The sequence below is a fragment of the Mauremys mutica genome, chromosome 8, assembly GCF_020497125.1.
Source record: "Mauremys mutica isolate MM-2020 ecotype Southern chromosome 8, ASM2049712v1, whole genome shotgun sequence".
In the NCBI taxonomy this organism is placed as follows: domain Eukaryota; kingdom Metazoa; phylum Chordata; order Testudines; family Geoemydidae; genus Mauremys; species Mauremys mutica.
The window spans coordinates 39,343,994-39,416,082 of NC_059079.1; positions in this window are offsets into that span (position 1 = coordinate 39,343,994).

Below are 72,089 nucleotides of genomic sequence, written 5' to 3' on the forward strand. Positions count from 1 at the left end.
GTTGCAAAACAACTTCCATTTTAATCCCATGTGCACATAATTATAACTTTCTGGAGATGTTTCCTTTGGGACTTGAATTTATGCAGGAACGTATGCAGGAACATTTTAAAAGAAAGTTTGAGTAAAAACACACATTTTATACTAAGGAATATAACAAAACATGTTGATTTGAACAGAATCCTCAGTTAAGACTAATGCCTTTGTTTAGAAAAGAAAATGGTATGGTTTTGACAAAGAAGAACTTTTAAAATTATGATGTTGAAGATACCTAAACACGGATATTGGAGAATAACTTCAAATAACCAAGTTAGACATTTTTATCCAATTTAAACATCATATCTAATGTCTTGGATACATCAGTTTTTCAAAAAAGGAAGTAATATCAAGTCAGAGCAACACTCCAGTAATAAGTGTCAAGAGAATTTTAGAAAACAACGATGAGCTACAAAAAGCACTGACCATTATCCGTATGAGGACAACCTCATGATAGTAAAGATAGTCCAGATAAGATAAACCTGGTCTCCCCCCCACCCACTTCTCCCCTCCACACACAAGAAAAAATGTTTGATGAAATCCTTTGGGCAGCAGCCTTACACTGAAATCATGCAAAAAAGATAATGATAGTTTGTATTCTGCAGCAAAGAATCCTGTGGCACCTTATAGACTAACAGACGTTTTGCAGCATGAGCTTTCGTGGGTGAATACCCACTTCGTCGGATGCACATTTGTATTCTGTGCACTGTTTCTAGCTGTTTACAGTGATTGACAATATTGAGGGATGATACAACTCTTGTAGGATAATCTTAAAAATATATTGAAAGCAGCTCAGATTCATCTAATCTGATACTACTTAAAAGCAAACTTTTGTTTTTTTAAATGTATCTTTATGACTCTGGAATAAAAAACAACTCTGTCAGAAATGTGTTAACAGTACCAGACAGGTGGAATTACCAGGAGTAGGTAACTTCTCCCACTGTCCCTCATCCCTGCTTCAGTTTGAACATTGAGCATTTACTATAGCAGGATGTATGGTGAACCTCTGTAGTCTTTGCTACCTTCCACCATATATTAAAAATGATTTTAAAAGGAAGTAACAAAAGTATGTAATATCAAACACAAGCCACTGAAGTTATACAAGATCCAGCAGGATTTGGAATGAGCAATCACAGAACATGCATTAAGTACAGAAGAGATAGGCCTACACTATCTGCATGACATCTTTAATATGCTAATAAAGTGAAGAACAAGTTGGGGAAGGTAAATGCCTAGTTGCCTAGCAATAATATGATGGGAAGTAGCCATCATGGATTAGTAAGCCGAGGCCTTTCTGCCTGACTAACCTCTTCAACTGTTTTGGTGGAAGTTAATGTGATGCATAACCACAGTGCATATGAAATAAGTTCTTCTGACTTCCTGGAAGCCTTTGATGAAGTTCCACATGGCAGGATGATAAATAAGATAAAAACTATGGGGATTCTAGGCATTCACATTGAAATGAATAAAACTATCTAAAAATGGATAATGGATAGTACTTTTAAATAGCTTTATGTCCAGTTTCTGGGTAAGTGTTAAAAGTAGTTCCAGAAGGGTTGTCACCTTGAACTCTGTTGCTTTTAAGTAATGGAAATCATTCAATAGACTTCATTTCACCAAACTGCTTGTGCTCTTAAATGCTTAAATGCTAGTGATAACATGAAGTAGCATGCACTAGCAGTATTCATTTACTATGACTTTTATTGACAACAGAAGCAGACAGTAAATAGTGTCAGTATAAAAGCTGGGATGAGCTTAATACATCTGTGTTCAGTATGATGCTCTGCTTATTGCATTCCTCCTCAATAGAAGCACCACTAATGATTCCTAAATGGAAAATGGTCAATAGCCCCTAATGTCAGCAGAAGAGAATAAGCCTGGTTTTCATTTCATTTCTCTTTTTCACCAATCATAACTGCCTTGTCAGTGTATGGGAGGGAGAGATGGAGGAAAAAACTGAAAAAGCATCAAAGGCCTAAAGAGGAAAGTTCTTCCTCACTCAGCAGCTCCATCTCTTCACACACATGCTGCATCCTCAGAAGGGCAGGGGTGACCTGGTTTGGGTTTGAAAAAGAGTTCAATGGCAGAAGACCTGCCCTTCCTGCATCTGCTTGATGTAATGCTACACCTGCTCTAGAAGATGAACAAAAGAAGAAACAATCTGCTTTCTACAGTGGACCAGATGGGGAAAAGGTAGCAATGAAGGTGTAAATTAAACCTCTCTGTGTCAGCTAAACTCTGTGTTTTGGTGTTTGGTAGTAGTATGGGGGAGGAATTCATCCAGTGAAGGACAGGTGGGGTTAATGCTGCATCTATCCTTTGGGTTTAGACTGTGAGACATAAGGTAGCTAGTTAGCTTTAGTTGCTGCTGGAGGTTCGTAAGTGTCCCTGCCAGCAGGTATATGGGATCTTGGGGAGCAATTACCACACGGGTGGGGTGCAAAATAAACTTTATTAAAGGAAAAAGGGAGTGGTGAGAATTTAACAATGAAATACGATGGAATGGGGTGTATAGGGTGTTTACAATAGACAATGATGGTGGGGGGGGGGGTTCTTATTGAACAGTGTAGGGAGTTCTAACAGTGGGGTACAGTAAGTGGGGTTTAGCACAATGGGATACAGTACAGTTAATAAGCAACTCAACTTTATATAGGACCAGCTCTAGATACAATGTGGAATGTAAAACATACCAAAAGGAAATGCAAAATAAAATAGTAGCTTCTATATAGAATGGTCAACAATCTTAGATAGAATGTATCAAGTGGTAGGTGGCCTTATACACAATGTAACACAATAGTATTAATGCAAATACAAAGTATATCAGAAAGGTGGAAGTAATATGTGAATCACAGTGCAATAATACAATATGGGTGATAAGTGAAATTATGCAGTGTAGACTTAATTTGTGAGGCTGTGATAGCAAGAGTGTACCCAAAGGCTGGGTCAAGAAACAGGAGGGGGGGGGGAAATGATAGTGGCAACTGATGAGAGATGCAGCTGCAAGCAGCGAGAGACTCTGAAGCCCTGCGAGGTAAGGACAACAGAGCAGTGTGTGTGTGTGTGTGGGGGGGGGGGTTGGGAAGTTCAGATGGTGATGCAGACACAGGGGAAAAAAAACAGCAAGGGGTTTGGGAAGTTCAGATGGTGATGCAGACACAGGGGGAAAAAGCAGCAAGGGGTTTGGGAAGTTCAGAGGTGATGCAGACACAGGGGAAAAAAGCAGCAAGGGGTTTGGGAAGTTCAGAGGGGAAGATTGGAACAGCAAGAACCTTATCTATCCTCTAACTTAATCAAACTTATATAAAATGACAAGCAGCTTCTACAAAGTAACAAAACAGGTACAGAATACAATCAGGCAATGACTTTTTAAATCTATCTTAACCAATGACTAGGCAAAACAACAAATATCACAATTCTAAGCAAACTGCAACAAGCAGCTATATGGAGCAACAAAACAACGAACTATAGCAAGGCAGGTGAGACTTACAAGCTTTACAATCTTAACAAACTATGACTTATTAAACTAAAGAAACAAAATCTATGGTGCACCTTATGCTATGGGGAAGTTACAGAGGGCAGAGTGGTATGTGCCCCAGAATACAGCTCCCAAGGCAGCCCCCAAGGAAGCCAAGGGAGGTGGCTGTAGCAGTGGATACAGCTGAAAACCGTGAGTCCAGGGCAAAGCCCACAGGAGCAGAGCTTAGCAGCAGCACCAACTTACTTTTAGTGGCAGAGTGACACAGAGTTTAAGAGAGAGATTTTAAAACACAGACCAAGGTTTAGCTGTGTGCTGGGGAGACAGAGCCAGCAGCCAGGATGGGTGTGTGTGTGTGTGTAAGAGAGGTTTTAGGACACAGACCAAGGTTTAGCTTGAGTCTGTGTGCTGGGGAGACAGAGCCAACAGCCAGGATAATAAAATAAAAGTACAGAAAGTTTCACAGAGGGATTCTTACCATCCCCCAAGGCAGCAACAGAGGCAGAAGCAGCAAGAACATCAGAAGGCTCGGTACAGTCTTGATAATCAGGAGATCTCTCAGGCAGCAATTCGTTCTTCGTGGGAGGGGGTTCAAAAAACGGGGGTACGCTCAAAAATAAAACGAGAGCGGAGAAAGGACCCCCAGAACCCCTGGCTGATCAGACCAGGCAGCAATGCAAGAACCTTTCTGAAGTCTGTTCAAAAAAAATGTCTGTTTATAAAGGCAAACCCTGGCAGCTTCCCGCCAGTAACTCTGATTGGCTCCCCCTCTTACAGGGAGGAGAGAAGGCAGAGAAAAAAAAAACTGCAGGCAGCCACCAAGACATGTTTGGACTAGTCCTGAGCCCAGAGGTATGACTCATGCCCAGGATCTTAAAAACACAATAGGTCTTGCAGCTATGGACAGAGCCTACCCTACACCAAGCCCAGGTTTTAACAAGGTGATAACAGGACTAACCCTTTGAACAGGGCAGTGGTCCCACTTAGCATAAGTGGCCATTCCTTTGAGAAGGGCAATGGCTCTTGTTAAACAACTTAAGGGGCCCTCCCTTTGAGAAGGGCAGAGGCCCTGGTAAACAACTTAACAGCCAGGGAGGGGCGGCCACAGAGGAGAACAAAAACAAAATGGAGTAAGGGGGCAGCTTTAAGAAACAAATGGAGCTGTAACAGACAGTAAGATCTCTGCCAGTTGGAACTGCTGAGTGCAGGCTCTGAACAATGCACATCTTGGCTATTCCCTTTCCATCCAGTGCCACCAGCCTTCTGATCTGCACTGGCCCTTGTGTGCCACTCAATGTAATTGAGGTCATGGCTGCTTTGCGCCTTTGCCCCCCAGTTAATTATCCACCACTGGCTTCATGTCAGTGTAAGCAAATTTTTGTTCAGATTGTATCTAGCCTTCTGAGTATGCTTTTAGTACTATCTGTGTTATTGGCTGTTACTGAAATGAATACACAACTTTTTGCATCTATTTGGCAGGAGCTCTATGTCCCAAGAACAAACAAGGAAAGAAAGAAGTGAAGCATATAATAAGGATCATGCAGAATAACTTGTTAATCACTAACCATCACAGATTCGTCTGAAACAGAAATGGAAGACAAAATGCTTCAAAAGTTATGTGTACTTGGAGATTCCGTTGAGCTTTAACCCAAAAAAAACCCACCACACTTTAGCTCAAAACCTGCTCACTTTACTCATTTCAGCACTCGCTTGAGTAAGGTGAGTAGGTTTTGGTTCTCAATTTATTGCTGCGTGAGTAACATCCTAGTTTATTTAACTTGATATTAGGTCAAAATGTTTTTAAATGTATGAAACACATTGCCCTTAAAAATAAGGGCAGTTAGTGATATATTTAATAAAAAAAATGGAGTAAATATGTCTGTAGAAATATATTCTCTCATATATATTTTAAATATATGGGAAAATGTTTCCGGGATTAAATATGACGGGACATTGTTTCAAAATGGGACAAACTTGTCCTGGATCCAGCTTCAAGTTTGCTGAACTATCAAGCAATGTTCTACTAACTCACAAAAGTCTTGGAGACTTGGGTACAATGTATCCATGTTGAAAAGCACTACTCACACTGATAGCAGTCTGAAAATAAGTAACAGTAATAATAAAATTAGGATCAGGGCATCAGAAATCTAAAAGTGGACAAAGTCTCAAATCTCTCATGATATATGGAGAAACAGGTCTTTAATTCACTTCCCTTTTGTAAGTTTAATCTCCTCAAAGAAAATTTGATTTGGGAGTTTCAAGCAAGAGTTGTCAAATACCCCTTTCAGTCTTATTTCAGAACTAGGGTGGGACTTGCCTGGACTAGAGACTCCAAGATACTTTTATTTAAGGACAAATTAAACAAAACTTGCAATAAGATCCTTGAGATCCAGTTTAATTCGTCTGAATTCCATTGGACAGATTTGTATTGGACACATAGTGGGTGGCAATGACAATTGATGTAAATGGTGTCAAGGAACTCACTTTTCAAATGACCTTTCTTGCTATTTGTACTGGATATGTTTACAATGGTGTAGATGTAAGGCAAGGGGGATTCATCAAGTCAATTTGAATAATGCAACCGTCCTTTCATTAGTAGCAAGTCATATTTCCAAGAAATGTAATTATTTTTGCTTCCTGCATCTTTTACCATACCTGTTCTCATTTAAAGTAGGGGCATTGTTTCCTCATCCCCACCATGAGGAATACCTCCTGACATGGGAGATTGGGAAAAACAACTTTTTGCTGTCATTATTGGTTTGTGATTTATTCATAGACATAAACCCACAGGAATCACCCTCTACCCTTAAACTGGTTCTAACTGTTGAATCATTTTTTTAGGAATGTATTTTCTCCCTTTTCTCATTTTGGGGGGGAGGGTGTTATGATCTTGGGCTCTTTGAATTCAATGGGAGTTTTGCCATTGACTCTTACGGGAGAAAGTTCCAAATCATGTTTTTTTTAATTAGGACTGCTTTAGAGCCAAAACAAAATTCATTACAATTAACTTATTAATGTACCCCAATTTTCCATGCATAGAATATCAGACAACAGATTTCCTTGAGGTTATGCCTTATTTGAAATGATATTTTTGTGCAAATTATTTGGTGTATGGATTGATCACAAAATATCATCTGTGAGTACTAATTGGTTAAAAAAAATCTGTTTTGCTTATTCATGATAGGTCAAAACAAAACAAAAAAATCCTGATGGTATTGTTTCTGTTCCCTGCTGTTCCCCCATTCCATGCTGACTGCATCAGAATGCTAGCATTTTCCTGTACCCAAGTGGATTTAAAATTTAATTTTCACAAGCAAAGACAACCATAACTTTGAAACATGTTCTCTGTGGACTTTCATACCAGTAAAAATTGATTGCATGAATGTTCACAGAAATGAGCACAAAGGCAGATTGAAGAGTGGATGAAATGAATTCAAAGGAATATTCAAATGAAAACATTCCACACCATTTATGCAGCTATAGTCTGCAACTTCAAGACCTTGTTTTTGCTTTTTCTCTTTTAGGAAGTTAACAAGTAAACACTGCATGTGTGACTCTAAGGGCTTGCCTACATTGTGCATTAGTGTGTACTATGGGGGTGTAAATTCTAGTGCATACTAGGGGGTCACACACTAATTGGCCTGTGTGGACCCTGCAGGCACACATTAGAAGTTCAATAGTGCATGCTAATCAATACCTGCCCTGGTCACTGGCCACCTGCTAAAATGAACCTCGCATCCACCCCATTGGGTCCCTGAGCTGCTGTGGGGAAAGTGACACCCCTTCCAATCTGGAAATGAGGGAGACATTTCTTCACAATCCCCAAAGAGGTAGCAAGTGCAATGCCCACAGCAGACCAAAACACTCAGTCCTGTGCTAATTCCATGTCTGGTGGTAGCTAATCCAAGAGTGAGAAAGGGCACAGTCTGGAAGAACAGGATTTATCAACTGTTCCCTGGGACTGCAGGGGCCAACCATAGATGCTGGAACTAGGGGTGCTAGGGGTGCTTCTGCATCCCCTTGGCTTGAAGTGGTTTCCATCATATACCTTACAGTTTGGTTCAGTGGCTCTCAGCACCCCTCGCTATACAAATTGTTCCAGCACCCCTGTGGCCAATGGCTTACTTGGCCCCATGACCAGACCCCAGCTCAGGTGATGCCTTCACTTCTCTCCACTGCCTCTCCCAAATTTCAAGGGAGGAGGAGACTTACAAAGGAGCCATACCCTTTTTCACACCAGTCCAAACAAAGACCTTTGTTGGTGATGTGGTATGGTTGCACTGTAGTTGTGATCATTCTTTATACTAGTTATTCAATTTCCTGGATAAATGGGCTTCTTGCCTATCCATGTGTAGTCCATAATGAACCCAAATCATTTTGTTGTATGTTCTTTTAAGCAAGTTTACTCATGTAGTTTCTCCCTAAAAAAATTCTGGATTTTCTTAGGCTTGTAGGAAGATTAGTACCTGGAACATCTGTCTCCTATTAACTAAGCCTATGAAAATAGTTTTTTTTCCTCCTAGAGAGTTAGTTGCAATCCTCATGATCTTGAGCCTGTACATACTGCTTGTCTGCATTCAAGCTGGACAGACATGTAATTAGTCTGAAAATGAGTATTTCCTCTTGAGAATGATTTGTGGAAGACATGCTGTCTATGCATGCATAACCATTACTCCTCTTTTCCCCACTATGACAAGATGGGTCAACTCATTAGGCTGGGTCCAGCAAACCAAGAGTTCTATATATTTCAGCTGTTATTCAATAAAAACTGGTTCCTCCCAGGTTTCTGCTACAATATGTTAACTGCAGTTCCTCTCTGGTAGTGAGTCAGGCTAGAGTCAAGGTACAAGAGAGCCAGCTAACCGCAAGTAAAACCCCAGTGGGGCCCATTGCTGGCTGGTAAATCATTTAAAAGCTGAGTAGTCCAGTCTGGGAGGGGCTGACTGAGCATTTCTCCGGTGAGGCTCCTGTGGAGCTCTAACAGGGATTTAAAAGTGCCCTTCCATCAGAGTGAATTTCCTCTCTGATAGAGATACTCGCAGGGGCACATAAAATGTAGAATCTACCCTATTTTGTCTGTGGGGGCGAATCTTGCCCAATATAAGTACTAAAGATGATCTGTAGATCCTGTTTTTTACCTTGTATCTGTCTTTGGTATGCTGGTTTGCGAGCATGCTTATCAGTGAAAACCTTTGGAACACTGTTGTTTTTTAGTACCTCTTATCCATGTGAGTTCCACCCATTGTTATGTCTTTAATGTGGATTACATGTATTTCCACTTGGCTTGCAGAGAATGAGAGAGGAAAAAAGAGACAAAAAAGTTCTTGATCTGAGGATTTGTAAAATTCATGGGAGTCTTCTTAAAAATATATATGTACATTTTTTCCCCATTTGGCTCTGTGGTTATATACAAAACAAAGAGCAATAAATAGAAATTCTGTAATTACACTGCTCAAAAATAAAATTTCATTTGGATAGGACACAACATATGACATTTAATGGTTTCTCTTTTTCCACTGCTTATGAAACATACAGAGAGTGAGAAAAATATATGTAACAACATACCCAAGCTGTTAAGAAAGCTTGATTAGCGTACAACACATTTCACTGTGATAGCAGAAAGATCTCTTGGATGGATCTTTTTCACTGGTTTGACACATCAATTCTTCTCCAAGAGTATGGACAACAGTTATGGTGGAGCACCAGAAGATCATGATCCTCTGAATGAATCATCTGAAAGCATGTTGAACACATGATAATGGAAGCATCTGGTAGCAAGGACTGGAAGTACTGCCACTGTAATGGCTTTGGCCAGCGTTTCATCAGGAGATCCCTCCGGCTTATTGACCGGAAAACTGCACGATTCACTATCACAGGGACAAATTCTGAGCCTCCTTGCTCAAAGCTCAGTTCTGCTGTAGAGGGATCACTTTTTCCAAACAAAGAGAGCCAGGCTATGAAAAGCTTACAAGTAAAAACAGGAGAAAGCTCAGAGATGCAGTATCTTACTAAATGGGCCTTTCACCTGTGAAATCCTTTATTCAAATCCTAGTGTATGTTCAAATACATTGATACTAATGGCCTAATCCTTCCTTGTGCACATTAAAGAAAATGCACACAATCTGACATGATTATCAGTCTGTGGCCCAAGAGTTCCAGGCCTGGAAAAGCAGTGGCGTTCGATTGTAGAGAAATGGGAAGGCTCAAGTAAGTAAAATCAATTCTCCCCTTTACAGATCCACACAGCTAAGTTGTTTTGATTTCAGTATTTCTTGTAGATACATAAACATGGATTCACCATTTATCACCTAATTATATGTATTTTTCAGAGTCTTTCATAGAAAGGGGGAAGTGAAAGAAATACATTTTTAATGTACATATATATTATAAAACAATACATATTTCTTGCCACAATATTTAACACAATACTTGATGCTATAAAATACATGAGTGCTATATTTTATCAATATATTTGTTTTTTTTCCCTTGTAGGCAGTAACTTATTGTAACATATTTTAGTAGTACTATAATATTTACAAATGCATGTTCAGTAGCTTTGGTAAACAGTATAATTCAAGAAATGTAGGTCAATAAATCTTGTTCTCTAAAAGAGACACTGAAATGGTAAAATTTCCTTTAAGATTTACTTAGTTAAAAATAATAATTGTGGTAATATGCTTAGTACTTTTGATGTCTTCTGAAAGGGATGCCTCCCCCTTAACACTCCTAGGAAGATACGCTGCTAAACCAGAAGAATGCACCTGAGATTGTTCTTTTAACACCCAGCAAAGGTTCAGAGTCAGTTCGGAGAGGGATATCCTGCTGGAGCTAATTAGGTGCAGCTGAGCGTAGTTTGGCTCAGTAAGTTAAAAAGGGACTGGGTTACTCCTACAGGATGGATAGACAGCTATTGCTGACTAGAAGCTGGGGATAACCTCAAGAAACACAAGGACTGTCCTTGTTGGTTTATATGTGAAAGGAAGACAGCTAGAGACTTTTTACCAAGACTGAACTAGAATTCCTGGGGGGAAGAGTGTTCTGTTTAAACTTGAATCTCCTATGAACTTTTTCTAGTTTCTCAGGCCCTGTCGCTGACACACAATTAATAATATGATGTACTTATTATTTCAAAGCTATAACTAAAAAGAACTTTGAATTAGAATTGAGAATCAACTCTTTTTACATGAATACTCTCAGTAATCTAAAAAGGATTGCATTTGTGGTAGGTGTGGCAGATTTTAACCTCTCAGTTGATAGTTGATATAGTGGTGACAGACTGACTTTAATCTTTCAGTATTTCATATCTGATACAGAGCAGAAATGAAGTTAGAAGGGAACTGTAAGGAAATAGGAGCTCTGTCTTTCTAAAGACAATCAGTGAGCTGTATTCAGATTAACCATTCCAGCAAGAATGATTAAAGTGCTAAATCATGGTTCTGGATTAATAAAAAGAGTGGATAATCCTTGGAATGGGGATGCTTATCTGGAAAAATAAGAACCCAAACAGTTTATCTAAAGTAGCATACATAATCCTGAGTGAATCTGGAAAACATGCTATGAACATTGCAGAATGACAGAATGCAGATTATCTCCTATAATCAGAGGAGATATCTTTTTAAATACCTTTGAGAGGCTGGAGGATGATGATGGGTGGCATCTTAAACTAACCTGGAAAGTATGACTGGGGAAATCCAGGAAGAGGCAAAAGAGGCATATGACACAAGATGCCTGATACCAAAAGGGAAAGAACCCAATTTTGGATTAGTGGATGCTCTGACATTCCACCCCGCAAAAGGATCAGGAAAGGAGAGTAGACATTCTAAAAGCAAAATACATTGGTGTTGAAGCTTCCCATATTGTACCTGTCTAGCTTGGCTTTTGCACATGTTCACACTAGTTATATTATGCATTCTATATCTTTTATTTCATTACAATTATCTTGATAAATTCTAAATAAATCTTTTATTATAACCCAGGTGGCTTTAGATTGTTACTTGGAAACATACAGACTGTTCTGGGCAGGTCAAACAACTGTTAACAGCTAAGAAGAATTAGTGAAGTTAGGGTGTATGGAGTCTACTGAGTTTGGTAATTAGGATGAAAAGGACATAAACTCAAGGTTCATCTCCCATAACCTGTGTCAATGTCAGGGTTATCAATCTCCTCGTTGTGCTACTCAAGACACAAGAAATACTAATGAGAACAGAATTGAAGGGGCATAGGATGACAGTAGTGTATGAGGTTCATTTAATGCCGCATCTATCTACAGATCTTTCAAAGAATGTGGAGGAAATGTACCTGCCATTATAAAAATTCTTTATGCTCTGGTTTTCATTGAACTGAATGCTGTAGGAGCTATGAGACATACCAAATCAAAGGCCTTCCTGATTAGCCCTCCTGGGAGAGTGATTTTTTTTTAACAGTGAACTGCTATCAGATTGACTGCATTGCTAACCATGTCTCATACTTTCTACTCTTACTTGCAAGGAACTGGGCTGGTGAAATTGGAGAGCTCTTGGAATGGGTTTCACTGTGTGTGGCCTATTGTACTGTCGATATATGTGAGTAATTCCCATTAATAATAATGTGAGTTACCTGTACAAAGTAAAGGTAGAATACATGCTTTTTTGTGCTTTAAAGTAAATGAGAAGGAAAGTAGTGAAACGGCACTTTTTTGCTACAGCTTATTGAAGTAGGAGTGTACTGTTTCACATGGGAAATTGGCATAGTTTCATACATACAAATGTATATATTGATCAGAAAATAATGAATAAGTATGAAAATCAACACATAAAGAGATATCAGAAATGCTAGGGCTCAGGCCTCATTCCTTAATACTTCCCTCCCACTGCCCCATCATCCCTCATAAGTCTCAATGACTTCAAAGAGAGTTCTGCTACAGGAAGTTCCTGTAATAATAGTTCAGTAATGCAAAGCCATATTATCATTATTATTATTATTTATATTGAAATTGTGCTTAGAGGGTTTGGGTCTCATTATTCTAGGCACTTTACAGACATAAAATGAAAATCCTTCTCTCAAAGAATTTCAGCAATATAAAGCAATGGTATTCTATTAAATGTATATACAGGTTTGGAAATTTTTCTTTTGATTTTAAAGTACAGGTTTTATTTAAATTTGAAAAAAATTCTAAGAACTAGAATGCTAGAAATACAGATCTCTAATACTGTTAGAACCGTGGCATTTTAAATAATCCACGGGATTTAACATTCCACCAGTTTTGCGGAAAGTGTCTTTTTTTACAGGAAATGTAATGTTTTCAACTGAATTCTCCTTACAGGTCATGAAACCTCCTGCATAACAGGGGGAGATTTAAGGTTGTGTGTATATGTATTGAAAAGACTTTAAATGATATTTGTAAATAATTTTCTTTGAGCACCTTAACACATTAGCATACTGAAGCTTTTCTAAACATCAGTTAGTACCATGAATGGCAGAAATTATCTTTTTCTTTTCTTTTCAGCTTTTTCTTTCTATATGTTTTCATTGACTTAGTACTTGTCTGTTTAGCTAGCCTTGTAATTTTTTTAAAAAGTTCAATAAAGTGGGTTTACTTTATAAACGTGAAATGTTCAGTGCTGGGCTATTTAATGAATCTGTTCAGTTTAAATCTTAAACATAAATGTTACTTTCTAGCAGAATAATACAATTCATAAGAATCTGTCTGTGTTTTTGTGAACTGGGATTAGTTTGCTAGGAAAATAAGACAAATTAAATTCAATGACTTGATTGTTTTTCCCTTGAAAAGTAGTTTATTTAATAAACCTGGGGGATTTCCAGGGAAAATTAAAGAAAAGGATTTGTGCCCTGTTCTCTAGGAAAAGACTTGCAATTAATATGATCTTTGGTAGAAGCTGACATAGATGTAGCTGCATATAAGCAAAACTGAAGAAACTAAAATAAGATGAACTTGAAATTTAGTAAAATTAAAATTTGTCTAATAATGTTCCACCTAGATCAACAAAGGCCAAATTCTTCTTTCACATATTCTGGTGTAAATGAGAAATAATCATAGAACCATAGAGGTAGAAGGGACTGCAAAGGTCTAGCCCAATAATTCTATTGAAGTTAATGGATTTCCACCATTGTAAACCACACGTAAAGGAGAGTTCTGTTTGTTAAATTCTACCTCAGGTCATCAAAACAAATGAATTTCCTCGTATCATCTGAGGGTATGTCTACACTACGGGATTATTCCAATTTTACAGAAACTGGTTTTTTAAAAGAAATTGTATAAATTCGAGTGCACGAGGCCACACTAAGCACATTAATTCGGCGGTGTGCATCCATGTACCGAGGCTAGCGTCGATTTCTGGAGCGTTGCACTGTGGGTAGCTATCCCGTAGCTATCCCATAGTTCCCACAGTCTCCCCCGCCCATTGGAATTCTGGGTTGAGATCCCAATGCATGATGGGGCAAAAACAGTGTCGCGGGTGATTCTGGGTAAATGTCGTCACTCAATCCTTCCTCCATGAAAGCAACGGCAGACAATCATTTCGCGCCCTTTTTCACCTGGATTGCCCTGGCAGACATAGCATGGCAACCATGGAGCCTGTTTTGCCTTTTGTCACTGTCACCGTATGTGTACTGGATGCTGCTGACAGAGGCGGTACTGCAGTGCTACACAGCAGCATTCATTTGCCTTTGCAAGGTAGCAGAGACGATTACCATCCCTATTGCACTGTCTGCCATTGTAAATTGGCGATGAGATGATGGTTATCAGTCATTTTGCACCGTTTGCATTTGGAAATTGGCGATGACGGTTATCAATCCTTTTGTACCGTCTGTTGCTGTCATGGGTGCTCCTGGCTGGCCTCGCTGAGGTCGGCTGGGAGCGCATGGACAAAAATGGGAATGACTCCCTGGGTCATTCCCTTCTTTATGTTTTGTCTAAAAATAGAGTCAATCCTGCCTAGAATATGGGGCAAGTGTACTAGAGAACCAGAGAGCACAGCCGCTCCGTGTCAGAGCCCCAGAGATCCCGCAGAAATGATGAGCTGCATGCCATTCTAGGGGGTGCCCCTGCAACAACCCCACCCGTTGCTTCCCTCCTCTCCCAACCCTCCTGGGCTACCATGGCAGTGTCCCCCCATTTGTGTGATGAAGTAATAAAGAATGCAGGAATAAGAAACACTGACTTTTAGTGAGATAAAATGAGGGGGAGGCAGCCTCCCGCTGCTATGATAGTCCAGGCAGTACAGAATCTTTTCTTTAGACATGAAAAGGGGGGCACTGATGGAGCTCAGCCTCCGGTTGCTATGATGAGGACGGTTACCAAGCGTTTTGTACCATCTGCCGGGAATGACCGGGAGTCATTCCTATTTTTACCCAGGCGCCTCTGGCCGACCTCACCAAGGCCAGCCAGGAGCACTCACGGGCTGATGATGACAATGGATAGCAGTCATATTGTACTGTCTGCCACCGGGAAGGGGATACTGGTGTTCAGCGCTGCAGCACCCCGTCTACCAGCAGCATGCAGTAGACATAGGGTGACAATGAAAAAAGTCAAGAAACGATTTTTTTCCCTTTTCTTTTGGGGGAGGGGAAGGGTGTAAATTGACGACATACACCCTGAAACACCCGGGAAAATGTTTTTGACCCTTCAGGCATTTGGAGCTCAGCCAAATATGCAAATGCTTTTCGGAGACGGCGGGGACTGTGGGATAGCTGGAGTCCTCAGTACCCCCTCCCTCCCTTCATGAGCATCCATTTGATTCTTTGGCTTTCCATTACGCTTGTCACACAGCACTGTGCTGTGGACTCTGTATCAGAGCCTGGAGATTTTTTCAAATGCTTTGGCATTTCGTCTTCTGTAACGGAGCTCTGATAGAACAGATTTGTCTCCCCATACAGCGACTAGATACAGTATCTCCTGTACAGTCCATGCTGGAGCTCTTTTTGGATTTGGGACTGCATCGGCATCCGTGCTGATCAGAGCTCCATGCTGGGCAAACAGGAAATAAAATTCAAAAGTTCGCGGGACTTTTCCTGTCTACCTGGCCAGTGCATCCGAGTTCAGATTGCTTTCCAGAGCAGTCACAATGGTGCACTGTGGGATACCACCCGGAGGCCAATACCGTCGATTTGTGGCCACACTAACCCTAATCCGAAATGGCAATACCGATTTCAGCGCTACTCCTCTCTTCGGGGAGGAGTACAGAAATTGGTTTAAAGAGCCCTTTATATCGATATAAAGGGCCTCATTGGGTGGATGGGTGCAGGGTTAAATCGGTTTAACGCTGCTAAATTCGGTTTAAACGCGTAGTGTAGACCAGGCCTTAGTTCACTTTATTGACAACCCCTGCTGAATGGAGATACAGGATGTAATACAGAAAGTTATCAGTATTGTAGTGTGTTAGCAAAGCAGTGAGGAAACTTGCATGACTAACTGAGAAGCAGAGTTTTGCTGGCACTAATGTTAATGGAAATTGAATACCAAAGTCAAAAGCATGATAGTGTGTAGACACTGAATGTAAATGAGCCACTACATATATTAGTGGTAGAAGTGCTTGCACACTCATCCATTCAGGGTACAGAACTATGCTATGTGACTTAGATGACCAATTCAGAATGAGACACAACTTGAATTTTTAATATTTGTGAGCAATTCAAATGTATTTGAATCTGAGGAGATTGAAATCTTGATTAGAAATTCTGAGTTGAAAAAGAAGCTAAAAAGTACATTAGTTGAATAAATTAATTGCAAATTATTTGCTCAGTTTTGATTAGCCACAATATGCAAATCATCTACACACAATATATAGCTTATTTTGCCATCAGAGAGCATCTAGCTTGCTTTCTCTTCAAAATTAGAATACTCATTTTTATGTCAGAGCATATCACACACATACAATTCTAAATTATTTTATGATTATTAACTCTTATAAGTCATATATTTACAGGCCCACCGACAGCAATTCTGGGCCCCATGGCAAAACAGTCAATGGTCCCTCAGAAAGAGATGGCTGAGGTTTACGACACTACTTTTTATTCCTATTGATAACAAATTAGAACCCACTATGCATAAGTTGTGGTGTGGCTTGATGTAGTTAACTTTTTTCCCCAGTTACAGCACCAGTAAACAAATTGTGAGCCTAAATATAAGATGTAGAATTTGTTATTTTGAATTACATATTTAAATTAAATAAATACATTATGGAATGAAATTAATTAACATATAAAACATTTAAAGAAGCACAAAGTAAGCAAACACCTAAAGTATCAAGTAGGGTAATTAAACACCTAATCGCGATTCACGTGTAATCTAAAGATGAGGAAAAAATCCGATACACAAGATGTAACTGAATGTGACCAACAAAGTTAAAATATACAATACAATACTTGTGCTGCTGGTGCTGTGGGACACCAACATCTAGAGCCCTGAAGAGATGTCAGGCATGGTGCGCAACATCTAACCAGGGCCGGCTCCAGGCACCAGCTCAGCAAGCAGGTGCTTGGGGCGGCATGTCGGGCTCTTCGGCAGCAATTCGGCAACGGGTCCCTCAGTCCCTCTCAGAGGGAAGGACCTGCCGCCGAATTGCTGCCGAAGAAGAAAGTGGCGCAGTGAAGCTACCACCGATCGCGGCTTTTTTTTTTTTCTGCTTGGGGCGGCAAAAATCCTGGAGCCGGCCCTGCATCTAACAGGAGATCTCCGAGGAGGCGGCCAGCGGCGAAGGCAGAGGGAAAACATGTGCCTCGTTCCCTGGCTGAGCGGTGGAGGTGACCCTGCATCCTGGGCTCATGATAGTGGCTCGTCCGCCAGTGCTAGTGGCAGTGAAGGGGTGGGGCTAGCCCTGGCCGCCTCTCGGCAAACTTAGAGAGGCTCGATTGAATGGCTGAACTTGCTGGCTTGTGTCTGGTGAGGAGCTGCAGTCCTGGGGGAGGAAATCTGGTAGTGGAGAGGAAGCTTGTTTCTATTTAAAGTCTCCCTCTCCTCAGCCCCGTAGCCAGAGATCCAGCATGCCAGGCCCAGCAGCTCCTGAGCAGCCAGAGGAGGCAGCAAGCTCTGTGGTTCCCAGGCTGCTGCTGCTGATGCTGTGCCAGACTGCCAGACCAGCAGGGTGCAGCAGCGCCCTGGAAAACTGTTACTGTCACGAGGGATGGTGCTCTGTACAGAGCAGCAGCATCAAGAAACGGATTTCTTTCTTTTCTTAAATCATAATTTTTATTAAAAAAATACGGATCTGTCCCATCCATCTGGGCCCTTTTAAATAGCCAGGCCCCTGGCAATTGACCCCTCCCCCACTCTCCCATCGGCGGGCCTGTATATTTAAATATGTGATGCTCTGTTAAGAACAAAAACTAAAAAATCAGAATTTGGCTCATTGTAAGGAGAACTGCTTTAATATGATTATTGATTACTATGTGTTTAATCTCTCTAACATTAAGAACTATTTTATAGTATGTTGCAGTCAACCAAAGAACTTTTTAAAAATGTTTTAATTCCCAGGGAAGAAAAGAACACAAATGAAAAGACTTAGTCATCTGGGTAGCCTTAAGAAATTGAATAATAAAAATAACTATTGCTGATACAATATTAACACTATGACTTTTAGTTCTGTTGCTCTACACACAACGAAATTTAAAAATAATAAATGTCTCAAAACATAGACAGTTTCCTCCCCACCCCCTCACTGGGTTATCTCAGTAGTCTCTGCTGACCAACAGAGATGACTTGAGTATATAATAAGTTCTTCACTCAGCTAGTGGGGTCAGAGAGAAAACAAGCAGGTGTTTTTTTTGTTTGTTTGCTTTTTTTTTTAGAGGAGTGTCAGGAATTAGGGTGTGGGTGATCAGACCTAGTGATTGGAGCAGAAGTCAGGAGCTTGGAAACAGAACCAATGGTCAGAACCAGGTTATCTGGAGTCAGGGAAGGCAGGAACAGACCTAGGAATGAGGTTGGGACAGGGCTGGAACAATGTGAGGAAACAGGGACCAGGAATCAGGAACAATGTAAGGAAGTAGGAACAAGACAGGATCTGTCTCAGCAGCAGGTTAGGGTTTTACCTTGTTGCACAGACATCTTCCAGGTGTTTCCCCTAGGTCTTAAATAGCATGCTTGGACTAATCAGGGAATGCAGTACATTTCACAAGTCAGGGATTCTATAAGCAGGATATCCAGAGGTGCTTGGCCCCATAAGGCTCATAGTCCATTGATCTCTGCCTTTTCAGAGCTGTAGGGAGGCAGCATGGATATAGCAGTCACCAAGTACCTGCAGACTAAGATTCTAGCCCTATGGATCCTCTTGAGGGGAACAGTGAATTCCATGAATACATAGAATGACTAAACAATAAGAATAAACAATAGATATTAATGATATTAGGACTTGTGGCTGGCTACATGCCCAACTGTTTTACTGTAATCTACACCTAACAGGGAGTCTATCTGAACAGAAAAGCTTACAGTGTCTCATAAAATATCATCCACAAAGTCATGCAGATAAGTATGTACAGAAGTCAAATGCTTAAACATAACATTTCACAACCATCCTTTCAGTAGCCATTACTCTTTTCAGTAGTCTTATTTGTTCCAAGTTAATAGGTTATGCAATGTAAATGATGTGTTATGCCTCCTAAAATCTGTTTTAATTTATCATAATTTATTATGTCATATGGAAGTATTGAGGGATTTTCCGAGGAAGCGCTTAATCTAAGAATTAGGTTGTGAAATTTAGGGGACAAAAATAACCTATTTGTGGCTAATGCAATGAGGAAATTATTCAGGTCTGTAAACATATGACCTTGCAAGAATCCCAAGGTCATTGCCTAAAGTTAATGCTTATGTACCAGTACATTGGTGTATACTGAGAGTAACTCCACAGAAGTCAATGGAATTATTCCTGATTTACACAATAATGTCCACAGAATATGGCCCCGTGAGATCTACTGGTGATTAACACTACTTTTCCAGCATTTATTTCTAACTTTAGCATGTGCATATAGTTTTTCAAAAGTAGGTATATCTTGCTTCCTTTGGGCAGTTCATTTCCCAAATTTTCATACTCTGATCGATGCAAATTGTAGAGCGATATGGGCTATAAAAGTATCTAGATAGACAAACAGATGATTGTCAACATCAGTGAGATATTTGGAGAACTTGCCATCACCATAGCACTAGATTTGGAAAGAAGTGTGGACAGCTTGTAGGTAGGTGAGAAATAGCAAGACTGGTGTACAATTACAGGACCCGTAAAAATGTGTTTGGTGGGGAAATGTAATAAACTGACTCTCAGGAGTGCTGATAAGCAAGTGAACTTTATTTCCAGACCACAGTCACCTGAACTATGTCAAAGGTCAATATTCTTGTCCTATCTACCTATTCCAACATTTACTGTTTCAGAGGGATGGGTGAGAGAAGCAAATTCATTGAAGATGAGTGAAATGTCTATGAAATATAAGATGTTCTAGACACTTCTTTGTCTTGATTTGTACAATCAAATATTTGAGATTCTAAAATGTTCACTTACATTTTTCCATTATTTTTCTAATTTTTTGCTCACTTCCTCACTTCTGATTAGGATGGAACATACTGAAATATAACCCCATTCCTGAGGTATTTCCAGCTGAACTAGTAGCAGAAAAATCACATCAGAGGGCATGTTCTCATGATGTTTGAAGTCTAATTCAGCAGATTCAAGAAGGGGAGAAAGTTTGAATACTCTTTGTTTAAGCATTAGAACTGCTAGATGATCCAATCCATGTGTGAACAGTGACATTTCTGAGGTTTACCCTTGCCCATTCTGTGTGCCTGAGTTCTCATTGTACTTTCAATATTCTTACACTAGAGTAGGATTTGAAAACAACAAATCTCAATCATCAGTATGTATTGTTTTCTAATATGAGGTCACAATGCTGGCATTTCCTGTTAATGAGAATACACCATTCTTTACATTCAAGCTTATACATTTCAGAGGGAGTATTTTTTTATTTGAGTAATCATTTACCCAGGGAACAGATTGCTGATGATTATTTACAACTCATTCACCACAGAATGAAAGCTGAACAGATGACATTGTAACAGTAATTGATACAGTATCTCATCCCATGGCAGTGCCTTGCTTCCCAAGAGGTTAAAAGTTTTAATAGTGACAGACCATGGAATGAAGTATAGACCTAAATCATTTAGGACTAAAAATAAAACATGGTATCTTTCTACCTACTATTACGAATCAAATATGTGACTCAGTAATTACTGCTAGAAGCAAGAGAAAATACAGAGATACTAATTGTTTGAACTAATCACAATCTCCTTACAGGTATTAGGAGACATAATTTAAGACAGTACTGAAAGGAAAGATTTAAAGATCTTCAAGAAAGACAGACAAGGAAATTTAGTGTACATATCAATATGACAGTGCTGATGCCTACAAGATATAATGCTCAGATATTATGAAGTCTTTAAAAGGGCACAAAAGAGAAAAATATTACCTGAATAACTGCAGGCTACGGAGTGGCGATATCACAGCTATTGTAATGGGGAGAGGGAGGAGGCAACATCAACTTGCATTAAAAATGGAGATAGACAAAAATAGGACAAGTGTAGAGTTCACTGGATAATATTTTAATTAAATACATATTGTAGAGTACTAGATAGGACAAAAAAGTTAAGTATGAGAATATAAAATATAATATTTTGCATGGTATTTTTCATTGCTTCAATTTCAGTGGTCCAATGCTTTTGTCTTCCCCTCTTCCCTCCGACCCATCCCCGAAAACACATATCAGTCATGAGCACAGCAGTGCTAGGAAAATAAACATGTTTTAGTTCCTGTCTTTGTTTTTTATGTAAACCTTTAGCTCTATCTTCTGACCATTCTGAAAGACACTTTTCATTTATGACTTATGTTTTCTGAGCTATTCAAGGTATGGGGGTAACTTTTTTAGGAAATGCTTTGTTCCGCAGCTGCTCATCTTTGTTAAGGTCACTCACATGTGTTGTTTACAGTGTTTCTTTAATCTCACAACGTGAGATTAAAATCTCTGAAAACTTGGGAACATATACCTGGTGAGCAAGATGAGATTATTTTCCCTCAAATTCCTTAGGCACCCGGGCAACAAATAGGAAGAGCTTGAGGGGATACTACAAGAATGAATACTTATCAGAAAGGTGTTAGGCTAAATCAGATTCTATATTTGACATAGTGTTTCAATGTTTCTGAATATTCTTTTTGGAATTTCACAGAAAAATTTGACATTTTGTTCCAAAAAGAATAGAAACAAATTTCAAAATTTTGGAATGTCCCACAGAATCAAAATTCTGTTTTCCAACCAACTCTAGGGTATAATTAAAAAAACTACTTTTGGCCTGAGGTGTGGTAGAGAAGAAAGTATTTTATTTTACATACATTTTAAGAGATATTTAAGGAAATTGTTACTGTAATAACTAGAATAAAAAGGGTAAACAATAGATTGAAATAAGCAACAGGTACCTGGTACAGAAGCCTAAATCAGGATGAAGAAGTTGATATTTTTTGTTTATTTGTATAACACATTAAAGATGAGAATGAAATTAGAGGGGAATCAGTAGTGGATTGAATATTGACTATTAAAGAGGAGATAATCAGAAACATGGAGGGTAGGGGAACCAAAGTCAAGAGACCATAAATTAATTGTATTCACAAGGCCAAATTCATACCCAGTACAAAATTAAAATTAATTTCCAATCCTGGTAGCTAATGAAATAAGAACAATACTAAATCCAGGAGATAATAACTGCTATTTAAGGCCCCAGTTCAGGGAAACACTTGGTCATGTTCTTAGGTCCAGTCCTATACCAGTTAGGCACATGTATAAGTGCCATTTGACCAATGGGACTTAGGCACATACTTAAAGTTAAACATGTGCTTAACAGCTGTCCTAAACTGTGACCTAAACTATAGTAAAGCTGTACTTTATTCACTATTTTAAGCTGTTCAACATAAAAAAAAATGGAGGTGGTGGTATCTATCAAACAGAATAGAAACTGTTGAGATTTGCCCATCACTTCATCATAGCAAAATTAATAGCAGGCTTCATTATGTGTATAACTGATTCTAGCATCCTGCCAAATAAAAAATATATTATAACTTGAATAATAATGAAAAATTAGCTACTTTGCAAGTAGCCAAAGCAGATCTGAGGGGAAGTTAAGAAAATTAAGACTAGGTCATGTGCACAATATATTCTACTTAAAGAAAAGGGCTACGATTGCCTGGGGAGGGAAGGATAACTACATCAAAGTTTTTGCAACCTCTCTAGGTAAGCCACACGAACCAGCTAATTTGCTACTAAAATGTAGGCACAAGCCTGGCAGCCTCTTTATATTTAGGAGTACAGAATGTTCTTGTACCATTTTAATTTTTTTTAAAGAGTACTGGGAATATGGACTAGTACACCAATATTGAGAAGCAGCCTTTTCATAGAATAATCATAGAAATATAGGTCCTTTTGTACATGTGAAGCGAGGTTGATTTTTTTAACTTTATACCCTTTTCCATATTTACAGTGTTTGTGCCTTTATTTGCTATGATTAGCATTTGATGCGATGCAACTATCAAACTTTATGTTCCCAATATGTACATAGTTTTCCTCCTATCTATTTTCTTGACAGAATGTGCTTAGTAACTGGGCTGTACTATTAAAAAGATTCACAAGTTTTATACATCATTACATCTAGAGTGAAGATCTTGACTCTGGGGTTGGCTTTAGTTTTGCAATATAACTCATCTAATTTGTGGTGCTTTTATTTTTGAATACTAGTCTCTCTCTATGCCTCCAGCCCCATCCTACCCTACCCTCATTCCTTTTATTGGGGCCTGATCTTATGAGTAGCTGAGGAATTCACTATGATGATAAGGTATGGGAAAAGAGGGTGCTCACCAGCTCTCAGGAGGCACTTGGGATCTTTCAAAAATCCTTGTACACACAAATCTGCTATAAACATCAAAGGGAATCGTGTACATGTAACGAACTGCAGGACCAGTTCCTAATTTTGTTGGTGGCTGCTTAGTTAGATAAAACCCCATTCAGTTGGGGTCTGAGTTCTCTCAGTTCCCATTGAAGTAAATGGGAAGAGATGGCAGACACTCTGCACTTCATGGGATCAGGCCCTATAGAGGAGAGAGGTATTTAAAGAATTTCCCAGCAATAAACTATGAGACTTGTTTTACCTATAGAAGTCATGTGAAATTAGGTTGTTAAGAGGACAGCTTTGGTAGTATGATAAGATGATGGAATCTGCTGCTCTGTTTGTACCTCAAGGGTGAAAAGTAAATGGATCTAGATTCTTTTTGAAAAAATCTGTCTTGAGGCACAATTGTCTTTATAATTAGTCATTGCTTTTAATCAGTCTTATACAAAGCAGATTTCATGGAAGGACTTGTAAGTGAAAGGTTGAAGAAAGGTTGGAGGCCAGGTTTCGAGACTAGAAGAGAAAGACGTCCTTCCTTTGTAGCTATTTCTACTGAGAGACCCCACACTATAAAGTTTTCTGTTTGTTAGCTGCTGAATGAAGAACTATTGCACTGGATTACATTCTCAGCACAGTAATCTGTTCAAGGAAAATGAGGTTATATTATAAATGAAGCAGAAGAGAAGGTTTTCAAACAGGCAGTGGTGTTCTGTTAGAAGAGCAGACAAATAGGGATTCATTTAACAGATTGTATAACAGCACCTCTATGTCAGAATTACCATGACATTAATCCACTTGGGACTTTAGTGCCACTATTTACTATTCCATCTTATTTTCTGGACAGTAGTTCAGCTTCACTTTCTGCCCAGTGAAGGTGACCAATTTTCCTTTTACAAATATGGCAGGATATTACATCTTATCTACAGATTAATTGTTTGTTAAGATTTGAGATGAGCTTCAACCAAAAACATCAATCAAAATTCTGAATGATGGGGACATTCACATCTATATTGGACCCCCAACTTTGTGTCTGCCCCCCTCTCTATCCATAATGGGGTGTAACATTAACCCTTACAGCCTCTGAATTCATCTTAGGTGGGACTTCTTACCAGACTCATCTCCTTGTATTACTATAGAAATAATGCATCCTGATCTCTTTACAAACCTGAGACTGTATTCATAAGAATATATTGGGTCTAGCCCAGTATCGTGTCTTCCAGCAGTGGCCAGCGCCAGATATAATGAACAAAAAGGGCAATTATCAAGTGATCCACCCCTGTCGCCCACTCCCAGCTTCTGGCTATCAGAGGCTAGGGACACCCAGAGCATTAGGTTGTCTTTCTGACCATCTTTGCTAATAGCCATTGATGGACCTATCCCCCATGACCTTATCTAATTCTTTTTTTAACCCAGTTGTACTATTGGTCTTTGCAGTATCCTCGGCAACAAGTGCCACAGGTTGACTGTGCATAATGTGAAGAAGTACTTCTTTTTGTTTGTTTTAAACCTGCTGCCTATTATTTTCATTGGGTGATCCCTGGTTCCTGTGTTATGTATAGGGGTAAATGACACTTCCTTATTCACTTTCACCACACCATTCATGATTTTATAGACCTCTATCATATCCCCCCTTAGTTGCCTCTTTTCCAGTCTGAATGGTCCCAGTCTTTTTAATCTCTCTTCATATGGAAACTGTTCCAGACCCTGTAATAATTTTGTTGCCCTTCTCTGTACCTTTTTCAATTCTAATATATCTTTTTTTTTTAGATGGGGTGACCAGAACAACATGCATTAATCAAAGTATAGGTATACCATGGATTTACACCATGGCATTATGATATTTACTGTCTTATCATATATCCCATATACGGTATTCTGTGGCCTGCATTGTGCAGGAGGTCAGAATAGATGATCATAATGGTCCCTTCTGACCTTAAAGTCTATAATGGTTCCTAACATTCTGTTAGCTTTTTTGACTGGTGCTGTATGTTAAATGGATGTTTTCAGAGAACTATCCACAATGACTCCACGATCAGTTTCTTGAGTGTCAACAGATAATTAGACCCAATCATTTTGTATGTTTAGTTGGGATTATGTTTTTCTATGTGCGTTATTTTGCATTTATCAACATTGAATTGAATCTGCTATTTTGTTGCCCAGTCACCCAATTTTGAGAGATCCCTTTGTAACTTGTCGCAGTATGCTTTGGACTTAACTATCTTGAGAAATTTTGTATCATTTGCAAACTTTGCCATCTTGAAGTATACCCTTTTCCCAGATCATTTATGAATATTTTGAACAGTACTGGTCTCACTACAGATCCCTGGGGCACCCTGCACTTTATGTCTCTCCATTCTGAAAACTGACCATATATTTCTACCCTTTTTTCCCTTTCTTTTAACCAATTACTGATCCAAGAGCTTCCGTCTTATCTCATGACTGCTTACTTTGCTTAAGTCCAAGTACCCTCTATCAACTGGACCACCCTTATTCACATTTCTTGATCTCCTCAAAGAATTCTGATAGATTGAGGAGGTATTGGTTTTCCTTAGCGAAAGCTGTGTTTACTCTACCCCAACAAATGGTGTTCCTCTAGGTGTCTGACAATTCTGTTTTTATATTAGTTTCAACCAGATTGTTTGGTACTGAAGTTAGATTTACCAGCTTGCAATTGATAGGATTGCCTCTGAAGCCTTTTTTAAAAATTGGTGTTATATTAGCTATCCTTTAGTTATCTGGTACAGAAGCTGATTTAAGCAATAGGTTATATACCACAATTCGTAGTTCTGTGATTTCATATTTGAGTTCCTTCAGAACTCTTGGGTGTCTACCAGCTGCTCCTGGTGACTCATTATTCTTTAATTCATCGGTTTGTTCCAAAACCTCATCTATCAACACCTTAATCTGGTACAATTTCCCAGATCTGTCACTTAAAAAGAATGGTTCAGGTGTGAGAATCTCCCTCAGATCAATGGATAGAATTCATTTAGCTTCTGCATAATGGCCTTGTCTTCCTTGACTGCTCCTTTAGCATGTCAGTCATCCAGTGGCCCCACTGATCATTTGGCTGGCTTCCTGCTTCTGATGCAATTAAAAAAATTGCTATTAGTTTTTGTGTCTTTTCCTAGTTGCTTTTCAAATTCCTTTTGGGGCTATCTAATTCTACTTTTACACTTGGCTTGCCAGAGTTTATGCTCCTTTCTGTTTTTTGTCAATATGTTTTGACTTCCTATTTTTAAAGGATGCCTTTTTGCTGCTAACTGCCTCTGTTGTTTAGCCATGGTGTCATTTTTGGTCCTCTTACTTATTTTTATTTATTTGGGGGTATAATTTAATAATAATTTATAATTTAATTTGAGCCTTTATTATGTTGTTTTTTTAAAGTTTCCATGCAGCTTGTAGACATATCATTTTGTGACTGTTCCTTTTAATTTCCATTTAACTACCTTTCTCATTTTTATGTAGTTCCCCTTTTTGAAATGAAATGCTTCTGTGGTGGGCTTTGATATTCCCTCACCCATGAATGCTAAATTTAATTATGTTATGGTCACTATTAACTAAATCAAGAATTGCCTCTCCCCTTGTAGGTTCCAGGACTAGCTGCTCCAAGAAGCAGTCATTAATGGTATCTAGAAATTGTATCTCTGCATCCTGTCCTGAGGTGACATGTACCCAGTCGATATGAGGATAGTTGAAATTCCCCATTATTATTGAGTTTTCTATTTTTATAATGTCTAATCTCCTGGAGTATTTCACAATCACTATCACCATCCTGGTCAGGTGATCAGTAGTAGATTCATAACTGTTCAAGTATAGAATTTCTATCCATAGAGATTCTGTGGTGAAGTTTGGATTCATTTAAGATTTTTTACTGTATTTGAATCTATGCTTGCTTTCACATATAGTGCCACCACCCACCGGCATGATCTAATCTGTCATTCCTATACATTTTGTACCCTTTTATTACCATGTCCCATTGATTATCATCATTCCACACCAAGTTTCCGTGATGCCTATTATATCAATATCCTCATTTAATACCAGCCACTGTAGTTCACCATCTTAGTATTTAGACTTCTAGCATTTGTATACAAGCACTTATAAAATTTGTCAATATTTAACAGTCTTCCATTGTGTGATGTAATTGGATGGGACTCTTTTTCATTTAACTGTTTCTCTTCAGCTCCTACCTGTACTTTATCAATTTCTATCCTCTCTATTTGACTAAGTTATAGACCCTTCCCAAAGGAAAATCTCTATCTGAACCATGTTTAAAATCTCCTCTGCAACCTTTTTAATTTTACATGCCAGCAATCTGGTTTTGTTTTGGTTTAGATGGAGCCCGTCCATCCTCTTACACGTCTCCTTTCCCAAAAGGTTCCCCAGTTCCTAATAAACCTAAAATTCTCCTCCCTACACCATTGTTTTATCCATGCATGGAGACCTTGCAGATCGGCCTGTCTAACTGGCCTTGCACATGGAACTGTAAGCATTTGAGAGAATGCTGTTATGGAGGTCATGGACTTCAATCTCTTACCCAGAACCTAAATTTGGCCCCCAGGATGTCCCTTCTACATGTACCACAAATACTGGCTTCTCCACAGCACTGCACATAAAACTGTCTAGATTTCTTGAGAGATCTGCAACTTTTTCACCCAGCATGCAATTCACTACACAGTTCTCCCGGTCATCACAAACCCAGCTATCTATATTTTCAACAATCAAATCCCCCATTAAAATTACCTGTCTCTTGCTCATAAGTGGGGTCCCTTTCCACAGAGAATGATCCACAGTGTGAGAGAATATCATGAGATCATTTGGAAGGAGAGTCCCAACTGTGGCATTGTTTCCATTGGCTCCAGTTTCATGTTCTCCTTCCTGGAGACTTTCATCACCCTCAACAGAATAGAGGGTGTCAGACTGGGGGTGGGCCTGCCTTATTGTGTCCCAAAAAGTTTCATCTATGTACCTCTCTGTCTTCCTTAGATCCTCCAGTTCAGCCGCTCTGATCTCAAGAGCTCATTCTCAGTCTCTGAGCGCCATGAGCTGCTTGCCTCAAATGCACACATACGTTGCTTACCCACAAGTGAGGTAATCATACCTGATCCATTCAATGCAATAAACGGGATAGCCCCCACAGGAAGTTATTTAGAATCATGAATAAAGCACCAGAGAAGTAATGGGAGACTTGGTTGATGAAGCACTATGAACAATGCAATAGTATTTTTTCAAAGCTAAATTCAACAGGGCTTTAAGGGATATCTGTTGGTCACTGACAGTTAAGAATATCATTTAGGGCCCAATCCTGCAACAAGACTCTACTCCTGCACTAAAGGAAATAGGATTACTCACCTGAGCAAAGCCTGCTAGCATGAGCAAAGGCTGAAGAGTTGGGCCCTTTATGACAATGATTATGATTGCTGTCAGCTCATTTTCATTGTTTTTTCACAGAGCTAGTTGTACTCTGCCGCCTCAACAACCGCCCACTCTCCTCCAAGAAGTTGTGGGTTTTTTTCCAGTTTTAGAGAGTTACATGTTTATTTTTTAAACAGAATGCCCAAAATGCTTGATCTGCTTGTTTATAAAGTTCTTGAATAGCTGTGGTGCTGAATGAGCTCTTCTCAGCAGTTGTGCTCATAGCAGACCATCCGCAACTATGATGTAATAATCCATCCAGAAGCCAGCTGCAAAAGTGCCAACCATTCTGCTTTACTGAGGAGACCAATATATTTCAAATATTTTATTATTTTTTTACTCCCATTAGTTTGGCTGGTCTCCTTTCTCTGACACTTGATAACATGTGATTAAAACAATGAGTGTGATGGAATATTACAAATATGTCTATCTGTGCCTGTGATGGGGTATAGATACCCCACAAAGGACAGCAAGACATTAAGGAATAGCTCTGGGTCCAGACAGCCCCACCCAGACACACCTGGAAAGCTGCACAAGCTTGAGACTGGCTTTAAAAGAGAGCAAACCAGCTCAGAGGCAGTCAGTGGCATGGAGCTGATGGCTGCTCTGAGGGCCAAGTATTGCCTAGGAGTTGATTGCCTGGGACCTGAAACCATAGACCATGCAAACCCACAAGGGAAAAGCAGGAGACAGTCTTTGGGTCAGAGACTTTTTTCTAGTGGTTTACTGTGAGAAGTGAAGGAGGTTGAGGTAGGAAGTGGTTTGGGGAGGGGCAGCGGCTTAGTTGCAAGGTGTTGGGTGTAACTGCCCACCATTGGTCCCTGAACTGGAGCCCAGAGTAGAAGGCAGGCCTGGGCTCCCATACCCACTCTCAGAGGACAGTACAACAACAAGTGCCCTCTCCTTTGGGGAGATGCCTCCTGGAAACGACTGTGGAGCTAAGGAGCTAAGGGTTCCTTCCTCAAAGCCCCTGTGCTAAAAGGGACGACTGAAATGGGGAACTCTGAGGGACAAGACTGTGCTTCAACAGGGACACATCTTGCCAACCACTGCCTGACCACTAGGCAGAACTGTCAGTGGTTGTGCACATTCAAGGATGCTCTGCCTTTGGAGCTAAATGTTGCTCTTTTTAGACTTATTATCGATCATAAAGATAATGTTTTATGCAAAAATGCTACCACAAAATCTTAGCATGAATTCTTTTACTTTTTGCATTTCTTATCCAGGGGCAGCTCCAGGCCCCAGCACGCCAAGCGCGTGCTTGGGGCGGCATGCCGCAGGGGGGCGCTCTGCCGGTCGCCGGGAGGGCGGCAGGCAGCTCCGGCGGACCTCCCGCAGGCACGTCTGCGGGAGGTCCACCAGAGCCACGGGACAGGCAACCGGCAGAGTGCCCCCCATGGCGTGCCGCCGTGCTTGGGCGGCGAAATGGCTAGAGCCGCCCCTGTTCTTATCCATGCAGCCATTCATAATTTTAAATCCAATCCTATTTTATGCTATTCTCCTTTCTTTTCTACAATGAATACTGTATTTAAAAATATGTTATGGATGCTATTATTGTCCAGCTTTTAAATGATCAGTGGTTTGTGTGGCTTTGAAAAAGTATTTATCTGCTGCATTTTCAAGTCTTTGATTTTTTTTTCTATAATTCTTATTGACCAAAAAAAAAGTGTTCTGTGTATAAATTTAGCTATTTCAGTTATGAGACAATTCTGATTGCACTTTAACATGTCAGTTTACTCATTTCATGTTAATCAAGTCAAAGTAAAGTGTCATGGCTTCAAGGAAGAACATAAACTTTCATCTAAGCAGGTACAATACATAGCCTTAAAATAACTACATTTCTGAAAATCAGGAAATTCTTGAAATATGATCTTTGTATTTAAAATATATTATTATGGATATTTAAAATATATTATTTTTGCTTTTAACAGCAAGCCAAAAATCATAGCTAAAACATTCAAAGGAAGAGAGGGTTAATTTTCAAATCAAAATATAAAATAGTACTTTGTAAATCCATGTCTCTTTCTGGAGGTAGTTACATATTACTGTAGACCTCTGTTAGCTTCAATTATCTTTCAGTACTTACAGAAAATATCTCTTGAAAAACAGTTTCTTGGACAGCCAGCTGCACCTCGACTGAAGTAAGATAAATCGTGTTTGATATCACAAGTGACACTTTGTGTATCTGTAATATTGTCAAAAAGCAGCACCTTTAATCTGTAGCGTTGGCGTGATGAAATAGCAGCAAAGCAGGTTTTAATAGCGCAGGGACCTAACACTTGTCGGAACAAGTGCATCAATGTACTATGACAGCTTCTGATTAAAAATATTGATTAATCCTGTATCTCACTTTCAGTGCTGTAGAATTATGGAAATTTGCTGAGACCCCTCACACATTTCTTGTTTGTAATTTATCAAGGCAGCAACAGCACCCTGAAAACATAAGCCAATGTAACTGTAGCTATGGATGAATTTAGCCTCAGTTTTTTTTATACCTTTTGAATTTATTTATACTACAAGTCTTATAAAAGCTATTTAGTTTTGTTCCTATAATATATAGATTTCCAATTTCAATAAGAATAATAATGTACCTGTTGGTGTTGCAGGTACACTATATGAATATACGTACTAGTGTTCCTCTGTTCCTATAATCTATATGCAAGGATGTTCTTTGCATCAGTAGAGATGTTAGCCAGCATAAAGCATGCATCTGGAAAGTGAGATGTGTCTATATGAAGAAAGTCCTAGAGTGACAGAATTGAAACATTTTCAAAGGCCCAAATAGGCATTAGGCTTCTAATTTTCAGTGACTTTTAATGGGAGTTGAGTACCTAGCTGACCTCTGTGATTTTGAAAATCTCCCCGTAAAGGTCAAAGTGACTTGTACTCCTAAATCACATAGAAACTTTTGGAAAAGCCGCTCTAGAAGACTCAATATGAATATAGGACTCTAGCTTTAGGCATCCATTTAAAAAAATTTTAATCAGCCATCAGCTAAGTAGTTCTTACTCTCTAGAAACTTTTTAAATTGCTTTTCTCCCCTCGAAGTTCTTGTAAAGAAAAAAAAATCCCCTAATTCGAATGGCAAAAAATTGTTACTAGTATTTTGGTAGGAAAATTTTTATGGAAATTGAAAATGTAGCTGTTTGTTTGTTTTATGTATTTGTTTTTATTCCTGTAATTTACAGAAGAGCAATGAAAATCACTATTCATAGAGATCTTTTTGAAAAATGCCAATGTTAATTAAAAATAATCTTTTGTGAATTGTGAGTTATTTGTAGAAAGGCTTTGAGAATTAACAATGTAAAATGCCCAGGGAAACATTTTGAAATGTATGTCTTTTAGTTTATGTACCAGTATATATTTCTAAAGAATATTTAATTATGAGCTAGAACACAGTGTTTCGTCAATGCAACAAATAGTCATGTGGAGAGACCATTATACTAGTTCTGGTGTGAGTGAATGTTGAATAGTAGTTGCCAGTTATATTAAGAGAGTGTTACAGTCTTGATAGCACAATTGAACCACTGGGAAAATGAGCCATTTTGACTTGAGAATGACTTAAAATGTGAATTATCATTTGTCTCCCTTTCTTCTGTCTCTTTAGCTTGACATTTTACTTTTGGAAAACTAAGGGCTATTGGAGGAATAATTCTAAAGTAGGGAAGTTAGAGTTTCTTAATGATGAATGGGTTTTTGAGGACAGAATAGGTGAATCCATTACTGATTGTAATGAATGTAAAAGTTGCCTAGGATTCCTGATGAGTCTCTCAAACTCAGATTATATTTCACTTTCTACCATTTATAAATGAGAATTGTGATGATTACTTAAAATTTGTTTTTTCGTGGAAAAGTACTGCAATTGGATAACTTTGTACTAGAAGGTAGAATGACAGGACTATGGTTCCCGTATTCAGACAGCATATTCTACAATTTTGTTATACTTTTTGACAAAAGAAGAATATTGCAAATACAATACCATAGTGAATATAAAACCATAGCTACCATATTGTAACATTGAATTAATATTTTATTTGACATTTTATTTTTAATTTCAAGATTATAGATCAATAGAGTAATGACTGAAAAAACTGAAAGTTTTATTTCATAGGTGTTCAAGGCAATAACAATACAAGTAAAATAAATATAAGATCATCACGAAACTCTGAAAACATTTTGGATAATATATTTTAAGTAGAAATGCTAATAATTGTAAAGAATGCCATTTCAGTGCATGAATACAGAACCAAGCCACAACTTCATCTTTATTAATCAAATTCTAGCTAAGGTAGATCTGGTTATTTAATTTGCAAAACTTTCAAGATTAAAATTGAGTCTCCTTAATAAGATAGGATGTGAATACAAATATATTACTTTTTAGATCATAGTATTTGTATTCATCAGATTATTCAGTAGAAAAGCCAATGAAATAAGACCCCTATTGATATAAGTAAACATATTACTTTCCAGATCACCAAATATTTATACAAAAATCCATTTTAAAAAAACCCTAAAATATTGTCATACTGCTTTTTCTGTCAATCAAACTCTAGTTAAATTAGACTGACATTTATTCAGCAAGAGAGCATACAAGATTAGGCTGTTATGTGATGCATTGGTGAGTAAATGAAAATATGTAGTTTTCACAAAGAGTCAAACACAAGTAAACTTACATGAGAAATTTCCTCTAAGGATACCATCAGTGCAGGATCCTTACATGCCTCCAGTGTAAGTCATGTGGGAAATTCACTTAAGCTCTTAAGGATTTTTACCCTTTGAGACACCTAATAACCCCACTAAGCATGCACAAACTCAGGCACCTCAGATACCCTAGAACATTCCATCCTATTTCTTTCCCACTGTCAGTGACAGAGCTCCCGCCCCTGAGCTGCCCACTGATTCTTGGCATCATGGTTCCAGCTCTTACTGATACAATTTTCCTAAGTCTAAGTGGCCACATCTTTTTGGCTCTGTGTATCACTCTCAAAATTAATATTATTTGTGTGTATGTCTTTTAATTTGGGTTCAGATAGCTCCAATCAGAGAAGTTACCAATTTTCCATGTGGGCTATGAGAAGAAAACTGATGGGACAGCTCATGTTGCATGTCCTCATGCTGCTTGGCAATAAGCCCTCCAGCCTCCCAGGTGCTCCATGGGCTTTGGTTTGGCAAAACCAGAAGTTCTGTGTGAGCACCTCTTGTTCCTCAATGCACTGCATTATTGCAACCAAATAGGTGGCACTCAGCATATTTGGCATATTGAAGTGACCTTAGCATAGGTGTTATTGGAATGTGGCCTGCCAGCATTCTTTGAATGGAAGTGCTTCAAAACATATGAGCAGCTCAGTGCTTGGGAATATTTCCTGATGTTCTCAATGGTTCGTGCTGTCAAGAACATCAGAACAGAGGAACAACTCAAGCATCTAGAACTTGTCCTCATGCCTTCCCTGTTCAGCACACAGAGCTCTCCTGTCAGTGCTTACACATGCTTCATCATGGGACTCCCACCTGCACTTCCTATTCCCTTCACCTCCCAAGGTAAGGATCTTCAGCACCAAAGGAATGACATCTGAGCAAGTTCTTTGTTACTCATGTGACTCAATGCATCAACACCGGAGGACAGGTTTGGTGCAGAAAGGTTCCTCCTTGCCTCCTCATTTCTAGGTCAGTGGTCCCCAACCTTTTTCGTCTGGCGGGCACCAGACGATGAGCCATGGAGGACTGTGGCAGTGGACAAGCATCCGCCGAAATGCCGCCGACAAGCGGCAATGTCAGTAGGCTTCGCTGCCGAAATACCGCTGACAAGCATCATCATCCAGAGGTGTCGCTGCTGAAATGCTGCCAAAAATCAGTGGCATTTCGACGGCGACGTCTCTGGATGATGCTGCTTGTCGGCGGCATTTTGGCAGATGCTCGTCTGCCGGCCAGTAAGCAGGCACACTTAAACGCCCCAGCCAGTGCCGCACCACGTTGGGGACTCCTGTTCTACGTTTTAGGCATCAGAGGAGCAGCTGGGAATGCAGATTGTTGTCTCCAATGGCTCAGTGCATTAGCATCAGGAGACTGACTTAATGGTTGGAAATCTTGCCTTGGATCTTTTGTGAGTCAGTGGAATACAAAGACTACAAGCATCAGAGTCTCTCTCCATAGGCCATGAGACTTCTAATCTTCAGCATTGCCTCCTGTGACTCAGCATTACTGGTGTGCTGAAGGGTGAGCTTCAGATTATAGAGAATGGTCTGCCTTATATAAAGATAAGGTGATTCCATGAGCTCACCAGGGATTTCCTTTTCAATATGGCAACGTGGTTCCATGTTTGAGCTTGTCATCCTGCAAACATTCTCATGCTATTGAAAGCTAATCTTCAGCAGCTAACACAGTAAAATCAAATTAATTAATTCTTATAAAGCTAGCAATATAAGATCCTTAGGTGGAAGGCCCTATATAAATGCAAAGGATTACCATGATTGTTGTTATTTCCAGGATAGGCACAGTTGGGTTTTCTCATTTGTTTTTGCCATATATAACATCTGGAATTATGACTTTATTTTCATTTGTCAATGCAGGAACTAATTATTTATTGTGCGTGACATATGCTTTTGCATAGTTGCCTTCTTTGCTTTTAGCTCACTTCATCTGAATGAAGCCAGCAATAGAGTTAGACATAATTAGTACTGATGAGCAAACTTCCTATCATTTCTGGGACATATTGTTAATTATTACATTACTGGGACATGTCTGCAGCAACATATACTGTATTTGTGCATTAATGTGTTTTTTATTTGTCTTGCTACTGAGTTGTTTGCAATCTGCTTCAGGTATGAGGCTTAGGATGATAACGTATTCCTACCATGCAATGGTCATGCCATGTATGATATTTTTTACATTCTGTTAATGACGTTATAATCTTTTGTGTTAGCTTTTAAAAGAGAAAGAAGCAAAAGTTTGCCATCAGCAGATTCCTAACATGATATTACTCACATGTGGCATAGCACCACATTCAAATGAAAATGACATTCCTCGGGGGCGAGGGAGGGTGATTAAAAAACACAGAAGATCAACCAGAAGAACCAAGACTTCAAAGGGTCTAGTATTAAAAAGATGCATTCATGAGATTCAGGAAGAATCTCAACCTTGTGGACCATAACAAACTGGGTATAGTGAGGCAGACTCCAAGATCAAAGTAAGACAAAGGAACCAAGTATTGCTTCATTGTTGTATGAATAAATAAAATAATAATGAGAACTTTATTCGAGTTCAATCCAATTCCTACTGAAATCAATAGGAATTGTTTCCATTGCCTCAGTATGAACCATATACATCCTCTAGGCAGGCCATGAGAAGTCAAGCAGCAATTAATAATTAACACCTACAGGAGATACATAAAATTAAAAGGGAAATGTACCTGAATTCTTTGATCAGTAGAAAAAATTCAGTAAAATATTTATAAAAGCAGGAAAAATAAACCCTGGAAAACAATATATGTAATAATAATTGCAAGATAATAAAACAAAATAGTAAAATAAAGCACAGGCTGGTGATTTCATATATAGAAGACTATTCACTACAATCAGTATATGCTTTGCAAGGCACACTGTGTTCTCCATAAGACTTATATTGTGTAGAAGGTAAAATTGAATTTAGAAAAATCTTTAACCTCAGAAAAGCTTATTTAATGATTTTACTGTGATAACTTTTCTTTCCTGTCAATGTTTCCTGCTATTGGGGCTCTCTAGTCCTCTTGACTGAGTATAGCATAATCAGGAAAATTGTATATCACACTCTATTTAGATAAAGCCTAACAGTATGTGATGGCAGACATTTGATTAAAGAAATTATATGTTAGTCTTTAAACCCAAGAGAACATCAAAATAAGAGATCAGAAGAAATAACCAACTTTCACCAAGCCAGCTGCAGGTGGTTCTTCTCTAAAAGAATCCCATTTGTGCTATGCAGTTTCCCTTAGTATAGAGATCAAGATCTAATCTGTGCTGTTGGTATGTACTTTCCTGTTTTATACAAAGTGCATTAAATATAAACTATAAAGGCTGGTTGAAAAATGTCCTTAAAATGCTTTTTCTGTGGAAAATTAGCTTTTCGGTTTAAAGAAAATTTCCACATAAAGTGTCTGCGTTCCACAGAAAACTTTGTCTTTTCATAAAAAATAAAAGAGGACACCTGCCCTTCCCCTTCCCCCCCAAAAATGGTTTTTTTTTGGTGTTTTGATTAAAAGTTAAATTTTCGGTGGAAGACAAAATCATTTTTCTACCAGATCTGACCTATATAGTTACTTTACACACCTCCTACCAACTCATCTGATCTCACACGTCTGTAATTTACTTCAGAGTGTTTGAAGGCAGTGTGTTCTCAATGAGGCACCCTGATGTGTGGAATTTTCCTCCTGTTTCAGTTTCCCAGAAGCCAGCTCTACTGAACTTTAGCTCACATTGCAGGGCCTGTTTGTTGTTCCAAAGTTTTCTGGTAGGAGTAGACTGGTGAAAGAATATAGATGACTGAGTTGGCTGAGGAGAGTCATCATGGTGTGGTTTGTTTTATTTTAAATACGTGCTTCTGAGGTTAATAATTTTCCCATAATTCCTAGGGATATTGTGAAGATTAATACATAAATACTTGAGGTGCTCAGATACATGATGAGGATGGCCACATAAATATCTAGATGGTAGCTAGTTAGGGGTGTCAGAGGTCAGGGGACACCTCGTTTCCTTGGTATCATACTTTTCCAAACCCAAAGAACTCCCCCACATACGCTAATTCAGACACTATCATCGTCTTACACAGACTCCTGCTTCATGATCTCAACTGTTGCCTCCCCAAAGGGATGTAGGCAGAGAGACAGTGGGGAGCATGGCTGCTAATTGAGATGCTGCTGTCGAAATGGGGGTAAGAATGGAATGTAAGCCTTCCCATACCTGCACAGTCTTTCTGTGTCTATTCCAGGATATCCCCCCCGGATCCTAGGAAATCTGCAAATTAGGATGGTAACTCGTCTGCAGGGGAGCAGTCTTGCTATTGCCAATGGCATGATTTGGAGAAGCTTCACTAGTTGAAATGTGTAGACCAGGGTTCAGCAACCTTTGGCATGCGGCTCGCCAGGGTAAGCACCCTGGTGGGCCGGGCTGGTTTATTTACCTGCTATATCCACAGGTTTGGCCGATCACGGCTCCCACTGGTGGTGGTTTGCCGCTCCAGGCCAATGGGGGCTGCGGGAAGCATTGTGGGCCGAAGGACGTGCTGGCCACCCTTCCCACAGCCCCATTGACCCGGAACGGCGAACCGCGGCCAGTGGGAGCTGCGATCGACCAAACCCGCGGACGCGGCAGGTAAACAAACCGGCCCAGCCTGCCAGGGGCTTTCCCTGAACAAGCGGTGGACGGCTTTGAGAACCGTTGATATAGATCATTTCATATTAGGACACAGAAGAATGAAGGTATTCCGGGAAAAAAATCTTTGGGACATTTTATATTTACACAAACACCAAAATATTTTTAAAACAAAAATCAGACTCATGCAGGACATGCATTATTTTCCCTTTTTTGTTCCAATATTTATCTGATTAAGGTATTATTTCCATGGAATTGAGGCTTCTCTCCTTTTTTGGCTTGGTTCTGCTTTTTTTTTCCTGAAAACTCATTGCCTTCTATCTATTTGCCCATAATTGTACTGGTCCAGTTGGGGAGTGGTTCCCAGGAATAGGTATATACTGAAGTATGAAAATTCGATAGGCACAAACAGCGTATCATGAATTAATAAATGAAGCATTCTGATAATCCAGTGAGGTTATTAATTTCATAACACAATACACCGAATATCTTGCTGTACAGACACTGTAACTGGTATTGTGAGATTAAATTGATCTGGTTTATTGATTGATTTCACTGGGTTCTATATATTACTCTAATGTGAATTTATGCATTCATTCCAAGCAGCAAATGATTTCCTAAAATACCTTTAGAGGCCTAACTGTATTTGATTGATACGCCATTATGACAGATGTATATCTTCTTTATTTAGGAAAATGGGGTCCCTGTTGAAATAAAATGTCAACTGTCAGATTTCAGAGAGGGGAGGAAAATCACGGGTGTCAGGGTCACATGCTGTACTGTAGAAGAATCTCTCATCAGGAGAAATCCACACTAGAATTGTGCAAACAAGCAACATCTGTATTTTCAACATGATTGCTGCTAGCACAGTTTTATCCATCATGTGAAAGGGGTCTAAACGTGCACTTTTACACATCAGTGAGTCATAATGAAAATGATTGTTTTTTAAAGAAATAGTCCTGAAATAAAGTTAAAATTATTATTATATATTTGTATTATGGGAGCACCTTAGGCCCTGTTACGCTAGGCACTTTACAAATACATAATAAGAAACAGTCTCTGTCCTGAAGAGCTTAGAATTGAAACAGACAAGACAGACAGAAGAAGAGCAGTAGGGAAGAGGGGGGAGAAGAGGCACACAGAGAGATGGATTGACTTGTATGCAGTCACACAGTAGAGTCAAGATTATAATCAATTTTTTTCTAGAGCTGTTACCCAAGAGCCCCTTAATGACAACTGGCAACAGGATACAGAAATGTCTTGATTCTGGTCCGTCATTCTAGTTCACCATAGAATGTCATGTGAGATATTAAATAAAAGCCAGGATCATGCTGATAATTAATATTTAATGAATTGTGTATATATACTGAAAATACGTTCTTAGATTCAGTATCAAGGTATGAGTCACCAGCAGACATGGGTTTTCTGTTTGCAAGAGATGTTTATTCACTTCTCTTTCTGTCAAATGTAAATTAAGCATTGTAAGCTAGCACAATGAATGCCCATTTACATACAAAGTCAGCAGAGATGAGAAGTCAACAGGAAGGAGCAGTTAGGAAAAACACACCATGCATGGTTATACTGTCTCTGAGTACAGACAATGAACTTTGGGGATATAAGTAGAAGACAGTGAAGACACCCTATCATCCTGCAGTTAGGAGGTAAACAGTGCATTTACATTCACAAAAACAGGATCTCAGCCAACCCTGGTTGAAAGTGCTGCAGATAATTTTGGGGGTTAGATAAACTTCGTTAGACAGGAGGTTAACATGCTAGTTATATTTAATCTCTAGTAAGCATGTTCTGATTTTGTTTTATATTTAACCTTTTGTTTCCAATATTCTTACTCACCATCTCCTGAATCTTGAATCTTTGGTAAATAATCGTATCCTTGTTTTCACTATAAATATATCTAAGTGCTGTGATATTAATCTAGGTACTGATCCTTAGTTGACTCATACAAGCTGGTATGCATGCTCTTCCTTTGGGGACAGCAGACCTGGTATTTCTGTGAGTGTCCAGTGGATAGGTGGCTGGACATTACAGGAAACACTTCAAAGGGAACTAGGAAGCTGGGGTGCACCTGTTGTTCACCTGCAAGGCAAAATAAGGGCTGGCACAGCCCAGAGGAGATTGTTTGGGTGACTAACAGGCTGGAGGTGTCAGTGAGCTGACACCCAGTTAAGTACAAGTAAGTCTTCCTCATCCTGGAGGCAGTGGGGTAGCAAAGTGACTCAAAGTCCTGGGTACCCCAAGAACTGTCACATGAGTCCCACTGCATTGCTCTATTTACTGTTCAATGTTGCCTCCCAGTAAAAGATTATTAACCATTTTAGATGAGAGTTGATTCTCTGGGAAGAAGGTGGAAAATAATCAGACTGACAATCCACTGAAAATCTTCTCCTGAGACCTCTAGCTCAGGGTTTCTCAAACAGGTCACCACTTGTGTAGGGAAAGCCCCTGGTGGACCGGGCCAGTGTGTTTACCTGCCCCGTCTGCAGATCCGGCTGATCGTGGCTCCCACTGGCCGCGGATCGCTGCTCTGGGCCAATGGGAGCTGCTGGAAGCGGCGGCCAGTAAGTCCCTCAGCCTGCGCCACTTCCAGCAGCTCCCATTGGCCCGGAGCAGCGATCCATGGCCAGTGGGAGCTGCGATCGGCCAGACCTGCGGATGGGGCAGGTAAACACAACAGCCCGGCCCACCAGGGGCTTTCCCTACACAAGCGGCAACCCCTGTTTGAGAAACCCTGCTCTAGCTCTATGTAAATGCTAACATTTTTTATTTTAAGAGGACATTGCACAGTATTTCCATGTCTGTTGAAATTCACCCTGGTCAGAGGGCCTATAAACAGCTCTTATGTCCTGCAGTGAGGCTGCATAGGGAAAGTTGTGGGCTTCACAGGAGGCCTCCATATTCTCCAGTGACTTAACCTGGTGGTGTTGTGGGCCACCAGATCTTCAGATATGTGATTCCACTAGCCCTAACAGCTGTTGGCACTACTCCAGCTGGTAGCAGCTGGAAGGGATGAGGTGAGAAGCAGCTCTGCTGACCTGGCCTCCAATTTGGTGGTAGATTTTGATCTCCAGTCCCCTGAGCACTTTATTAATGCAAAGTACAATTGCTTGGATTTTGTGTGGCAAAAGTGAATTAGATAGCTGCTTAGATGTTTTCATGTACTTTGAGATTTGAATTGGAAATGGGCACTACTACTTGAGAAATTATTCATATTATTTCCATCAAGGTTCAGTGAAACTTGATTAAAGTTTGCTTGAGGGACCCACTTTGAGGTAAAGGCACAAAAGCTGAAGATGTCTATGCTGCCAGCTGTTGCTGGTCAGGTTATATTTTTATTAACAGTACAGCTGTGTCTCAAAGCCTGAGTGACAGATGAATAATTACTGAGGACAAGAAGTGGAAATTTGATTACAGATGCTGAATATATACAAAGAAATTAATCAATTTGTTAGTCCTTAGTTGATCTTCTTAGGAAAACTTTATGACTGAAGGGGAAGAAATATCTTTATGCTTGTGAATGCAAAACTGATCTCTTTTGACTTGACTTTACCGCAGTATGGTGCACACTTGCACACACATGCTCTAGTATGGAGCGACAAGATATTTTGAAACCTTAAACATTGCTGTGAAACAGAATTGTCATTCTCCAGTCTGCTCTATTTAATATCTCATAGCATAAGAGCAGGGGTTTGCTCAAATGGTGTTGAATAAAACTCCTCTCCCTCGCACAATTTTGCAGTGTGGTGTTGTCAGCCTACCCTCTGACCTCCAATGCAGAAGTGGCTTCATTTTTGCGGTGCTGTTCAAATTAGAAGAGGGTGCAATATTCTCCAAGAAATTTTCAAGTATTTCAAAATGTTTCATTGAAAAATGTATTAAGGATTTGAAATCACACATTTTGAAAAACTGTCCTATTAAAACATGCCCATTTTAATTAAAAATAGGCCTAGTTGGGCCTACTTCTGCTCATACTTACACCAGTGTGAAGAGCTTGATTCTCATCTTACATTACTTTTATAGTAGTGTAACTTCTCTGACTTGAGTTGAGTTACTCCTGATTTACACCAGTGCACTCGAAAATCTTCAGTAGGCAGTATTCTGTTAGATGTAACTTTGGCTTAGAATGGATCAACGTATTTCAAACAAAATTTCTTCTTTGAGAGCTTCTCCCACCGACATAGCTACCAGCGCTCATTGGAGGTGGTTTAATTATGTCAGTGGGAGCACATTCTCTCGTCGGCATGGAGTGGCAACATGAAAGCTCTTACAGCAGTGCAGCTGCAACAGAACAGTTGTGCCGCTGTGAGATCTCCAGTGTAGATGTAGCCTAAAGAAAATCCACAACAAACTTAATAACAAAAATTGGTCTGTTTTGAACACAGTGAAATAAAACCAATTTCAAATTTGTCTACAAAGATAGGCTTTCACTTGTTGACAAGCTCTACTGAGATGCCTTCCCCATCTGGAAGGAGTGAAGAAACCCCAGTTTGTGGCAACAAATACCATGGGGAGTTAATAGAGCACAGTGAACCTATGCAAATCTTAACTACTAGATGTCTGGTTTACCTCTCCTGTCTGTGTGCAGAAGGCACACATGGATGAAAACTTTTGATGAAATGTGTTGTGGAGGTAAGGCCTGCCCAATGGAGTTGATGGTGGAAATATGATTCAGCCCTTTATAAGAGGGATTGTGGGGCAAAAGGTAGCTGGGAGCCACAGAGAGAGAGAGATGGGGAAAACTATGTCTCTAAATTTGTGTTGCAGCAACTAGACCTTACCTTTTGAACTACTCTTCCTCCTAACCATTATGCTCCATGCTCTGTGACATATAAATTTCACTCTTTTTTTCTTTGGCAATGTTAAGTGAAGTATAGTTTTACACAAAGTGAAGGTCTTTCCCCCCAGTCTTTTCATAAACATATGAAAAAACTCAAATTGATGTCATTCACTTCTTTCACTTCTTATGGAAAAACCTTCGTGCTTCTCTACTAATAGTTTCCAGCAAGTGAAGATCTGTGCAAAACATGCCTTGGTTATCTTGTATTTTCCTTTCATTGAACGCTACTTCCTGCTGTTCTAATAAGGTTTGAAGAGGAAACCAGCATACTAATCCTAGCAAAGTTTTACACCTGCAGGGACTGGAGACTTTTAAAGTGACACTGTCACCTTAAAAATTGCACTTGTATCTGAAAACATTTGTATCTTCTATTGTTAAAAGTAACACCTAAGATTACTAAGATGTTTCTCTTTTTTTTTCAGTTAAAATTACTTTGTGTCTGACAGAACTTTGTGTATATTCACTTTCATTTCCACCCTGTATAATCACCAGTCAGCATTTCCTGTTTGCATGGATCTTTCACACAGCAACGGGGGGCGAGGGGGGTTGTTTGTCCAACCTGTTTTTAAAAACTTCTAATAATGGAGATTCTACAAACTCCCTTGGAAACCTGTTCTAGAGCTTAACTAGTTAGAAAGTTTTTCCTAAAATCTAACCTAAATCTCCCTGGGTGCAGTTTAATCCCATTGCTTCTTGTCCTACCCTCAATGAAAATGGAGAATATTTGATCACCATCCTCTTTATAACAATTCCTTAACCTATTGGAAGACTCATTAGGTTTCCCCCCTCAGTCGTCTTTTCTTCAGACTAAATACCCAGTTTTTTTAACCTTTCCTCATAGGTCAGATTTTCTAAAACTTGTATATTCTTTGTTGTTGTCCTCTGGACTCTCTCCAGTTGTCTGCATCTTTCCTGAAGTGTGGCACCCAGAATTGGACACAGAGCTCCAGCTGAGGTTTCTACCTGACTAGAGCGGGACAGTTACCTCCTGTGTCTTACATACGACATTCCTGTTAATACACCCCAGAATGACCGCATCGTATATTGACTCATACTCAATTTCTGTTCCACTATAACCCCTAGATCCGTTTTAGCAGTAGTATACCTAGCCAGCTCTTCCCCAAGTTGTAGTTGTGCATTTGACTTTTCTTTCCTAAGTGAAGTAATTTGTTCTTGTCTTTATTGTACTGTAAGATGTGATTGTAAAAGTATAAACATCAGCAGGGGACTTGAGAGCAGGCACAGAACTTGAAGTTACTTTTCTAACTCAATTTTGACATTGACTAGATTTCAATCAATGGTATCTTTAAGTTTCAAGGATATGGTCTATGTAGTTAGTATTTGTTGTGACTTCTTTTTCTGTGTACTACACCTTTAAATTGAGAGACATGCACCTTCTTACATTAACATTGCCACTGGTGTTACAGCCAGGCTGTGAAAAGGAAAACAATTGTATTTCTTAGGTGATCAGTGTCACTTTCTATTCTTGTTTCTATTAGTTATTAACAACTGCTCACTATGTTTCTTTGTCATTTCACTACTTACCTAAATCAGGTATACCATTCGTCTCAATACTGTACGTACCAACCTCTCCCTAAGGCACCTCCACCACTTCATTTCTCCCCAGTAATTTTAAATCACTATGCATTTATTTAAACATAAAAGACTGGGATGCTTATGTTGTGAATTTCTTACTCTGCTGTGCTTCATTTAGTTCTATTGCTAAATTTGGTTTAAGCAAATCCAATTCAGTTCTGAACTGAATTTCATAACTTTACTGAAGCTTTCTGAGAGGTGATCTTAAGTGACTTATACCATTTTAAGAAAATTTGAAATATAACTTTGCATTGTTCTTCTCTTATAGATGTCTGTAGAAAGTGTTTTGCAAACTCATTTGAGTGCAATGTCTGATGTAGTGAGTTTTACCAGAATTTTTCTTAAGGAAGATTTGAATATTCTCAGAAACAAATTGAGGCCCAGTATTCAAAATAATCTATGCCAAAAATGTTATACAATATTGTAGTAGTCTGAGCAGCAGACGTATTTGTCAAATGGACCACTGTGGGCCATCTGAAAAAAAAAAGTTCACTTTCTCATTCTTTTTGGCAAAATCCACATGTAATTTTTGCCAGGGCTCAATAGTTCATGACCATGCATAGCATGAAATTACCGCATGCAGATCTGGTCACCCCATCTCAAAAAGGATATATTGGAATTGGAAAAGGCTCAGAAAAGGGCAACAAAAATGATTAGGGGTATGGAACGGCTTCCGTATGAGGAGAGATTGATAAGACTTTTCAGCTTGGAAAAGAGACAACTAATGGGGGATATGATTGATGTCTATAAAATCATGACTGGTGTGGAGAAAGTAAATCAGGAAGTTTTATTTACTCCTTTTCATAACAGCCAAGCTAGGGATCACCAAATGAAATTAATAAGCAGCTGGGTTAAAACAAACAAACAAAAGGAAGTATTTCTTCACACAACACACAGTCAACCTGTGGAACTCTTTGCCAGAGGATGTTGTGAAGGCCAAGACTATAACAGGGTTCAAAAAAGAACTAGATAAGTTAATGGAGAATAGTTCCATCAATGGCTATTAGCCAGGATTGGCAGGGATGATGCCCCTAGCCTCTGTTTCTCAGGTGCTGGGAATGGGAGCTGGGATGGATTACTTGGTGATTACCTGTTCTGTTCATTCCCTCTGGGGCACTTGACATTGGCCACTGTCGGAAGACGGGACACTGAGCTAGATGGACCTTTGGTCTGACCCAGTATGGCTTTTCTTATGTTCTTATGAAGTGGTTTGTGGCATATTTTGATGACTACTATAGAATGATTAACTATTTTTTTCTTTCAGAGTCTTGGTTGATATCTGCCAACCAAAAATAACTACTCCAGCTTTCCATTTTCACTGTGCTTGGTAAGTTAACTAGAACTGGACAAAGCCCTACCAAATATATAAGAAACAAAGGTGCTTAGTACTGCTGATTTCTGATAGCCAATCATTTTACATTATGATTTCTTCGCTCAGACAAGAATAAAAGGAGCAATTTAGCCAGTGGCAATAAAAAAGGTACTATGCCAAAATCTTTCAGAAAAATTCATCACAATTCAGTTATAGGAAAGGAGATGAGCTGAAAGAACAGCAGGAACTGAAGGCCAGTTAGATGACTGAATGTAGACTTCACATTTTAAACTAGAGTTTAAATAACTGAGTGTAATTAGTTTAATCATCCACCAGGATAAAATATAGAAAGTTTCTGGGAAGTCAGTCTCTGATAATAAAGCTTTGCTTTACTATTATGTGTTGCTCGCAACAGAAAGGAAATACTTTTATGTATCATCTAAAATCAGGGTTAAATCATGATCAGGCCTTTGGTCTTAAGGGTCACACGTTGCTGAAAGAAGTTTTAGTGAATGTATGTCTGGACCAATTTAAATGTATAAACTATTAAGCTGTGCATACAACTGTACAATTAGGGAAAACCAGAGTCTGACCCACTTTAGAAGAAGCTGAATAAACATCCTCTTTGAAAAAGTTTAACCACGATAGCAAGAATGCCATTCACAATACTGACACCCGGCTCTCCCTTAACATCCACTGCAAAAAATCTGTAAGAAACAAACAAAGTAATCCATACTTTCACACAGAATTCTTACCCCCAAAAGAAAAAAAAAAGAGACAAAACTGAATAGAGAGACAAGGTGGATGAGGTAATATATTTTATTGGACCAATTTCTGTGTGAGAGGAAGAAGACCAACATGGCTACAACTACACAACACAAAACTCCATGGAGTCCATTAGGAACTTCGCTATTGCTATTGATTTTACATAGAAGTGCACAGATCTAAGGGTTTTATAGAGCCCCCAAACACCATAATATGGAGGGATGGGTAGATTAGGGGTCTATTCAGGTTATTTAACCTTACTCATATAATCTTTATTGTCTCTTTTCTTCACTTTCTCCATTGTTTATTGCTTTTGTTATATTTCGTCCTCTATCTTGCTGAAATCTATACATGTGCTTCAATTTAAGCATGGTGAATAATCTGACTTTACACAATCGGACTACTCACAGTGTGTAAAATTCAGCATATATGCAAATTTTTTGCAGTGTAGGAGCCTAGATTGCAAGATTGTCTATCTTATTTGTTTGTGAAGCACAAGACAGTTCTTTAATTGCTGGAAAAAAGAAAAGAAAAAGGTCTTAACTGATTCAGCTTCATAACTTCAGATATGTAACAGGGTTCCTTTCAATGGTTGGGTGGTTGTGCAGAGTGATTATAGAAATGATTTGTTGAATCTAAATTATTTTCATTTTAACCTCTTCATTTAGTTGGTGTTTTAAAAGCCTCAGTATTGTCCAAAACTAGAGCTGTGTGGTAAATGGGATTGTTTTCCACATAAAATTTTGATGAAAAATTTAAAAAAAAATTAATTCCAACATTTCTTAATAAAAAAAATCAGGATTTGGGAGAGGGGCAGAGCTTTAAACCAAATAATGAGATTTTCTATAAGAAATATGGAGTTATTGACATTTCTCTTCTGTTTTTTGACCCTTTAGGGTTCATGTTCATGTTTTCTAGAGGGTGAGAAATTTTGCTTTTTAAATGAAAGTTGAGTGTCTCACATTAATCACATGATTCCAGGAGCTGGGGCTTAAGAAACACACCAAATATCATAGAGTCCTGTGGCACCTTATAGACTAACAGACATATTGGAGCATGAGCTTTCGTGGATGAATACTCACTTCGTTGGACGAAGTGGGTATTCACCCACGAAAGCTCATGCTCCAATACGTCTGTTAGTCTATAAGGTGCCACAGGAGTCTTTGCTGCTTTTACAGATCCAGACTAACACGGCTACCCCTCTGATACTTGACACCAAATATCATGAGACTTGTAAAATAATCATGTGAGTTGGTGACACTGCAATTTCATTCTCAACATTAATTATTTCATTACTGATAATTTTAGCAGAAACATTAAGCTAGTACATGTGTTCTGTCATTGTTGGATATGGTGATAGATACTATGAAGGTGCAAATGGGTAGGATGGCCAGGTTAGAAAACAAGATAATACTATCCCCATTCACCGAATTTAAAGTCTCTTCTGCCCAAATGTAGGAGGGAAACATGAGGTGCATTTCCTGCCCACATGTAAAGATTTCAAATTAATTATACATGTCAATAACCAAAGCCACCATGTTTTCCTAGATGCCAGGAGCTCTGAATGTCTGTCTGTTGATCAGCTGTCACCAGGGCTGGTGCAACCCATTAGGAGACCTAGGTGGTCGCTTAGGGCTCTAGCATTAGGGGGGCGGCATTTCGGGTCCTTCGGCGGCAACCGCGGCGGCCGGATCTTCGGCCGCCCCGGTCGTCGTCGGCATTTAGGCGGAGGGACTTGGGGCAGCGGGCACGGGGAGGGCCACCTGCAGCAAGTGGGGGAGAGGGCGGCACACAGGGGAACTCCTCGCCCCAGCTTACCTCTGCTCCACCTCCTCCCCTGAGCACGCCGCCCTGCTCTGCTTATTTCCCTCCCAGGCTTGTGGAGCCAAACAGCTGATTGACGCAGCAAGCCTGGGAGGTTGGAGAAGTGGAGCGGTGACAGTGTGCTCGGGGAGGAGTCGGAGCAGAGGTGAGCTGGGGCGCACGGCTCCCCGGGCCGGGGAGAGCTGCCGCGGGGGGGGGCGCCTCAGGGTGGAGGGGGGGAGCTGCTGTGGAGGATGCCTCGCGGGGGGGGCAGAGAGCTGCCACAGGGCTCGGGGGAGGGGCGCAAGGTGGAAGTTTCACCTACTGTCACAATCTCAATCTTTCCTCTGACTGCTTCTACAATGCAATTGTACATTGTGAATATAAAAGTCTGCAGGACTCTGAAAAATGAAAATTCAGTGTCAGTGTAAAATCAACTGAATTTAATATCAAAATAAATAAACAGAATATTTGTGCTAATTGAACCAGACTAGGGAGAGTGCTTGAGGGGGTCAGTGCAGCAAATTTCCTGGATCCCTGCTGCATAATTCAGATCTAATGTGCTACAGCAGATATGCGGATGTTGATTATAATCAGCTCACTATAGCTTAAATGTTAGAACAGTGTGTATACGTGGGAACTTGATTCCAAAGACAGAGGGATATCATATTTGTGTTCATTTGGTGCATAAGGGCAGTCCATCCATCAAAAATGATTTGTTCATGACATCGCCCTGCTATTTTCAGCTCTGAAATCTTTTAGCTGACCTACTCTAATAGCAGCTTACCCTCAGGAAACTGGATATATGGGACAAAGTTGATTCTCATTTACAGCAATATAAATCCATTGTGGCTCTACTGAAGCCAAGTGATTATTCTGGATTTACATCAATGTAACTGAGTGCAGAATCTGACCCACAATATTCTGTCTTTGGGTTTACATATATGCAAAAAGCTGTAATTTCATCTTTAGATACTACATGCCTTTCTGATTGCTACACAATAGAATGAAAGAGTGTATTCACCCATGAAAGCTTATGCTCCAATACGTCTGTTAGTCTATAAGCTGCCACAGGACTCTTTGTCACTTTTTACATTTATTTTGATATGCAGGCCCAAATTCTGCTCAGTTCTCACTAAATGAAGTCAGTGGGATAGCACCAGTGTAAGTCAGAGCAGGCTTTGGCCGATAAAATTGAACAAACATGTTTCCATTTGTAAATCCTACATACTTTAATATCTGATCTTCTGCAGTAAATTGATAGTGAACTAGCCTGGCAGGAAATAGAATAAGAACATAGGAACTGCCATACTGGGACAGATTAAAGGTCCATCTAGCCCAGTAACCTGTTTTCTGACAGTGGCCAATGCCAGATGCTTAGGAGGGAGTGAACAGAACAGGTAATCATTAAGTGATCCATCTACTGTCACCCATTCCTAGCTTCTGTGAATGAGGTTTAAATTAATCATCTTTTTCGGGGAAACCTCCCCACTTCTGTTCATTTCATATCTTTTGTAACTGGAATGTATTGAATAGCACCTAAACCTAACCTAGCTAAATAATTATTACTGATTGCTTACATTTTGTATTAAAGTGTAAATGATTTTCAGTTTAAAAGTAAAAATAGTCAAGCAAATACTTGCCAGACAAAGATGTCTTGTGAATTCACAGGTTGCAGGGAGTTATAGAGATGGACCAAGGAAACCAAGTTTTGGTTTGGCTTGAGATCTGTGTTCCAGATTGTCTGATCCTGCAGAGTTTGTGTAGTTTCTTTTCAAAAAATTCAGTTGTGTTCCATTTTAATAATGGATAAACTGGAATGATTTTTCTGATATGGATCAAACTATCAGTGTTTCAGATCTGGATTCCATTTTATCTGAGCCTAAGGATAAGAATATAGGTACCTAAATTATGACTAAAAAAAAACAGTGTAACAGTGTTTTGGTATTACACTTATATAAAAATTTCCCTCTTTGTTTAATTGATTTTTATAGATTTTTTTTTAAAGATTTGTTTTTGAGAAATACTGGAAAAACAAAAGTACATTGATTATTTTTCCTTTTATGCTCTAAGTTGATTTCAAGACACATGGAATATTTAGTATATAATTTTCAAAAATGGGCAGTGTTGGCCTAATTCTTCTCCTGCTTAAACAAATGATGAAACTCACACTGAATTCAATGGAAATAAAGTTAGTTGAATGTTGAGGCCTAGATTCTCAAAGGGGTTAAGTGTTTAACTACCACTGAAATCAATGGGAGTTAGGCACTTAAATACCTTTGAGGATCTTGGCCCGAGTACTTTTGAAAATCCCACTCTTTATTTGTATGTGGTAGCTCAGCCAAATATTAGGCAGCTGATTTTTAGCGGATTTTTTTTCTGCGTTTATTACAATTCTGTTAAAAGCTGTTACATTTCAAAATGTTATTCCTTTGTCGATGCCATATCTTGTTATTAGCATACCTGTAGCATAGTTGTTACTTCTATTCATTTCAAATAAATTTGTATTTAATGGAAGGAAAATAATTATAGTGACAACATAATAAATGGGTAAATTATGAAAGATACGGAGCTTTTTATGGTAAAAATAAAAACTATAATACAAGCAGTACTAAAATATTAGATAAATTGTGAATGATTGGATTAAATAGATTACAGATAATTAGAGTGATAATAAGAAAAAAATACTGTATGTGTTAGTTCTTATTTGTGAACCAAGACACTAAAACTAAACACTGAGACTGGCATGCATGATTGCTTTGCAGCTTAGCAGATCAGCTGTGAAGGTCCTTAGCTAACACAGATTGGTATAGCTCAAATGTCAGACTGATTGCCACAGTCTTCATGTCAATTTGCATAAATTATCCATAATGCTTTCATATTTTACTTTGAAAATGATGTTTGCCAGTATTCATAACCTAATTAAGTGAAAATATAGTAACGGTTTCACTTGATTGCATCTTTCTAATACGTAGTATCTCAATTCTATATTAAAATGACAGACAGTAATTCTAGTTATTTTCAGATTTTTCTTTCTGCTATACTTTGAGTTATATCCAAAGTGAATTCTGTTCTCTTCTTTGTTCTCGAATATACGAGTGTATATTTAAAAGCCTTAGGAGCTTTCTACTCTTCTGTTCACTTCTCTCAGTTTGCAATACCTACATCACAAATGAAAAACTTGGCAATGTCAAAAGGCTAAAATTAATTCTTTAGAGTAGACACATAACAATAAAAAGCAAAGTGTCTCATTCAATCCATGTAGTTCATTTTAATGTTAATTAATGTAAAAAATAAACAGAAAATTACAGCATTGAATTACCCATTCCGTAATGAGCATGAGGAGACATGAGAGATTAAAACCTATTTCATGAAATGTTTCTTTTATGTTAATTGGACAAGCTGAAGTGTGGAAATAAGATGATTTTGGATTTAAATTCTTAGATAGATGACACAATTATGAATAATGGCAATCTTCATTTCTTTAAAATACAAAAAACTCTTAATTCATGAAATCCAGACATCAGTGATAGTCAACAATGGAACTGAAGAGCATGTAGCATGCTCACTGCTCAACTGCTATAAAATAATTTTCATCCAGAAACATTAGGATAGGTAGCATAATTTTACTGTTTGGAAAACATGTACTTAAAGCATAACTGAGTCTTATGACCTGTATATAACACACAATAATCAAAGAGTTGATCATCATCGACAAAATATGTAAAAACACAGGCAAGATCAAGATAAGTCACAGTTTAGGAAAGTGATTGAGCACATGCTTAACTTAATTTTGTTTAGATTGGTAATCCAGATCTCCATTGCTTGTTCTAATAATTGTCCTCAGGTCTAAAACAGCAGAACAGTTTTAAATAGTCTAGCTATTCTATATATTGGATAGGCAATACAATTATAGGCTCCACTCTGTTTTTGAAGTTACTTAGGAAGATCTACTGACACTACATCTTATCCTTCTTCATTCTGTTGAGCTGATAATTCTCTTAAAATTTGTTTCCATTATACGCATAGTTGTAGTCATTAAAGAAATGGTCTCCCAGAAGATAAAACACTACTTTTTGCAAAAACTGTTTAAGAAGCTGGGTCTGTTGAAGTTCCTATGGGATAACTCCTCATTATATCTTTTAAAGAATACCTTCTCAGTTCTAAATAAAAATATGAAATTAACTTGCATTGCTGTGATAATTCATATTCAAGAATGACTTTGCTGTATCCATTAGGATTCCTCCTTGTGATAACTACAAGTGGTATATCATAAGTTCAATTTATGCTAAGTGGTTTAAGTTCTAAGAGGAGAAGAAAACAATATCCTAATTCCAGAATGGAGATAGGAAAAATAGTTGCCATTTGATGAGAACTATTCATATTTTTGTATTACCCACTAGACAGTAGCTACCAGCTAATGTAATTCTAGAGATGGTAACACTTAATCAAAATGAACATTTTGTTTGTTTTTCACTACTGAGAATAGAGATGGGGAAAACAACCCTACATAGATTTATCCATTAAAGATTAACAGAGTCCTCTGCTGTCTACAGTGCATCTACTATACAAAGAAGCTAGCTGTTTATGTAAGTATGCACTTCCAGTTACAGATTTATTCATATTGTGCATTTTCTAGTAATGTTTTTATTTTAGTAAACTACAATAACTGTTAAAAATAATATCACAGATGATTTGGAAATATCCTCTTAGATACATACAAACAAGTATCTATTATATTTCCTAACCTTTCATTATATTTTATAAATTTCCAATTATGTGACCAAACATCTGTTGTTTGTCCTTTCAGGGAGTACATCGCATTTTTCTAAATCAAACATCCATATTGTTTATTACGTTGCTAAAATTATTTGTTACTTAACAATTCTTAAGAAAATATTGCAATATCATCATATCTTTCACCAGTAATTCTAGGAAAGAAGTATTTCTCCTTCTTAGCATGACTGCAAAGCATCATGGGAGTCTGTCATAAGGCCTTAAGAAAGTCTTACCTATAAACCAACAGTTCCATTTCCAGTGGGGAATTCTCCGTTAACCATTTGCAACCAGAATCCAGCCCTTATATGCCACATGAACCAAAATAGAACTGGACTGCTGGCATGTAAAATTTAAAAAGGATTTTTAAAAGAGAATTTTTTTTAAACTAAGGGCTGGGGGAAAACTGACAGCTACAGAGGAGCACTGGGTTCAGGCAGAGACATCCCTTAGGGATGAGTTTATTATAGGGGAACCCTATATCTTAGTAAAAAGGATAGGAAAGAAGTTGGTAAAATACAGGTAGGAGCTAGTGAGGACCAGTCAAATGTAAATATGTCCCATTAAATATAGACCATGAAGGAAAGCAATTGGATATTGACAAAATGTACAAGTGCTTATATACAAACGCTAGAAGTCTAAATACTAAGATGGGTGAACTAGAATGTCTGGAATTAAATGAGTATATTGATATAATTGGCATCACAGAAACTTGGTGGAATGAGGGAAATCAATGGCACACAATAAATACCAGGGTAAAAAAAATATAGGAATTACAGAGTAGATTGTGCTGGTGAGAGAGTGAGAATTTATGTGAAAGAAAGCATAGAATCAAATAAAGTAAAAATCTTAAATGAATTTAACTTTACCTTAGAATCATTATGGATAGAAATTCTGTGCTTGAACAATAAGAGTATAGCAGTAGGAATATACTCCTGAGCAGGATGGAGACAGTGTAAAATGCTCAAAGAAATTAGAGAGGCTACAAAGGCAGAAAACACAAAAATAATGAGAGATTGCAACTATCCTCACATTTATTGGATACATGTCACCTCAGGAGAGGATGCAGAGATAAAACTTCTAGGCACCATTAATGGCTGCTACTTGGAGCAGTTTGTCCTGGAACCCACAAGTGGAGAGGCAATTCTTAATTTAGTTCTTATTGGGCCGTAGGATGTGGTCCAGGAGGTGAATATACCTGAACCACTTGGTCACAGAGACTTTAATATAATTAAATGTAAACATTTTATAGGTGGAAAAATGCCAGAAAAACCTGCCACAGAAACACTTAACTTCAAAAAAGGGAACTTCACAAAAATGAGGATGTTAATTAAATGGAAATTAAAAGGAAAAGTTACAAGGATGAAATGCCTGCAAGCTGCATGGAGACTATATAACAGCACTATAATGGAGTATCAAATTAAAAAAAAAAGTAAAAGAATCAAAGAAATGACAGTGTCTAAACAGCAGAGAAATAGTCAGTTAAAGGCTAAAAGACATCCTTTAGAACATAAGTGCTGGAATTAGGGGAGCTGGGGGCTCTGCAGTATCCCCTGGCTTGAAGTGGTTTCTATCATATACAAGGTTTACAGTTTGGTTCAATGGCTCTCAGCACCCCCACTGTACAAATTGTTCCAGCACCACTGCTTTAGAAATTGGAAGTCAAATCCTAATGAGGAAAAAAGAAAGGAGCATAAACTCTGGTGAGTCAAGTGTAAAAGTATAATAAGGCAGGCCAAGAAAGAATTTGAAGAGCATCTAGGTAAAAACCTAAAAATTAACAGATTTTATATTTTGAGTACAGCAGAAGCAGTAAGCCTGCCTAACAGTTAGTGGGACTATTGGATGATTGAGGTGCTAAAAACACATTCAAAGATGACAAGGCCACTGAAGAGAAGCTAAATGAATTCTTTGCATCAGTCTTCAGTAGAGGATGCTGGGGAGATTCTCACACCTAAGCTATTTTCTTTAAGTGAAAATCAGAAGAGCTGTCCCTGATTGAGGTGTCAATAGAAGAGGTTTAGAAAAAAATGATAAATTAAACAGTATTAAGTCACCAGGATCAAATGGTATTCACCCAAGAGTTCTGAAGGAATTCAGATATGAAATTGCAGAACTAACTAAATGTGGTATGTAACCTAAAGCTTTAAACAGCCTCTGTACCAGACAACTGGAGGATAGCTAATGTAATGCTCATTTTTAAAAAAGGCTCCAAAGGAGACTCTGGCAATTACAGGCTGGTCAGTCTAACTTCAGTACCAGGCATATTGGTTGAAGCTATAGTAAAGAACAGAATTATCAGATACATAGATAAACACAATATGTTGGGGAAGAATCAACATAGCTTTTAAAAAGGGGAATCATGCCTCACCAATCTATTAAAATTCTTGGGGGGGGAAGGGGTGAACAAGCATGTGAACAAGGGTGATCCATTCAACATAGTGTACATGGACTTTCAGAAAGCCATTGGAAAGGTTCCTCACCGAAGGCTCTTTAGCCAAGTAAGGAATCATGGGATAAGAGAGAAGGTCTTCTCATGGATCAGTAACTGGTTAAAAGAGAATAAACAAAAGGTAGGAATAAATGGTCAGTTTTTAAAATAGTCAAAGATAATTAGCAGGATCACCCTAGGATCTGTATTGGGACCTGTGCTATTGAATATATTCATAAATAATCTGGAAAAAGGGGTAAACAGTGAAGAGGCAAAATTAGCTGATATAAAAATACTCAAGACCATTAAGCCCAAAGCTCACAGCAAAGCATTACAAAGAAATCTCACTAAATTGGGTGACAAAATGTCAGAAAATGTTGATAAGTGCAAAGTAATGCATACTGGGAAAGTAATCCCCAGAATACATACAGAATGATGAAGTCTAAATTAGTTATTACCTCTCAAGAAAGAGATCTTGGAGTCATTGTGCATAGTTCTCTGAAAACATTTACACAATGTGCAGCAGAAGTGAAAAAAGCTAACAATGTTAAGAACCATTAGGAAAGGGATAGATAATAAAACAGAAATATTATTTATCATAGTGCCATTATATGAATCCACGACATTGCCCACATCCTGAATAATACATACAGTTCTGGTCATTCTAGCTCAGAAAAGATATATTAGAACTGGAAAAGGTTCAGAGAAGGGTAACAAAAATAATGAGGGTATGGAACAGATTCCATACAAGGAGAGATTAAAAACACTGGGACTGTTCAGTTTAGAAAAGAGACTATGGAGGGATATAAAAGAAGTCTATAAAATCAAGAATGGTGTGGAGAAAGTAAATAAGGAAGTTTTATTTACCCCTTCACATAACACAAGAACTAGGGGTCACCCAATGGAATTAATAGGTAGCAAGTTTGAATCAAACATAAGGAAGTATTTCTTCCCACAAAGCACAGTGAACCTGTGGAACTCATTGCCAGGGGTGCTGTAAAGGCAAAAAGTATTTTAAAAAGAGTTAAATAAGATCATGGAGGATAGGTCCATCAATGGCTATTAGACAAGATGGTCAGGGACACAACCTCTTGCTCCAGGTGTCCCTAAACCTCCAACTGCCAGAAGCTGGCACTGGACAACATGGGATGGATCACTTGAAATGTCCCCATTCCGTTCATTCCCCCTGCACATCTGGCACTGACCTCTGTCAGAAGACAGAAGACAGGGCTAGATGGACCCACCGGTCTGACTCAGTATGGCCATTCTTATGAATAAAGCAAAGGGGACAGAGGCGAGAAAAGAATCTAGTTTTAGATACAAACAAGAAGCTTACAAGAAGTGGAAGATTCGACAAATGACCAGGGAGTATAAAAATATTGCTCAGGCATGCAGGAGTGAAATCAGGAAGGCCAAATCACACTTGGAGTTGCAGCTAGCAAGAGATGTTAAGAGAAACAAGAAGGGTTTCTTCAGGTATGTTAGCAACAAGAAGAAAGTCAAGGAAAGTGTGGGCCCCTTGCTGAATGAGGGAGGCAACTTAGTGACAGAGGATGTGGAAAAAGCTAATGTACTCAATGCTTTTTTTGCCTCTGTCTTCACAAACAAGGTCAGCTCCCAGATTGCTGCACTGGGCAGCACAGCATGGGGAGGAGGTGACCAGCCCTCTGTGGAGAAAGAAGTTGTTCAGGACTATTTGGAAAAGCTGGATGAGCACAAGTCCATGAAGCCGGATGCGCTGCATCTGAGGGTGCTAAAGGAGTTGACGGATGTGATTGCAGAGCCATTGGCCATTATCTTTGAAAACTCATGGCGATCAGATGACTGGAAAAAGACTAATGTAGTGCCCATCTTTAAAAAAGGGAAGAAGGAGGATCCAGGGAACTACAGGCCAGGCAGCCTCACCTCAGTCTCTGGAAAAATCATGGAGCAGGTCCTCAAGGAATCAATTCTGAAGCACTTAGAGGAGAGGAAAGTGATCAGGAAAAGTCAGCATGGATTCACCAAGGGCAAGTCATGCCTGACTAACCTAATTGCCTACTATGATGAGATAACTGGCTCTGTGGATGAGGGAAAAGCAGTGGCCGTGTTATTCCTTCACTTTAGCAAAGCTTTTGATACGGTCTCCCACAGTATTCTTGCTGACAAGTTAAAGAAGTATGGGCTGGATGAATGGACTATAAGGTGGATAGATCGTCGGGTAGTGATCAGTGGTTCCATGCTAGTTGGCAGCTGGTATCAAGCAGAGTGCCCCAAGGGTCGGTCCTGGGGCTGGTTTTGTTCAATATCTTCTTTAATGATCTGGAGGATGGCGTGGACTGAGCAAGTTTGCAGATGACACTAAACTGGGAGGAGTGGTAGATACGCTGGAGGGTAGGGATAGGATACAGAGGGACCTAGACAAATTAGAGGATTGGTCCAAAAGAAATCTGATGAGGTTCAACAAGGACAGGTGCAGAGTCCTGCACTCAGGATGGAAGAATCCCATGCACTGCTACAGACTAGGGACTGAATGGCTAGGCATTAATTCTGCAGAAAAGGACCTAGGGGTTACAGTGGACGAGAAGCTGGATATGAGTTGACAGTGTGCCCTTGTTGCCAAGAAGGCTAACATCATTTTGAGCTGTATAAGTAGGGGCATTGCCAGCAGATCGAGGGATGTGATCATTCCCCTCTACTCAACACTGGTGAGGCCTCATCTGGAGTACTGTGTCCAGTTTTGAGCCCCACACTACAAGAAGGATGTGGAAAAATTGGAAAGAGTCCAGCAGATGGCAACAAAAATGATTAGTGTGCTGGAGCACATGCCTTATGAGGAGAGGCTGAGGGAACTGGGATTGTTTAGTCTGCAGAAGAGAAGAATGAAGGGGGTTTTGATAGCTGCTTTCAACTATGTGAAAGGGGGTTCCAAAGAGAGTAGATCTAGACTGTTCTCAGTGGTACCAGATGACAGAACAAGGAGTAATGGTCTCAGTTGCTGTGGGGGAGGTTTAGGTTGGATATTAGGAAAAAGCTTTTCACTAGGAGGGTGGTGAAGCACTGGAATGGGTTACCTAGGGAGGTGGTGGAATCTCCTTCCTTAGAGGTTTTTAAGGTCAGGCTTGACAAAGCCCTGGCTTGGATGATTTAGTTGGGAATTGGTCCTGCTTTGAGCAGGGGGTTGGACTAGATGACCTCCTGAGGTCCCTTCCAACCCTGATATTCTATGATTCTATGATAGACATCCTAATTTCCTGTCCTGTGGCTTAGCCATGTATACATGTTTCCTATAATGAACAAGGAAATGTTTATGAACAGTGAATTGTAGCTACACATGTAGCATCTGTATCTTTCAGAAACAAACACTATTACAGTATATTTTCCATATTTCTCTTTCAAGTTTCTGTCTGACTGGCAGGTCAAATTTTCTGGGGCAGAGTTTGATCAGGAAAGACAAATGATGGACCAATTGAAACTTGAGATTCATATGACCAAATCTAAACCTGCTCTGTGTCCTTTGCTCCAGGGAAGATCAAAAGCTGGAAATGGTCCGTTCCACCTTTGGTTTAGATGGAGCCAAAATCTCATGAGATTTCTACCCCAAATGCAGTAAAGAATCCTGTGGCACCTTATAGACTAACAGACGTTTTGCAGCATGAGCTTTCGTGGGTGAATACCCACTTCTTCAGATGCAAGACATCTGAAGAAGTGGGTATTCACCCACAAAAGCTCATGCTGCAAAACGTCTGTTAGTCTATAAGGTGCCACAGGATTCTTTTCTGCTTTTACAGATCCAGACTAACACGGCTATCCCTTTGATACTTACTACCCCAAAAGGTGGAACAATCACCAGAATGGCTGAGCTTGCAAGATTTTCACTATTCAAGGTAGTAGAAAGCTCATGTGTTTAACTGATCTAATAATATTTCTATCATTTGGGGCCAAATTATCACCAGAACCATTGGTGCTTTTGTATTGGAAGCCAAACCTTAATCATAGCTCCGATTTAGAATTGAGCCCAAACTTGAAGAACTGACCTCTATCTATCTATATCCAAATCTGGATAAAAACAGCATCTCCTTTGCCTACAATTAAAACCATGGATAGGATAGTTATAGGCGTAGGTGGAAGGAAATGGACTGCAGCAAAGAAAGCAAAATGTTATACAACCGTTTAACTTAATTACGGAGCTTTATCAGACGTAGTAGAGCCCAGTGGAAGAAAGAAACTATTGAATGATATATACTAAAAGAGAGCTACAAGGAAGGAAAATTGGTGGTTCAGCAAAGAGGATGGTCAGTTATATCCCATATGAAAGAAAGAAGGAAAACTACCTCATGAATACCAGGATAAAAGAGATGACAAAAATCCTTCTTCAAAAGGATATCCTGAGAGTGCTGAGGAATCCACTTGAAACCAGCAAAATGAGTCAAGGGAAATATGATAACATCAAGGATAGTTTCAGGGATCTGGAAAGTGAACTGAAAAGGCAAGCAATGTGTTTGTATATACTTTCATTGAGAAATGTGAGAGATGAAAGGAGAAGATTAAAACTGAGACCTGTTGTTGGAAACACAAAGCATTGGATATGTATTCAAACTGAACAACATGTCTCAACATGTGGAGGTTTTTCTAATCACTACTAATAATAACAATGCAGAGTAAATACTTAGGGGCAGATCCTTAGCTCCAATAAGATGTCTGAACTGTTTTGGTGGTGCAAAGCAGCCTTAAAGCTAACCTATGTCTAGTATCCTACTGGGATTTCCGAGGTAGTATAGAGTCAGCATAGCTAGATCTACATCACCTCCTTTTCATCTCCTGGGGTGGGGGAAATTACCTGTGGTATACTGGGGAGGGGCATGGAAGAAGAGCACTGAGCTCTGGTGATATTCAAGTGCTGCAACAGTCCTTAAAGAGTTCAGACACAGCGAGAATTGAACCCTTTGCCTTTATACAGAACCTTACAAGTTCTTCAGACAGTGGACCATATTCAAAGCTGCTGTAACTCTATTGACGTACACAGGGGAAGAAGCTAACCTATTAACTACTTAAGTAAAAATATTTTAATTAGCTGATACTTTTAGGAGTATTTTTTGAAAAGTACGTTATATCAAATACAGAGTAGGCTAACAATCTCCTAGAGGTCTTCAGTGGAGGCATAGGATAAAAGTAACAAATGTACACACCTCTGCAGCCAGAGGGGTCACATGCCTCCCAGATTGGCTGGTTGGCTTGTACTGAGCATGCTCAGACAGACTGAGCCTGCTCAATAACATCTGCCAAAGCCACTGCCCTCACTCTGCCCCCCATCACTATCAGCAGGTATGGGTCGTGTCTCTGTCTGCAGCTATTAAAGAAATGTGAAATAAACTCAAAGGTCTTCCTAAGTAAATCCAAAGGTATAGCCTATTATGTGGGATAATTATACAAAGTTACATCAATTGAAGAAATATATATATAGAAATCCAGTACACACAACCATATGAGTGTAAGGCAGGGAGTGAAAGAGGGAGAATCACATTTGTTATTCAGACAGGTAGGTGTCATTCCTGCACTTCTTACTTATGTCAGCAATCCCACCAAAGTCATTAAGATAACTTGCATGGGAAAGAATTACAGACAAGAGTAAAGGGTTGCTGGATTTGGCACTTTGGACCAATTTTTTAAAAGTATTTACGCCCCTAAAGATGCAGATTGGTGTCTCAATGGAATTTTACAGATGTGAGTAGCCATCTAGTGCCCATTGTAATCAATGGGAGTTAGGCACCTAGGCACTTTTAAAAATCTCACTAAGTGCCTATCTGCTTCTTTAGGGGCCTAAATACTTTTTAAAATCTGGTCCTTCATGCCTATATAGGATATGTTATTCTATATAGATCTAGATTAAACGTTTTAGATTAAACTTTTTTTGAAAAATGCAAATTTGAATCAACTGAAACAGTTTGTGAATTCATGTCAGATTCACCAAATGGCTTTGGTCAGAAAACAAAACAAAAAATTCTGAAAGAAATCAAGATGTTTCATTTTGACATTTTCAGATATTTTTTAATTCAAAATGATGTTTCATTTAGATATTTACTTCAGTTTTATTTTTTTTAAAAACAGAACATCAAACATGAAATGTTTTGGTTTGGGTTGGTTTGGCCAGCAAACAAAACAATGAATTATTCACAGAGCTCTTATCCTGTGGGATATAGTGTTTGTTTTTATACTGTCTCAGAAAGACAGTACTAATACATATTTTTGGAATCCATATTTATTAAACTCAACATCTACTTCCCAATGTTTCTGGCACTTTATCCAAAATGACTGGAGATATCTATCTATCTATCTATCTATCTATCTATCTATCTAATATTTCATCTTAATTTTTAAGACCAGAAGTCTTGCATAAATTTCACATGCATACTGCATTCTTCATTAAAAAAAAAGGTTGTTTAATTAGAATAAGAAGTTATCAACCTTACTAATGTGTCCTGCTTTATATAACTATGAATTATTGGATCAGTAGAAATACAGATGCCAAAATAATTAATATGAAAGGAAATATTGAAGAAATTGATTGATAATCCCCTATATAATTTTATTACTTGAAGAAGCACATTGAGCTGAAAAAAGAGACATAAAATATTTATGACAGAACAAAGTATGGAAAAGTTGTGAGTGCTCAAGGACTAGAATTTTTCCCCTTGCATTCCATGTGAACCATAAAATGAACTCAGAAGTTCTTGTTACTCTAACAGGACTTACAGCGTGTGTACAGTATGTCAGTTTGCATCAGGGGATAGATACTGTCACCAATGAAAAATCAAAGGACAACACTAAAAGCTTCTTTTTTGTGTATGTTATGTGAATGGTTCATTTTGGTAGGTAAGATAGGATTACAGGATAATATATTAAACTAATACGCTTAATGGAAATACAGTCTAGCCTGTCAATGCCAGGGTTTTGGATTTATTGGTGTGCTTATATTAAATATATATCCAAAGAAGTCGGACAAGATATGCAGTCATTTTCAGGTGTTTTGTATAGCTACATTTGGTGTGATACTATAACAATAATGCTAATATCATTACTCTGGTCCCAAGTTCAATTAACTATTTTCAAAGTCAAGGGCTCTGAATCTCCTCTCACTTACAGTGGTGTAAATTGGGAGTGACTCTATTGAGGTTAGTGGAGTTACGCTGATGTGAGAAACAAACATCAGACCCATGGTTCTCAAAAATACTAGTCTGAAATTAGATTTTGAATCTGCTTTCTGAATTTTTATCCTTCAATTAGATTAAAGGTGCTACTTTAATTTTTGCTGTTTGTTGCACATTGTGCGATGAGGACTCTCAATTGCACAGACTAGAAGTAAAATGAGAGAAGCCCTCTGCAGTACTTAAAATTCTCAGTTAGTTTACTTTGGGATAGTTCAGAATGTTTCTATTCAACAACAATCACTCTTGCTATTACCCTTGCTGTTTGCTTCCTGTGGGCTATTATGGAGCAGCTGTTGAAAGAAAAGAATAACTGACTAATTTAGAGCTGTGAAACAGAGAGGTAATAACCTTCTAATGATTTCAGCCTACAGTTCACCCTGATTTATAAGCAGCAAAGAATCCTGTGGCACCTTATAGACTAACAGACGTTTTGCAGCATGAGCTTTCGTGGGTGAATACCCACTTCTTCGGATGCAAGTGGTGGAAATTTCCTGGGGCAGGTATATATAAGCAAGCAAGAAGCAAGCTAGAGATAACGAGGTTAGATCAATCAGGGTGGATGAGGCCCTGTTCTAGCAGTTGAGGTGTGAAAACCAAGGGAGGAGAAACTGGTTCTGTAATTGGCAAGCCATTCACAGTCTTTGTTTAGTCCTGAGCTTATGGTGTCAAATTTGCAGATGAACTGGAGCTCAGCAGTTTCTCTTTGAAGTCTGGTCCTAAAGTTTTTTTGCTGTAGGATGGCCACCTTAAGATCTGCTATTGTGTGGCCAGGGAGGTTGAAGTGTTCTCCTACAGGTTTTTGTATATTGCCATTCCTAATGTCTGATTTGTGTCCATTTATCCTTTTCCTTAGAGACTGTCCAGTTTGGCCGATGTACATAGCAGAGGGGCATTGCTGGCATATGATGGCATATATTACATTGGTGGAAGTGCAGGTGAATGAACCGGTGATGTTGTGGCTGATTTGGTTTGGTCCTGTGATGGTGTTGCTGGTGTAGATATGTGGGCAGAGTTGGCATCGAGGTTTGTTGCATGGATTGGTTCCTGAGCTAGAGTTACTATGGTGCGGTGTGCAGTTGCTGGTGAGAATATGCTTCAGGTTGGCAGGTTGTCTGTGGGCGAGAACTGGTCTGCCACCCAAGGCCTGTGAAAGTGTGGGATCATTGTCCAGGATGGGTTGTAGATCCCTGATGATGCGTTGTAGGGGTTTTAGCTGGGGACTGTATGTGATGGCCAGTGGAGTCCTGTTGGTTTCTTTCTTGGGTTTGTCTTCCAGTAGGAGGCTTCTGGGTACACGTCTGGCTCTGTTGATCTGTTTCCTTATTTCCTCGTGTGGGTACTGTAGTCTTGAGAATGCTTGGTGGAGATTTTCTAGGTGTTGGTCTCTGTCTGCGGGGTTAGAGCAGATACGGTTGTACCTCAGTGCTTGGCTGTAGACAATGGATCTTGTGGTGTGTCCGGGATGGAAGCTGGAGGCATGAAGGTAGGCATAGCGGTCGGTAGGTTTTTGGTATAGGGTGGTGTTGATGTGACCATCACTTATTTGCACCGTGGTGTCTAGGAAGTGGACCTCCCGTGTAGATTGGTCCAGGCTGAGGTTGATGGAGGGGTGGAAGCTGTTGAAATCGTGGTGGAATTTTTCCAGAGTCTCCTTCCCATGGGTCCAGATGATGAAGATGTCATCGATGTAGCGTAGGTAGAGAAGGGGCGTGAGTGGACGGGAGCCGAGGAAGCGTTGTTCCAGGTCGGCCATAAAAATATTGGCATATTGTGGGGCCATACGGGTGCCCATAGCGGTGCCACTGATCTGGAGATATCCATGTTGGTGGTAGGAATGCCTGCTTCCTGCCTCCCCTAATTACCACATTCTGTGCAGCATGACAGTAAGCTGCCGCTTGTTGGACCCCACCAAGTGCCTGCCAGTGCATATTCCATAGTGTGCTGCTCAGGGCAGCAGTCAATTTTAATGCACCTGGTGTTGTAAGGCACAGTGCCCTGAAACAGAAGAATGCTGCCTAAAATGTCTGCTTCTTCCTCCTCATGACACTCCCACTCACACTCCTACCCCCACCTCCACCCCTGTGGAAATGAGATTTTGCATTATAGGTGTAGGAAGCTATGTGGTGTGGGAGAATTCTACAGCATAGCTCTTTATCCTTAATACATTCCCTACCCCATAACCAAATAACATAAGTTCCCATGATTTTGCTCCCATTCACACCATTCAGTGGAGGGTTGTATGTGTCTCTCACTCCTTATTCAGGCAAAACTCCCATTGATTTCTGAGTAAGTACTTTAGGATTGGGTTCATGTGAGATGGGGTCTTACTAGCAGAACATATGCAGTATATGTTTGTGCACCAGAGCATACAGACTGTAGGTTCAAAAGTATGTGGCTCATCAAGTACTCTATCAGTTTCAGAGCCCAAGTCCCCTAAGAAACAGTGAAAGAAAAAAGAAACAAAATTCCTTATTTACTGTTTGGCTCCAGTCATCTCAGCAACCATTAATGGAGCTGTTTTCTCCTCATTTGCACTCCTCTTTAGAGGATTTTGCTGACTGTAGGCAAATAATGGTTTGATTGTGAATAGCTTTCTGGTGCAACCATAAACCCAGAAACACATTTGCAGTGCTGAAGAAGAATATACTTTCATGACAAGCTAGAATTGTTCTCTGAGAATCTTCCCTGATGCTGGTCATATCATCAGGAGTTGAAAAAGTTTAAATCCCATGTATATCACCTCCTGATTAAGAGTGCCAGTGTTGTGGTAGCTGTGTCGGTCCCAGGACATTAGTGAGATAAAGTAGGTGAGGTAATCTTTTATTGGATAGAAGTCGGTCCAATAAAATATATTACTTCAAGTACTATAGAAGAAGAACTCTGTGCAAGCTTGTCTCCCTCCCCAAGAGAAGTTGGTCCAATAAAAGATATTACTTCATTGACCTTATCTCTCTAACTTTACCCAGATATACAACCTTCTGCCATGATACAAGATACACCCCCTTTGTCTTCCCACACAAGTCAAATTTAACTGTTCAGAGGGGTCTTCCTTTTGCTTTCCATTTAAGTTTTCCATTTAAGCTTTCTGTTGAACCAGCTCCATGTTATTTTGGTGTAACTACTGTCCATTGGAGGCTGAAGAGACAAAGGACTCAGCATTGGCTCTTCACCAGGTTGGAATGATACCAGGGGACTGCAAGACTAAGCTGTGGTAGTTCAAGATGGAGCCCTAGTCCTGCTCATGACATATCAGTCTAGTTAGTTGTGTCAGTTAAATTCCAGCAATGGATCTGTGAGTAGGAACTAGTTACATCACTCAACATCTTAAAAATGTAATAACAACAACAGGCCAAATCCCGAGAGTTCCTGCAAAGTGGAAAAGCAAGCATTAGATTATGCAACATTATGTTATAGCACCTTCCTCTGCCATCCATCCATCCATCCATCCATCCATCCATCCATCTATTTCCCTTCTCTTCTTCCCCAGACAAAAAAAGGCAAATTGTTGGCATGACCTCCATCCTGCTGGAACCTAACATACTTTCAGGAAGTCCAGCACCCTCCTTCTGGAGGAAAACAAAACTCTCCCTCCATAAAAAACCACACAACTATGAAATCTTGATGACAGTGTATCCCCTGATGAAAACTGCCACCTTAGACTGTATCCCTACTGAAGAGACAGTGAGGGGGGCACGGGGAGGCTACATGACTGAATGCTTTGTGACAGTTCATTTTATTCTGGGTTCTTCACATGACAGCAAAAATGATTTCTGTAATTATTTTTAGGCATAAGATCCTAAGTCAGTTCTATTAATGCACATACTTCGACTGTTTGAAATAAAATACATGCAGATACTTCATATACATCCCTCTGGTAAAAGCATTAGAAATCAGAAGCGAATGAGTGCATGAGCTGCTACTATATTGCTTCCAGGCTAGGAATAAGGCAAATACAACTGGCTGATTTTCATCTGAGACATCTCATTTGTAGTGCAATTTCATCCAAGGTCTTACATAACCAGGCTTGCTTGTCTTGTAGCTAAATCAGTTCTTGTTTTAGTTTTAAGTTAAACCCAGATCATTGCTCTTGTTCACTAAGGAGTGGAATAAAATTGTAATATACACTTGCAATAGAGCTGAAATGTATATTAACCCTAATAGTGTTACAAGATTATCTGTCATCAAGAATCTTTAAGACTCCAAGTGATTAGAAATTAACATAGTAGATGATTAGATATATTGCTGGAAACACTCCGTTCATAATCATTACTATAATTATTATTTGAAAGATACATGAGATAGTTTAACATGCAGAAAGAAAGTACCATGATAGCAATTAACAGAATGTATTAAAAATGTATTTACCTTCAAAAGCCACAGCTATGCAATATATTCATAGACAATTTAAAAACAACTTGTATTTACTCCTTTTTTAAGAAAATTAGGTATTTATTATGAAAATGTTCATGCAGTGAAACGTCCGTTGATATTTGTGTCTAAGTTGTTTCACTCTTTGGATTTCCAATGTGATTTTTTGTCATGCATTTTCAAGTTTTTAGCTGGGTTGGCATGATATCAGGATCACTGAATGGGCTGAACCTACCCCTAAGGTAATTGGGGACTCTATAGCAGCAATTTTACGTAATGTGTGTATGTAAGAAAGAAGGAATATGTCCACAAAACTGACAGAGAATGCCATCCATCAAAAAATGTCAGCACAGCCACTGGGTCTCTCTTTCAAGAAGACAGCATGAAGGAGGCAGAAGGAGATCCAGCATGAAAGGAAAATTTTAATTGGTGCTTTATGGGAAAATTAAAAATTGACTCATTTCTACAAGGAGAGTTAATTTGTCTGAGGCACATAAGGATCTGCATGAAAAATATTGGGGAAAGGCATCCACTGTGTAACTCCATCAAAGTCGATTTAATTGCATTAGTGATCAATTTGGAACACCACTGACATCAGTGACGTTACGCTAGAGATATATTTGGTCACTATGTTTGATAATTCTGTGTATCGCTCTTGACAGGATTACAGGAAGGAAACACTTGAGAGGGGAGATTTCTGTTTCTGGACCGAATGTGCTGTGTAGTTGCCTAAAAGATATATTTTTGCTATGGTCTATCTTTGCTCAGACACTATATTGGCATGCCAGAATGATGGATGACACACAGCACAACCCACATGCTTCAGACTGGAAAAGCACTGAGGCTTTGGGGTTGGTTTAGGTGTTACAGAAACCTGAGCTCTCAAGAAAAAGTGCACATATTTCATACAACAGTCATCATTAGGCCCCTCTGAGAACCTTTAAAAATGCCCATTTTGTAGTGGAAGTTTATTTGTCAGTTCTGTGGCATGTCACACTCTGCCTGTCTATTAAAATAGTTGTGAGCAGACAGTGTTTTGAAATGTACAAACTTTCTCAAAGCAGACAGGCAAAGTCAAGTGCAACTCTGCATGCGAATTGCAGAAGCAGTGTCTACAATCTGGAAGAAAGCCAGATTGCTAGCTTAGTTATCGTGGTGTCAGACAGCAGCATAGATAGAAACTTAATTGAAGGAATCAGACAGGTTTTCTGGTATCAAGAGAACATTTGTTTATGAGTGTACATCATTACTGAGGTGGGGGGGGCCTATCAACTATAATATCATAATTTTAATGCTTAACTTTATAGACCATCACTACACTGTTTTGAGGTGGCCAAAAGTGACATGGTTTGCATGGACTCACTACGACTTTGGCATTTGGATAGGGTTGGATAAAATAAGGCCTGGACTCAAAACGAAAAGGGGTGTCAGCTAGCGCTAATTGTGAATGCATTTTTCTGATGCGAACATGCATCCACTGAGAATTGGACTGAAAATGCTAGTTTATTTCACACAGAGCACTGAACATCCATCATATGAATATTATTGTTTAGTTTCTATTGACCTCAGCCAGGTTAGAAATGATGACTTAGAGACATTGTAATGGGACTTGAGGAATCTGTATTATAAACGGGGAGTCACAAACAAAATTTAGCTTTTAGTGTCATTTTCCATTCTTTGTTTTCAATTATGTTTCTATAGCCTGCAAAATGCTCTGCTCCTTTTGAAAGACAAGGACTCTGGTGACAGAAGAATGATTTTCCAATTTCAATTTTACAATCTTTTCCTTCCAAAATTATTGGAAAACAGCTCAGACCAATTACAGCCAAATTTAATCCATAAAACTTCCATAATCCAAGACATGATTGTTTTTCATCTATTTTCCTCTAAAACTCTAGTTGAATTGAGTTTGCAGACCATATATTTAATAATATAAAATAAAAAAATACATTTTAAGAAAGATCATGATCATAAGAAGTACATCATAAAATATATTCTTTGCTTGGCAAGCTAGCATTCTTGTTTCATTTCCTTCCTATTTACAGCATATGATTGCTAGAACATGGAGAAAACTAATATAAGATTTATTGATCTTTCTATTTCTCTGATCCTCTTGGCCTTTATCTATTATAGAAAGTGTACTGATTTTCTTTTAGAAAATAACTGATGACAAATATTGTTTATTATATTTGACAGATGTGTAGTCCTTCTTACTTTTTATTCTTTCTAGAGATAATGTATAATAATACACTAATTTTTGTGTGTATATAACATATTCATGAAGAGAGGGGGCTATATCATTTGGATTGCCTTCACCTCTGAAGGAAAAGGGAACCAATTTTCTCAGGGACAGGCTGGCTAGAGGAGTCAGGAGGGCATTAAACTAGTAACAAAAAATTAGGATAAAAAGAGGGAAGATATGCACACTCAGCACAAAATCAAGATGTTAAGTACAAAATTAATCAGGAAACCAAAGGACATAAAGAAAAGAAATTCATAAATTGCCTATATACCAGTGCTAGGAGCCTGGGCAACAAAAAAAGAGGAACTGGAATTGCTCATTTATTAGCATAAATTTGATCTACTTGGTGTTTTACTGAAACCTGATGGGATGATTCTCATGATTAGAATGTTTAAATCAATTGTTCTAACCTATTTAGGAAGGATCAAATGGGCAAAAGGGGAGGAGGAGTGGCACTCTGTCAAAAATTACATTACCTGTTTCTAAATTAATAATTCAGAAGAAAATTATCTTGAATTCTTATAGATCAATGTCCTCAGAGATAAAGCACAGGAAGAGATATTAGTTGGTGTCTGCTACAGACTACCATATCCCTCACTAGGGAATAGGATAACTGGCTTCATATGCACCTATCCTATTAGATGTAGGATGATCATGGGGGAACTTCAATTTGAATGACACATAATGGAGCCAGTACTAAAATATCTTTTGGAATTTCCAAATATTATACATGTCAATTTTCTAATTCCAAAAGTGTTGCATCCTGCACAGGGGATTTCTGTATTAAATCTCATCTTAACAGAAAAAGAGTAACTGATCACAGAACTAAAAATTAATGTTAACTTAAATACAAGTGAACAAGATTTGATCAAATTTATATGGGGAACAGAATAAAGTCCAAACCAGTGATGATAGATAGATACACACACACCTGTACACCTACTTGGTGCTTTAAAAGGGCCAGTTTCACAAATCTGAAAATAGTTATGAGCCAAATCAGCTAGGATGAAGAATGTAATCAGAAAAAATATAAATTATAATTGGGAATTGTTTAAGAACATTTTACTAGATTCCCCAAAAGCCACAATCGAGGAAGAAGGCCGCATTGGTTAAAAAAACTGATTTAGAGAGGAAGTGAAGTGAAGTAATATATAAATACAAAGAATCATACCAATGGTACTGGGGCATTACTGATGGAAATGGTAGAATTATCAAATAATAATGTAAAAGGCAGAAGTGTTAAATAAATACTTCTGTATTTGGGAGGTGGGAAATGATGCATTTATATTATATGACAACAATTTTTTCCATTCCACTAGTATCTCTGGAGATTGTTAAACAGATGCGACTAAAATGAACTGTTTTAAAATCAGCAGTTCCGGATAACTTGCATCAAAGAGTTTTAAAAGAGTTGGATGAGGATCTTGCTGGACCATTAATGATGATTTTCAATAAGTTTTTGAACACTGGGAGACTTCCAGAAGACTAAAAGAAAGCTAATGTTGGGCCAGTATTTAAGAATGGTAAATGAGATGACCTGAGTAATTATAAGTCTGTCAGTTTGACATTGATCCCAGGCAAGATAATGGTGTGGCAGCTATGGGACTCAATTAATAAAGAATTAAAGGAGTGTAATATAATGCCAATCAACAGTATACCTTTTTTTATAAGATTACAAGTTTGGTTGATAAAGGCGATAGTGTAGATGTAACATCCTTAGACTTCTGTAAGACATTTGACTTGGTACTATATGACATTTTGATTAAAAAACTAGACAGATATAAAATTAAACATGGGACACATTAAATGGATTATAAAGCTGGCTAATGGATGGGTCTGAAATTGCAACTGTGAACAGGGAATCATCATCAAATGCGTGTGTTTATAGTAGGGTCCCTTGGGGATCAGTTCTTAGCCTTATGCTATTTAACATTTTTATGAATGAACTGGAAGAAAACAAAATCATCACTGACAAAGTTTGCAGATGACCCCAAAATTGGGAGAGGGTTAAATAATGAAGAGCACAGATCATTGATATGGAGTGTCATAAATATGAAGGGAAGGGTAACTGCCTTTCTGTATACAGTACTATAAAATCCCTCTTGGCCAGAGGCACAAAATCCTTTTACCTGTAAAGGGTTAAGAAGCTCAGATAACCTAACTGGCATCTGACCAAAAGGACCAATAAGGGGATAAGATACTTTCAAATCTGAGGAGGGGGAAAAGGCTTTGTTTTGTCTGTTCTTTGTCTGTCTGTGCTGTGTGCTTGCTGGAGACAGATCAAGAAGGCAAGCAATCCAACTCAGTTAGAATTAGTAAGTAATAATAAGGAAATGTGTTAGCTTACTTTTATTTTGGCTTGTGATTTTCCTTGTCTAGAGGGAGGTTTTATCTTTGGATTTGTAACTTTAAGGTTTTGCCTAGAGGGGAGATCCTCTATGTTCTTGAGTCTTTTGTTATTCTGTAAAGTACTTACCATCCTGATTTTACAAAGGTAATTCTTTTACCTTTTCTTTAATTAAAATTCTTCTTTTAAGAACCTGATTGATTTTTCATCATTTTAAGGTCCAAGGGTTTGGGTCTG